Here is a 72,089-nt window from a genome sequence, read left to right on the forward strand (position 1 = left end):
CAAGGACCAAAAGCCCATGAAATAAGGTCAATAGAAGTCAAGGACCAAGTAAAGTATTCAGGAGATGGAAGTCAAACAAAGACGAAGGCATGAGCAGTTAACAACATGATCATGAGGCAAGCTACGTGAGCATCAAAACATGCATACTTCAACGCTAGAAAAACAGTTATGATTTGAATCAAAACTGATTCAAATCATTTCCCTCCAAAGATGCATGGAAGTTACGTATCATATTGGTGTATAAATACAAGTGACCGATGATAGGATCAAGCAAACAACAACAAACACAACACACACAACTTGCGACTTCTTTCTAGCGTAGCCTAGTCAACCCCCTTGTGGGGGTTATAGTTTAGTTCTTCGATCTAGAGCATGTACTAGTAACGAGTTTGTTCATCCCCAGTTTTAGCCGGAACTCATGAATGTAATCATTTTTTTTGTTTTCCTTTTAATTGCCCAACCTGGATTATCCTCATATGTGTTATAAAAGTTTATTTTAGAAATTTGTGATGTGAATGAGAATATTTGGCTTTAATTAACGGATTAATTATAACACGTCTTGTTCTATTTAATGTTTTTCGCTTGAATTTATTAGGCGTTGTAATTTAACCAATTAGATTACAACAAAGTACGTTAGCATCAAGGTTTTATCAAATTAAAACCAGTAAACCCCAGGGACTAAGACTCCTGTGGGGCTCAGTATCAAACTATTGGGTGTGCATTGACTTGTTTGCAACGCACTATTAGAATAATTGCTATTTGCTACGGTTAAAAAGTGGCATATTGCTGCGGTTTAGGGCGCGCAGCAATTAAGGGGGCATCAATAGGTATTAATTATATTGCTGCGGTTTCTAGGCCAAAACCGCAGCACTATACTGTATTTAATTTTAAAAAAATAGGCATATTGATGCAGTTTCTTAGAAAAATCGCAGCAATATGAACTACAACTCAAAAAAAAAATTTTTTTTACGATATTCAAGTACGAGAATAGAGTGCCAAAAATAACTAAAACACAAACAACCATAAATTTGCCTTCATCCCAAAAAAAAAAAAAAACTAACTACTCAACTCATTACACTCATATACTAAAGAATAACAAATCTGCCTAAAGAATTTATAACAAAATTTGAAGTACAGGATAAAAATCAAATCAAATCTGCCTAAAGAATAATAACCTAAAAAATTGAAAGATATACAGAAAAAATCAAAATGTTAATTTTTTTTTTTTTTTGGCAACAAGAACAAACAGTCACAGATTAACTACTAATCTTACCCTGCCTAGCAGCTATCGCTAACTTATGAGCTGGAAGAACTTCTATTCTACTTACTTTCCGAAATATACATTGGTCGAATTTCCTTTGCATAGCTCGGATATCATGGATTAGAGATGCGATTTCAAAATCTTGAGCTTGACTACCTATATATTGGATTAAGTTCGTGGAGTCCGAGAGAATCTGAATTTTCCGAAGTCCTTTCCTTAGAGCCTCACCAAGACCTTCGTATAGAGCGTACGCTTCCGCTTGGAGCGAAGACGAGGCTATAATCATTTTATTACCCTAAAAAACTGTCGATCCTTGCCACGACACGGACCATCCAATGCCTGCCCGGGGGTGACTTCCTTTCTTCATTTTCCACCCTCCATCTACAACCATGACGTACCAATCCAAGTGGCGAAAATCCACTGATTGAAGCAAAACTGCCGGGTTTCTCGTACAAGACTTGGATGAATCTGAGGCTGCTTCCCTCGTCTTTTTACCCTCCTCACATTCCTTAAGTAGACCTTCCTTTCTCCGAAGTATAAATGTTGGATCCTCGTGAAGATTTCTGAAAACTATGTTATTCTTGTGGATCCAAATAACCCAGAGGGTGGTTATAAACTCCTTGGCTCGTTCTGATTGAGTTCCATCTTCCTTCCAGAATAGCTTAAGGAAATTTTGGACCCAATCCCGCATAGGGATATTTCTGCTCGATGATGTGTTAATGCCCAAATAAGAGGACGACCACACCCTCGAAGAGATGGGGCAGTCCCTAAACAGGTGATTCTCATCTTCCTTATCTAACATGCACAAATAACAGTTCTCTTGAACAGGGATATTTCTTTTTAACAGATTGGAGTTCAGTGCAAGCGCTTTTTGAATAAGCCGCCAGACAAACAGTTTCCACTTGGGGATAATGTCCGAAGCCCAAAATTTACTCCAAAAGCCTCTGTTATTCTGAGTCAGATTCAATTCACCCCTTAGTCGCAGATAGAAGGCGTACACATCCTTGACCCTCAAGTATCCTACTTTTGATTCACTCCACACATACCTATCATTAAAGCTTTCCTTTGGGATATGGATGGAGAAAATTCGGAAAGAAGTAGCCGGATCAAAAACACTTCGAATGAGGGATGAATTCCAAGTTTGCTGTTGAGGGTTTATTAAATCATTGACTCTCCTTATCCCGAGAGCTTCCAAATTTATCCCCTGTTTGGGCTTAATCGGATCCTCTTTCACCCATTTATCCTCTAAGATGCTTGTGTCGGACCCATTTCCAATTTGCATTGTAAAGCCTTCTGAACAATCTTTAACCGATCTACAGAGACCTCGGAAACCCCAAGATACTCTGCCCAGCTTTGTCTTTCTTAAAACTGCATTCACCGGGGAAGCTTTATATTTTGCATAGTAAAACTGGGAAATCAACGAGTGACTTTCAGTGTGAATTCTGACAACCTGCTTTGTAAGGAGAGCTTTATTAAACATATGAAAATTTCTGATCCCTAACCCTCCTCCTCCTTTGGGCAGCTCAATGGAAGCCCTACTTTTCCAGAATATGGGCTTTGACATCCGGGATCCAGCCCATAAGAATCTTGCGAAAATCGAATTCAATTTTTCTATTGTAGTCTTCGGAATTAGGAAGACGCTGAGGATATTCAGGCTTAGCATAGAGAGGATACCATTAATAAGCAGGTTCCGACCTGCTATAGAGAGGGATAAATGGTGCCAGCTTGAGATCCGTTGCTCTACTTTCTCGACCAAAGGCAGGAATTGTCTCGAGTTTTTCCCGTTCACCTCAATGTTACATCCTAGGTATTTCCCGATCGTCTCCGCTGAAGGAGTACCTATTATCGATCTCATACGCTGATGGCTGTCACAATCTGTATTAGGGCTAAACATGATGAGGGATTTATGATAGTTAATGACCTCACCTGATAACCTGCTGAACTTGGCAAGGATATTCTTTACACCTTCGCACGCTTCCGGAGTCGCCTTAAAGAAAATCAATGAGTCATTTGCAAAGAAAAGATGAGACACAAGAGGCCCTGTTCTAGAAGGGCGGATCCCTTGAAAAATGTTATCACTCATCCCTTTAGTTAGAAGTCTAGAAAGAACATCCATAACCAGTATGAAGAGATATGAGGAAAGAGGATCTCCCTGTCTGACCACACGAGGGTTTGAATCTTCTTGATGGTTCTCCGTTTATGAGAAGTGAGAATGAGACGGTGGTGACGCATTGCATGATCCAGTGACGGCAAAGGGGAGGGATTCCCATATAGTCTAGCAGCCATGCCAAAAAATCCCAATCAACTTTATCGTAGGCTTTAAACATGTCAATCTTCAGAGCTGCAATTGATTGCCTCCCCTTAGACCGCTGTTTGGTACCATTAACTAGCTCATGGGCAATGAGGTAATTATCTGACATGAGTCGACCAGGTACAAACGCATTTTGAAAAGGGGAGACTGTGCTCTTCACAAATAGGTTTTAGCCTATTAGAGATGATTTTCGAGATGATCTTATATATCACATTACAAAGGCTAATTGGGCGATATTGTCCTTCTTCTTCAGGCCTATCTGTTTTGGGGATGAGACAAATATTAGTGAAATTCCGCTCCAGGAGAAGGAACCCTGTAGAGAAAAAATGGGAAACCGCCTTCCAGATATCTTCCCCCACTATACCCCAATACTTTTGGTAGAACACAGCAGGGATACCATCCGGACCAGGGGCTTTAAGGCTACCCATATCAAAAACCACCCCTTTGACTTCTTCAATCGTAACTGGTTTGACTAGATCAACCTGGTGATCTGCAGATATCCGAGGAATGAGGTCTTGAATTGTGGATAATTCTTCCCAAAAATCTTCATTGTGTCGTACTCCTTGATATATGCGAGTAAAATGGTCAGTTAGTTCCTGATGAATGTCATCCTTCTTTGAGATCCAGCTTCCCTCCGCTGTTTTAAGCATCAAAATTTCATTTCGACGTCTACGTCGCTTCGCTTTCCTATAGAACCACTTAGTGTTTGTATCCTCCCACGCTTTCCATTTGCTCTTTGCCCTCTGCTGCCAATATTTGAGCTGAATTTCCAAATTTTCTCTGCTCTTCCTAATACATTTACATCTTGTTCCCCGTCAGTGATATTAGGGAATTGAGATTGGGCTTCACCACATTTGTTCAGGCAATCTTCCCATGCAATATTATTTGAGGCCTTAAAATCCTTGCACCATTTGAATAAACGAAATCTTATTTGGCGACATTTTTGCGCAACTTTGAACATTGGTGATCCCTGAACTTGTTGTTGCCATTGACTAGCTATGATATTCGTAATCTCTTCAAACCCAAGACACCAGGCCTCCATTTTTATTGGTGATTTCCTTCTGTATGTTAATGGTGAAGTTAGCATGATGATAGGGCTATGACCAGAGACTAAGATAGGGAGATTTAACACTGTGGCTTCTGAATATTTATGCATCCAATTTTCAGTAGCATAAGCTCTATCCAACCTCTCATAAATCCTATCATTGCCCAACCTATTGTTGCACCAGGTGAATGATTGTCCCTGAAAGTTCAACTCTGATAGACCCATGTTGCTTCTTCATAAAGCAAAATCTTCTTTTCCTGGTATGTGATCGGACCCGCCCATTTTTTGATTTAGGAACTCTACCTGATTAAAATCTCCCATAACGAGGCTATCAAGGGTTTTGATGTAAGCATTGGGTTATTCTTTCCCAGACATCGTTCCTTGATTCTATATACGGCGATCCATACAGCAAAATAAGGTTCCATTTATATATAGCTTTATCAACTACATCGTTGATAATACAGGCAAAATGATTAGTGGAGCTGCTACTGACATCTACTTTTACATCATTACACCAAAATAAAGCCAGCCCACCTGCGTTATTTATGGGTTCAACGGTGGCTGCACTAGAGAAACCTAAATACATAGCTAACTGGTTAATAGATGATTCATTAGATTTGGTTTCTGACAGAAATAGGACTTGAGGTGAGAATTTGCGGACCATCCAGTGAAGGAAAGGAATCGTAGGGGATCGGAGTCCGCCGTCCTTAATCCCCTACAATCAAAATGTTAATTGTTGAAACGAAAAAAAGATGCTAACCTAAATTACTTAAAATTGCTGAAAAAAAAATAGATCTATAAAACATGAAAAAAACGAAAAAAACAAAAATTGCTGAAAATCGACAAATTCTAATGTTGCTTCGCCATGGTGAGGACGAAAGAGAGGGAGAAGATGGAGCGGTGCGAGTGGGATGATTTGGTTTCTTGTTGTGAATGGCCGACGTTGGTCGAAGATGGTGCGAACGGCCGACGACTCGTTGGTCGAAGATGGTGGCTGACTATTCGTTGACAGCCGATGACTATTCGTTGACAGTCGAAGATGGTGAGTGATTGGATAGAAATCTCGTGAAACAGTAAGAAAAAGAAGGAGAAAGAGTGAGAGAGAAGGAAATTGGTTTGTTTAAAGGTGAGGATGAGGGTGAAGGGTGAGCCGTGAGAGTGAGGTGAGCCATGAGAGTGACGGTGAGGAGTGAGAGAATGAAAGGAGGCGGGGTGAGGAGTGAGAGAATGAAAAAGGAGGCGGGGTGAGGAGTGAGAGAATGAAAGGAGGCGGGTGAAGATTGTGAGAATGAAAACCCTAACTCACGCGTTTTATACGTTTTTTTAAATATTTTTTAACAATATTGCTGCGGTTTTCCCAAAAATCGCAGCAATATATTAAAATATTATTTTTATAATATGATTTTAATATATTGCTGCGGTTGTTGACAAAAACCGCAGCAATATATGTTGGTCAAATAGTCAACTTTTTTTAAAAAAATTTCGTGGTGACACCATATTGCTGCAGTTTTAGGTTGAAACCGCAACAATATCTTTATTTTATATTTACTTTTTTCTTTTTACGTGATATATTGCTGCGTATGGGTAAAACCGCAGCAATACCACCGCAGCAAATAGCATTTATTCTACTAGTGACGTCAACAAACTGATTTGGCACCAACAATTTTTTTTTTGGAGTCAAAGCTAGAATCTCATTAATTTGTTGACAACAAAATTTTCATGATTATATGAGATCTTATTACCGTCACCATAGCATAAATCTGAAAAGTATCAATTTTTTTTTACAATATTTTACTTGTACATAATCAAATTCTATTACTTTAAAATATACTTCCTCCGTTTAGAAATAGTTGCACCGTTTCTACTTTTCACGCATGCCGATGCATGATTTCAACCATTAATATCTTTAATTATCAATAAGTAAAAATTATAAAAAGTTGATATTAAAAAAATTTACATCGAGACAAATCTAACAAGATCCCACATGACTATGTTTTTTCTAAAATATAAATCACCAAAGACAATATAAGTGTAAGATGTGAATAGTGCACAAAATAGAAATGGTGCAACTATTTCTAAACGGAGGAAGTATATTAGAGCAAAGAAAGCCTCTATATTGCTCCTAAGAACACCTACAAAGGCTACAAATCTGAAATTAGGTGTTCTCTGTCTATTATTAACACATTTAGGCTCCATTTTGTAGGGCGTAAAACGTTTTCCTGAAAAACTGTATTCCTCTATTTTCAGTTTTACATCGTTTGGTTGGCAAATGAGTGTAAAACCATTTTCCCCTAGAATAAAATTACTCTTCCAATGATGGAAAATCACTTTTCCTTCAAAATGAAGGGAAAACTGTCTTTCCTTATCTCTCTTGTGCATTGCTTTCACTACCTTCTTACTTTTGCTTCATTTCATCATTTTTCTTACATGGAACCAAACAATGAAAAACTAATTTTAAAATTTTGTTTTCCACTAAAATCATTTTACACTGAAAATGTTTTAAGCCCTACTAAACGGACCTATTAATTTTACTCATTTAATAAAATATGTAACAGATATGAAAAAAAATATGCTTACAAGTGCATAGTTCTACTACATGCTCTGGGGAGTAAGGAAGAACTTGCACAACCCATTTTATTATTTTAAGGATAGTCTATACTCACACTTCCACTTTTGGGCTTAACTTGCACAAGAAGGGGGATTTTCTTGGCGGGAAATGAGACATCCGTAGTTAGTAGTTATAGACTCAAATACTTTACACTTTCCTTTATAAATAGAAGTACAACAATTAAGTACTACATTACTTCTAAACTACACTTGAGCTCTCTGTGCAAATTCTGTTCCACCAACATATTTCTACGGTTTTTCTCTCTACGTCTAAACAATCAATTTCAATGGCTTCTTCTTCCACATCCGAACAAAAGAAGAAGATACGGCTAAAGAGCGCCGATAACGAATTATTTGACGTCGATGAAGATGCTGCTTTACAATCTGAAACAATCAAGAATTTGTTGCAAGAAATTTCTGGTGATCAGATAGTTCCTTTGCCAAATGTTACCTCAAAAATTCTGGCTAAAGTCATTGAGTACTGCTCCAACATGTGTGAATTGGACCAAATAATTTCAGTCAACAAACAGTGGGAGTCTTTTTTCAAGAACTGTGACCAGGATACTTTGTTTGATACTATTTTGGTGAGTAATTTCTATTTTGGTGACTTACTTGATGAATTGCTTAATTTTTGCCGATCTTGGTATACTTATGTTTACAGTTATGAATAAATTAGTGTTTTGGTTAATGGGATTCAGTATTTATCGAATAATTTCTAAATTAATATTTCTGTACTCTGTTTCTTGATTTTGTAAACTTAATTTTTTTTTTTTGTTTTGCGATTGTTTACTTTCATTTGTACTTTGGGTTTTTCTAGAATAGAATCAAGAATTCCTTAACAATCTGTCATATGTGTGGGCTCGAAGATTATTCTTAAAATTTTATGGTTTTGGTACTGATCATTGTTGTTAAAACTTCGCGGTTTTTGTTGTTTTGTTAGTACATTGGAGTTCTATGTTTTTTGCTGAAAATTTTGGGATTTTGTTACTGTCCATTTGATATTCAAGAACCGAAAGTTGATCTTGTAATTCAAGAGGTGTATGTGCGCGTGTGTTGAGAATTAGAGTTTGAAAATGATTATTTCTTGGGATTATTGGCTCATTAAAAATATCAACTATTAGCAAAAAATTTTATACTTGGAATTAGTATAATTCTGTGTTGATAGTTCATGTCTAAAACTCGTGTTTGGTCATGTTGTGTCTCAATATTGGTAAAACATGGGCTTATATTATAAATGTTAACAGCATTTGATTAATAATAATCTTGTATTCTCCAGGCTGCAAACTACCTCAGTATCAAGTCCTTGCTAGACTTAACCTGCAAATGTGTGGCAGACATGATGAAAGGAAAGACACCCGAAGAGATAAGAGAGAAATTCCACATTGTTAATGATCTTACACCTGAGGAAGAGGCAAAAATCAAGGCAGGGATATCATGGGCCTTTGAATAAGGAATTGAAGCAGGTTTCATGTAGTCGTCGAAAATGGGATAACTTTTTTGTAGGTCTGCGTAGATGTTAACAGAGTAGAGGTGTGAATTGGATGACGTTTTTGGTTCGACTGTGTAGTAGATGTTAACAAAGTAGAGGTTGGAATGTTCAATGTTGATGGGAAACACTAGCTAGTAAAATGTTAGTAGAAATTGAAGAGATGTTAAACAGTATGTGTTTTGTGCTAAAATTCCTGTTATGGTAGTATGTAAGTGATTCTCAATGCACCTGATAACATTGTAGATGATCTGTTTTAGTAAGTACTAAGTAGCTTTTAATCAAAAGTTTCTGTAATGACCCTTTTCCAGTTTGTAACTTGTGCGTTTTTTTATTGAGTACCAGCTTCTATGTTGCTCACGTGTATTATAGGAAGCTAGTGTAATTGACCCCAACTACTGACGTGTTGAGATCCTCTAGAGTGACATACTTAACCTAAAATCGGTCATGAATTTGTTATCTACATCCGATTCTAAGTTATGACACCTTCTAATGTATACCATTCTCAATCATTCCCTCATGAAGCAATCTAGGATATTCGGGGGGCCACCTACCATGCTCTTCCATACCCTAGTGAAGCAAGGGACATATGGGGTCTTAAATTTCTTACAGGCTTATTTTCAAAGATTATAATTTTCTTCCAAAGTTTATTTTTAGTCTCCAAATATAAGGTCAACACCGTTTCTCCAAAATCCAAACTTTTTCTCACTATGTTAATGTTAGCTTGAGATCTCAACAGTTTAAGGATATGCATGGATTGATGAAAGTTGAAGAAAAAATGTAGATGATCCTTAATTATGGGGGCGATTCTAGACAAGATACCGATGAATCATTAATGGACGGTGAACCATAACATCAAGGCCGTCTCATAAAAGTAGGGATCTTGTGCTAAGTTAAATTAGAAAGATTTTTTTTTTTTGGTGAATAGGAAGAGATGGAAGAGTAATTAATGGTTTTTTTTTTTTTTTTTGGGAGAATAGAGGAGAAGAAGAAAAACAGCAAATAGATATTAATCTCTTTAAATTTGCATCCAACATTACACTAGATAAAATTGAAAAGGAACAATTTGTAATTAGATTTAGTTTTTTCTTTTGCCTTCAGGAGGACAACTACTAGAATTGAGGGCCTTGTGTTTGTTGGGAAAGTAATCACAAACAACACCCAATGTGTAGTGAGAACAAATAAACAACTTTCCCACTTGTGTTGCAAAAATGGCAATCACAACCAATTTCAACCAAATGTAATACGAACAACAAGAAATAAAATATAAATAGCCCACAAACTATAATAATAAAGCACACAATGATTTACGTGGTAAAACCCCAACAAGGGAAACCTCCACGGGCATCGTAGAACGATACCAAACTCTTCCACTAATCAATAATAAATAAGTGGGTACACCAATGTCTTTCCTAGATAATACTAGAGGTGCTACAAACATCAAGAAACATTCTTGGAACAACTACATTCCATAAAACCACTCAAAAGAGGGAAAAGCAACAATTATGGAGAATTTAGGGCTGAGTACAAAATACCGACTTTGGGAGCACAAAACGACAATCCAAACGTTGGATATGTAGGTTGATATGCCAGGAACACTATGTCAAAATTTGGCGTCGATCGGACCACGTTTGACCCTCGATCCGAGTAAAAAACGAAGCAGCTCTCAAGGTAGAACACAGAGAAAATCGTTCATGCTTGTTCTGTTTTGTGTGTGTGTGTTTTCTGATCACACTCTTACCTTCTAGCAGCATCTATATTATGATACAAAGCCCTTCCAACTTTGTCATCATATGGGCTTGAGAATATATTAACCCCACATGGAACTAAACAAAATACTAAGCCCAAAATAACATTATTATTTATTATGAGCCTCTTCCTCCAAGTTGGAGGGATAACCCAACAAATCTCCCCCTCACTCCTACTTGGGGGGTTCGACCAAACCCACTTTCAACAAGCAAGCAACAAGTCTATCCTTGGGCAAGATCTTCGTCAACATATCTGAACCATTATCATGAGTGTGAATCTTAACAAGCTCAAATAACTTGTCTTCTATTGCTTCTCGAATCCAATGATATCTCCTTCGAATGTGTTTGGTTCGAGAATGATAGGCAGAATTCTTGGCAAGGTGGATGGCACTTTGACTATCATAATGGAGTAGGTATTTTCCTTGCTCCAAACCCAACTCCTCAAGAAAATCTCTCATCCAAATTAATTCCTTACCAGCTTCAACAGCTGCCATATACTCCGACTCAGTAGTCGATAAAGCAACACACTTTCGCAATTTTGATTGCCATGAGACTGCTCCTCCTGCAAATGTCATCAAGTAACCAGAAGTGGACTTGCTAGAATCAACATCACCTGACATATCAGCATCTGTGTAGCCATCTAACACAGGCTGTCCGGGACCAAAGGATAGACTCACTCTAGAAGTACCTCTGAAAAACCTGAGAATCCATTTCAGTGCTGCCCAATGCTCCTTTCCAGGATTAGACATGAACCTGCTAACTACCCCAACAGCATGAGCTATATCTGGCCTCGTACATACCATGGTATACATCAAACTACCCACAGCAGATGCATAAGGCACATTCTTCATTTTTTTCTATCACTATCACTTGCGGGACACTGACTCAAACTCAGTTTCATGTGACTTGCAAGTGAAGAGCTCACGGGCTTAGCCTTCTCCATGTGAAACTTTTGCAGCACCTTTTCAATGTATCTTTCCTGTGATAGCCATAGTTTCTTCTTTTTCCTATCACGGGAAATGTGCATACCCAAAATCTGCCTTGCATGACCAAGATCCTTCATTGCAAAAGTCTTACTCAAACTGGCTTTAAGACTAGCAATCTTGTTAGTATCACTACCACCAATCAACATATCATCAACATACAATAAGAGAATAAGAAAATCACCCTCGACAAAATTCTTTACAAACACACAATGATCAGCATGTGTTTTGTGGTAGCCATGGTCAATCATAAATGATTCAAACTTCTTGTACCATTGTCGAGGTGCTTGTTTCAAGCCATAGAAACTCTTCTTTAAGTGACACACAAGCTTCTCTTTTCCCTTGATCTCAAAGCCTTCTGGTTGTTCCATGTAAATTTCCTCCTCTAAATCACCATGGAGGAATGCAGTTTTCACATCAAGTTGTTCCACTTCTAAATCTAAGCTGGCAGCCAAACCAAGAACAACTCGGATTGAAGACATCTTTACAACTGGAGAGAATATCTCATCAAAATCAACCCCTTTTTTCTGTTCATAACCTTTCACAACTATTCTTGCCTTATATCGAGGCGATTTGCCATCTTCTCCAGTCTTCACCTTGTACACCCACTTGTTATTGAGTGCTTTCTTCCCATTAGGCAACTTTACAAGATCATAGGTATGGTTCTCATGTAATGACTTCATCTCTTCTTGCATGGCATTGTACCACTCCTTGGTATGTTCATATGACATTGCTTCATCAAAGCATTCAGGTTCTCCCCCATCAGACAATAAGACAAACTCATTTGATGAGTATCTTTGAGAAGGTTGTCTTTCCCTGGTGGATCTTCTTACTTCAGGTTGTGGTGGTGGCTCTACAACTTGTTGTTCATTTTCAGATTGCTCATCATCAGCATTGTCACCATCATCAACCATTTCTTCATCTTGCTGGACCTATCCCCCTTCAACTCTAGGAGGAACTTGTGGAAAAACAGGATCATGGTTGACTGTTTGAGAAGATGATTGTTTCTTTGACTTTTCACAATCTTCAATGGTCTGGTCTTCAAAGAAAACAACATCTCTACTCCTAATGACCTTCCTATCAACAGGATCCCATAACTTGTACCCAAAGTTATCTTCCGAGTACCCTAAGAAGATGCACTGCTTTGACTTCTTATCAAGCTTGGATCTTTCATCTCTAGGAATATGCACAAATGCTCGGCATCCAAAGACTCTCAAGTGTTTGTAGGAGACATCTTTCCCTGTCCATACTCTTTGAGGAACATCACCATCAAGAGGAACTGAAGGGGAAAGATTGATCAGATAAACGGATGTGATTAGTGCCTCTGCCCAGAAGGATTTTGGCAACTTTGCATGAGAGAGCATACATCTGATTCTTTCTTCAATTGTTCTATTCATTCTCTCTGCAACTCCATTCAACTAAGGTGTCTTTAGAACTGTTTTCTCAAGCTTGATACCTTCATTTTTGTAGTAGTTTTCAAATGGTCCTCTATACTCTCCACCATTATCATCAGATCTGACACATTTGAGTTTTCGGCCTATTTCTCTCTCAACTCTAGCCTGGAACTCCTTGAATGAAGAGAGAACTTGGTCTTTGCTTTTCAACACATAAATTCACACTTTCCGGGATTAATCATCAATAAAAGAAACAAAATATTGAGCACCACTATGGGATTTGACATCCATAGAACATACATCAGTGTGAACAAGATCAAGTGGATACTTTCTTCTACATGGAGGGCGTGTATGAAATGCAATTCTATGTTGCTTTCCAGCTAAACAATAAACACAAGATTTTGAAGACATACCTGAAACATCAGGGAGATACTGCTTCTTGACAAGCATTTTCATACCCTTGTCACTCATGTGACCAAGTCTTTGATGCCACAAGTCACATGAAGGAGAATCATCATCAACATTTATCTCACCTTTATAAGGTCTGGCATGCATCACATAAAGAGATCCCTGCTTCTTAGCTCGGGCCAATATTAAGTTACCTTTACAGAGCTTCCATTTTCCATCACTAAAGTGACTAGAGTAACCTTCATCATCGAGCAGACCAGTAGAGATCAAACTCAATCTGATGTCTGGTACATGTCTGACATCTCTCAAGATCATCTTGCAACCAGTAGAACTCTCTAGGCACACCATACCCATTCCAATAATCTGAGATAACCCATCATTTTCCATTCTTACACTACCAAAATCTCCACTAGTGTAGGATGAGAAGTACTCTCTGTGTGCAGTGAGATGATATGAAGCACCCGAATCAATCACCCAAGTGCAATCATCACAAGCAAGGTTTAAGTAACCTTGATCACCAATAAAAAGCAAATCATCACTGGTTGCTACAGCTGTGATGTTTTTCTCTTATGTTTGTTGCTCGGAGGATTCACCTTTTTCTTTTCTTTCCTTCGATCTATCACTTTTCATCTTTCTGCAAAATCTTTAAACATGACCCGGCTTGTTGCAATAGTGGCAAATGATCTTGCTTCTTGACTTGGATCTCCCCCTGGAATTGTCTCTGCTATGAGAAGTTCTACTTTTACTTCTTCCCCTGTTGGCATCTTGGGCTACATTAGCTTCATTCTGAGTTGAAAATCCCATCTCCTTTCTTCTAGTCTCTTCATTCAACAGACTAGATTTTACACTTTCTATAGTCAACTTGCCTTCAGGAGCAGAGGTACTAAGTGACACCACAAGGGTGTCCCAACTCTCTGGCAAAGAGCAAAGTAGTAACAAAGCCTGCAGCTCATCATCTAAAGACATTTTCATTGCAGACAATTGGTTGACCAAACCTTGAAAATCATTCAGATGCACTACTATGCTATCACCATCTTTGTACTCCAACTTCACCAATTTTCTCATCAATGACGCTTTACTTAAGGCATTCTTCCTTTCATACATAGCCTCAAGTTTCTTCCACAATTCATAAGCATTCGTGTCATTGGCAATATGCTGAAGTACACTCATGTCAACAAATTGTCTAATTGTGCCAACAGCTTTTCGATTCAAAATTTTCCATTCACTTTCAACAACCCAGTCGAAATATTTTTATTTAAGATTGGTTCATACAAATCCTTTACATAAAGGATATCTTCCATTTTAGTTTTCCACACGGAGTAATTACTAGAATTCAAATAAATCATCCCATGCACCAACTTTATCATCCATTTTTAACAACACACCAAATGCACAGAGATTAAACCTGGCTCTGATACCAAGATGTTGGGAAAGTAATCACAAACAACACCCAATGTGTAGTGAGAACAAATAAACAACTTTCCCACTTGTGTTGTAAAAATGGCAATCACAACCAATCTCAACCAAATGTAATATGAACAACAAGAAATAAAATATAAACAGCCCACAAACTATAATAATAAAGCACACAATGATTTACGTGGTAAAACCCCAACAAGGGAAACCTCCACGGGCACCGTAGAACGATACCAAACTCTTCCACTAATCAACAATAAATAAGTAGGTACACCAATATCTTCCCTAGACAATACTAGAGGTGCTACAAACATCAAGAAACATTCTTGGAATAACTAAATTCCATAAAACCACTCAAAAGAGGGAAAAACAACAATTATGGAGAATTTAGGGCTGAGTACAAAATACCGACTTTGGGAGAACAAAACGACAATCCAAACGTTGGATATGTAGGTTGATATGCCAGGAACACTGTGTCAAAATTTGGCGTCGATCGGACCACGTATGACCCTCGATCGGAGCCAAAAACGAAGCAGCTCTCAAGGTAGAAAACAGAGAAAATCGTTCCTGCTTGTTCTGTTTTGGGCGTGTGTGTTTTCTGATCACACTCTTACCTTCTAGCAGCATCTATATTATGATACAAAGCCCTTCCAACTTTGTCATCATATGGGTTTAAGAATATATTAACCCCACATGGAACTAAACATAATACTAAGCCCAAAATAACATTATTATTTATTATGGGCCTCTTCCTCCAAGTTGGAGGGATAACCCAACAGTGTAAAATATCCACCAACTACCATCATATCTATTTTTTGCTATAAGAATACCATTTGATAACCACCCAACAAGTGTTCAGATTTTTCTAGGATGGAGGGAGTATTAGATATATATTAATCATATATATGAAAAAAGTTTTTTTTTTTTTGAAGAAATAGTTTCTGATAAATATGAGTTAGTCAATTCTAAATTAGTTTTTATCCTATAACGTGCATATTTTACTAAATTTCTTATACATTAGGGGGCCCTTTTTTCATATATTGCCCCGGGCCTAATAATATGCAATAAAGGCACTGCTCACCTTACACATGATTTTAGCCGCCTTTGCAATACATACATCTCAAATGGAGATGAGTTTAGGACACCTTATACTGGGCTCAATCATTCCTTGATCCCCGTTGTTAAGAATGCTTAGAACTTTGGGGCTCTAATTAATTTGAGATTCATAGGCATCTTATCTATGAATATTATTATCCAATGCAAACTTTCAACTCTAGTCTTCAAAGATAAAAGGCAATCAACTTAATCGAACTGAAACTGTGAGATAAAATTAAATTGATGAGGAATTAAGTCTAAAAGAATAGGATCTAACTCCTTTTCCCCAAAACTCAAAATAATTTGGCAAGAACTATATTAGTTTTGAATCAATAGCTTGAAGATATGTAGGCCTCTTTACTTATAGAAATTAAATATCAAGCAAAGTGGATTAAGTAGAAGAAGTTGATGCTAGCTTTATAATGGTTTTGCAATATTGTATTTTAGTTTTTAGCAGACAGCAATTTTCCCTGTCCAACACAAAAAAATAATTACTATTATGTTAGTTTTGATCGCTCATTAGCTTGAGGATATGTATGTATCTTTATTTTCTAGAAATTGACATCAAGCAATATGATTTTTTGATGAAAGCAGATAAAGACTTGATCCCCAAATACATCCGAATTCAAAGTTCTATTTCCACGATTTGTGAACTTCAGGTGAACTAGAAGATGAATCCCGAATGGGGATGAGTATGGGAGGTTTGATTTTTTGGGATCCATAGGCATCTTATTTTCAAATATTACAATATATTGCAAAAACTATTTTATCGCCTTCATGGCCCGTTTTATAGCCATTAATAAATTACCGTAATGAGAATGAATTTTAATGAAATGTAATTTTACTAGGAAAGTCATAAGAGCAACCTTCCTTTGAAATAAGAACTACTTTAGCTTTGATTCCTCAATAGTTTGAGGTTAGATATGCCTCATAATTTACTTGAGTCCTAAACAAGCAATAACAACGTTTGATGAGAGGTGATGAAGTAGATAAATTAGTAGTTAAATTTATATAATTTTGAAAACATTGTATTTTCGTAAGAAGTATTAGTGTAATATTCTATATACACAAGATAGAAAGGAATTTTAATCATATTAGGTCTGTAATGTACCCTATATATATATATTAAAATACCAGGGTTAACCTAATCAGGTTAACACGATTATTCTCCACACTTGTACATGGTATCACAACCTAGGTCAAATTAAAATTTCTTTTTCCTTCCATGTTTCCTTCCTTTGGCCTGCCATCCTCCACCATGGACGCCACCCTTGCCGCCACGTCGTCTTCCGCTGTAGCCTCCTCCACGACTCAACAACCACGTGCGCCATTAGCTTCGGCCAGCGTGCTCTCCACGTCAGCAGCCACTAGTGGCTTCTCCAACCCCAAGCCTTCGGTGCCTGCCTCTTTCTTAACAGCCACCTCCACCACGCCGACGTTCAGCACACCTACGAGGGCCACTCCTCGATTTTTGCCTGGTTTCAACCGCCCGTCACTAGGGTGTTCATGGGTGGTTAACCATCCCAAAATAATATTTCGGTTCGGTAACCGGAAGTTTCGGTTCACTCTTTTTGCGAATTGTAACCGTAACCGTTTAGACCGGTTACCCCCTAATAAGCGGTTAACCGTTTTTTCGGTACAATTTTTTCGTTAACCATTAACCGTTATTTAAGTTATACTATTATGTTTTACTTAATGTACATATATATTTTCAATTTTTTTGTGCATATATTTAAATATTATATTCTCTAATATAAAATGTATTATACAGTGGATAATAAATCAATTGGAAAACATAACTAACACTAAGAATTCACTTCATTCCTAATTACAATGTTTATATTAGTACTAGAGTTTCCAAATAATTACATACTTCCTCTAGTTGTTGTAGCTTAGCAACAAATATTAGATTTAATGTAATTGTTTGAAAATGTTTCACAACAATTAAATAGAGAAAAAATATATTTCGGTATTTTGGTTAACTGTTCACTCAAAAATCATAATTGTACCGTGTAACCGCTAATTTATCGGTTCGGTAAACGTACCGTTTAAATTTTTTTTTTCGGTACGGTAACCACTAGACCGGTTTTTTGGTATTCCGGTACGGTATTTCGGTTTCGAATTTTTATGAACACCCACTACCCGGTGTTGCAGTTCAACAACCCGACTACGCCTACGGTGTCGAATTCCATATCGTCGCCGCCTTTTAGTCTTCCCCAGTTGCCTGCTCCTAATCTCACAAACTTGGTAATCGTAACTCTCTCCTCTCCTGAAGATTATCTTCTATGGAAAGCTCAAATTACTTGCCTACTTCTTTCGCATTAATTACTTGGCATTGTTGATGGTAGTGCTTCTATTCCTTCTAATATTGTGATTGACGAATTTAGTAATTCTGTTCCGAATGTGCATTGTTACCAGTTTGCTTCATTATCCGTTTCCCCTTAGTTTTGATGATTTGGGTCCTAAGCTTCTGCTTCATGAACAACGTCTTAAAAGCTCCAAGGATGGGTCTGATTCATCTTCTCATCATGCCTTGGTTGTTGTTCAGTCCTCTAGTTCTGGTTCTTCTTCTTCCAGTACGAATAATTCAGGTGGCACACATAAAGGGAAGAATAGCAAGAATAAAGGGGGTAATAATGATCGCAATAACAACAATCGGAGTACCGGTGGTATCAACAATTATCGTGGTTCTGGTAATAACAACAACAACAATGCTAATTGGGGACGTCAGAATGGTATGAGTAAATATTCTGACGTGTCATTTTTTGGTATGCCTTTCATTGGATCTGTTATTAATGGTTTGTCCTTAGCAGGGAATACTTCGCTAAGTGGCAATTTAAGCTCTACCCCTACTTTCGATACTCGTGGTCTTTGTTGGTTTTAAGGTCATCAAGCTGCTTATTGTCTTCAAAGATTCAATTCCAACTTTGTTCCTTCTTCCTTGGATAGTGTCACTCGAGCCTTAGTTGTACCATATGTTGGTGGTGAAGCAAATGACTCAGTTTGGTACACGGATCCGGGAGCTGCATCTCACATGACTTCTCAGGATGGTAAGCTTTCTGCTATTCTTCCCTACACTAGGTCAAAACTGTTGTAGTTGGAAATGATACCTCTCTCTCAATTAAAAGTGTTGGTAAATTGACATTAAAAACTTGAAGTCGTCCTCTCACTTTATCTTATGTTTGCCATGTCCTAATCTGAAACATAATGCATTAGCAGTTGATAAGTTGTGTCAAGAAAATAGTTGTGTTGTGTGTTTTGATAAAAATTTTAATTATGTTAAGGAGAAGACAACAGGTGAGGTTATGCTTCGGGGATCCAGTAAGCAAGGTGTTTATCCAATTCAATCCAACTTTGTCACCCACGAGTCCTCTGTTCCTACTTTGCTAGCTACTAAGGAATATGTCGTTGTCTGGTATGCTTGGCATGGTCATACTCATATATTGTTTTAGGATCTTTATGTTCAATTAAGTGTATCTCATATACTTTTAAGTTTCATGATGATTTTGTTGGGTGTAAGGTAGGAAAATTCATCGATTATGAACATGTTGAACATATTTCTCCATATCCATTATATAAAATTCATAGTGATATTTGGCAATCTCCTATTTTGTCGAATTATGTTATTTTTGTTGATGTATGATTTCTCGTGATATTCATGGATTTATCCTTTACGTCGCAAATCGGATGCTCACTCTTAATTCCTTGTTTTTCAAAAGATGGTGGAAAATTTATTCAATTGCAGAATTAAAATTTTCCAAAGTGATGGACGTTGGGAATTTGATACTTGCCCTCTTCTTCAACATTTTCGTGACAATGGTATTGCTTTTTAAAAGTCTTGAGAAATGTATTGTTGAACACCAACATCGTCATATTGTTGAAATAACTCATAATTTGCTTATTCACACTGATTTTTCTTGCTGAATTTTGGGTTGATACTTCGTACACTGTCGCTTATACCATCAACAAGTTTCCTAGCGGTTCTAGGGGGTGACTCTCCTTTTGAAAAACTTTTTCATCATCCGCCTTCCTATTCATTTTTGAAAACATTTGGTTGTGCGTGTTTTAGTTTGCTTCTGGATTCCAAAATCAACAAACTTCAACCTAAGTCAAAACAATGTGTTTTTATTGGATATGTTGTGGATTATAAAGGTTATCGTTGTCTAGATCCTCTTACCAACAAGGTTTATAAGTCGTCATGTTTTATTTCATGAACATAAATTCCCTTATCGCTCTCTTATTGGTTCCACCTCTTCTGTGCCTTACACATCTCCCTTGGTTTTGCTTGTTGATTGGACTCCCACCAACGTTTGTCATATGCCTCATGTGCCTTCTACTATGCGTATTGCCCCCTTATTAAGTCGTCTAGTTCTTCCTCCAAAGTTGTTGGGCATGCTCCCATTATGCCCCATTCCCCTCCCCTTGGCAATACAAAGGCGCCTACCATCCCGCTAAGCCAAAAAACCAATTCCCTTGGTTTTTCTGATAAGCTCACTGGGAATTCATCTCCCGCTACTTGGGCTGATTTGCCTCTTAATAAGGCCCCTGCTTGGCCCGCTGCTTCTCTAGCGGTCGCCGGATTGCATCCAACGTTCCTTGGGCCTACTACCACGCCCGCTGGCCCACCAGCGTCCCGTGGTCACTCCCACTCTCATGGGCCCGCTCACTCCAAATTCCCTACACTCATCTTCTTTTACTTCCACTCCTCCATCCTCTAGTGTTTTATCCTCTTCCCGTTCCCCAAATGTGCCCCTATCTTCCCAAGTGTCTTGTACTCCTTCGGTTGGCTTAAATCAACACCCTATGGTCACTCGGTTAAAAGATGGTGTTACAAAGCCTAAAAATTTAATGAATTTAAAAGTTGATGTCATTGAATTTGAACCCACTAATTTTAAGCAAGCTTCTAAAGACTCACGTTGACGCCAAGCTATGTTAGATGAATATTTGACTTTGATTAAAAATTATACATGTGAATTGGTACCTCGCAACTATGATAAGAATTTATTTTGTTGTAAGTGGGTTTATCGGATTAAATAAAATTATTCTGATGGGTCTGTGGAGAGATTCAAAGCTATACTTGTTGTTTTTGGAAATCACTAGCAGACAGGTTTTACTTAATTTGAAACCTTTAGTCCTGTTGTTGAGCCTACTACTATGCACTTAGTTCTTACTATTGTTGTCTCTCTTAAATGGTCCATTCGTCAATTAGATGTCAAAAATGCTTTTCTTCATGAAGAAGTTTATATGCGCCAACCACCAGGTTTTGTTCACAAATCTAAACCCACACATATTTGTCGTATGCGTAAGTCCATTTATAATTTGAAACAAGCTCCTCGAGCTTGGTTCTCTCGGTTCAACAACTTCTTACTTTCTATTGGTTTCAAGTGCAGCAGTTGTGACACTTTCATGTTCACTCTTAAATTTCGTGGTCATCTCATTATACTTCTTTTATATGTTGATGACATTGTCTTTACTGGTAGTAGTTCTGCTCTTATCCATAAATTTATCTGTTCTTTATTCTCAGTTATCTATGAAGGATTTAGGGGATCCTCATTATTTCTTAGGTGTTCAGGTTGTACGTACTGCATCTTGTTTATTTTTGTCTCAAAATAAGTATGTCTCTGATCTTCGCAAATTTCATCTCCATACTGTTAAACCAGTTCGCACACTTGTCGTTTCTCGAGTTACATAATTGTCTCTTCTTGATTGAGAAATTCTTGTTGATTCCATAAATTATCGTAGTATGGTTGGTGCTTTGCAATACTTAACTATGACTTGTCATGATATTGTTTATGTAGTTAATATGATGTCTCAGTTTACACTACAAAAAAAAGCTCATATAGCAACGGATTTTTGGCGACGGATATATATCCGTTTCTAATTTAGAGACGGAATACTGATAATCCGTCTCTAAATTTATTTAGAGACGGATTTTAAAAATCCGTCTCTAATTTAGAGACGGATTTTTAAATCCGTCTCTAACTTTAGGGACGGATTTTAAATATCCGTCCCTAAATTAGAGACGGATTTTTAAAATCCGTCTCTAAATAAATTTAGAGACGGATTATCAGTATTCCGTCTCTAAATTAGAAACGGATTTTAAAATCCGTCTCTAAATTAGAGACGGATTTCTAAAATTCGTCTCTAACTTAGAGACGGATTTCTAAAATCCGTCTCTAACTTAGAGACGGATTCTAAGAATCCGTCTCTAAATTTCATTATGAATATTTTATTGCGCTTCTTTAATTTAGGGACGGATTTTAAAAATCCGTCTCTAAGTTAGAGACGGATTTTACAAATCCGTCTCTAAATTAGGGACGGATTTTTAAAACCCGTCTCTAAATTTAGATAATTATTTTTATTGCACATCTTTAATTTAGGGACGGATTTTGAAAATCCGTCTCTACATTAGGGACGGATTTAAAATCCGTCTCTAAATTAGGGACGGATTTTTGAATCCGTCTCTAAATTAGGGACGGATTTTTGAATCCGTCTCTAAATTAGGGACGGATTGTTGAATCCGTCTCTAATATTTATTCGACATATTACCAATATTGCGTAGAGAAGTATACAAGTTGTATTTAGCGTAGTTGGTTGGAGCTTCTTCTCGTTTCTTTGAGGTCACAAGTTCGGTCCTACGAACAACGATTCTTGCGACTGTGCTTTCCCTTGTAGAGCTTAACCGGGTTTACTTAAGGGATATTCCAAAATGATAATGAGATCAACTTGAACTAGGTAGGGAATTAGGTGATTAAATATAATCATGATAACATTAGGAACTATCGTGTTATTAATTTCGTTTATATATTTTTCATCTTTTCAGCGAATTTAGAGACGGATTTCCAAAATCCGTCGCTAAACTTTAGAGACGGATTTTCAAAATCCGTCTCTAACTCGAATTAGCGACAAGGGTTTTAGAGAGGGACAATATCCGTCTCTAAATCCGTCTCTAAGCCCATATAGCGACGGATTTGACCTATTTAGGGACGGATTTTGTCCGTCTCTAAATGGACTTTTTTTTGTAGTGTTATGCATGCTCCCGTACTACTCATCTTCATGCGGTGATAAAGAATTTTCAGATATCTGCAGGGCACTTTGGAGTTTGGTCTTTTCTTACATAGCAGCAGTTCTCCCACTGTTGTTATTGCATACTCTGATGCCGATTCGGCGGGGTTGTCCAGATACTCATCGTTCAAGTACTTGTTATGCTGTTTTTCTTAGGAAGAATTTGATATACCGGCGCTCGAAAAATCAACCTACTGTTTCTAAATCCTACACTGAAGCTGAATATCGAGGAGTTGAGTACACTGCTGTTGAATCTATTTGGCTCCGGCAACTACTTGCTGATCTTGGTTCTTTCCTTCGACGACATGTGATCTTGTATTGTGATAATGTTTCTAAAACATATATTAATGTTGATTACCATTTTGTTCGTGAAATGGTTGCCAAAGAAGGTCTTCTGGTTCGTCATGTTTCTACTCAGTTGCAAGTTGTTGATATCTTTATTAAATGCCTATCTACTGATTTGCTTACTAAACATCGTTCTAATCTATCCGTTTGTTTCACCCATAAAGCTTGAGAGGGTGTATTTGTGTAATATTATATATACACAAGATAGAAAGAAATTCTAATCATATTAGGATTGTAATGTATGCTATGACCTATATATATTATAATGTCAGGGTTAACGTAATTAAAGTACCACAATTATTCTCCACACTTGTACAAGAAAAATTATATTAGCTTTTATTCGTAAATAGTTTGACGATATGCATGCATCTTTATTTTCTAGAAATTAAGACCAAGATATAACAGTGTTCGATGACTTTGGCTAATGTAGATGAAGATGATAGCTTAAGTTATAATGTTTTGTGAAATTTAAACTTTTGTCTTCAAAGATAAAAACAACCTTCTTCTCCCAAAATCCAAGATAATATTATTAGAAGAATTACGTGAGCTTTGATTCCTCAGTATTTTGAAGATACACATGCCCTTGATTTTCTAGAAATCAAGATCAAGCAATATGAGCTTTGATTAGAGTGGCTAAAGAAAATCCTTTGATACAGATGGATAGAACATCATATTCCCCAGTAGCTTGTTCACACAAGTGCTCTTCTTCCAGTCTTCTTGTTTTTCATAAACTGGAAATAACTCTCTTAAGTTTTTCATATAAGATTGATTATTATAGTAGCCCTTTGGGCAAAAGTGAGATGTTTGTAATGTATACTAAATTACTCAAACTCAAACTCCACTTTGGTTTTAACTTACTATATTAGAGTTACTAAGGGATTACAACAATTGGACTTCTCACTTTGTACTTCTTACTCTTCCATGTGATTGCCCCAAATAGATCCCTTTTAGCAGAAGAAGAGGAAGCCGAAAATGTGACCTGGTAATCCAACTTTTTTGTATCTACTGTAAACTTCAGTTCACTAGGACTTACAGTTACCTCAACTTCTGAAGGTTTATCTACAGTTACAGTATAGATTGTCTCTTCATCAGCATCAACATTAGTGACAGTCCTCTTCACGGTAATAGGAGCTGTCGTACCATTCATCGACACAGCTATAGATGGGTAGTTAATGTTCGATATCATGTTGGTGCTTGAATTACTCGGGCAAGAAAATCCACTCGGAATTTGAGCTGCAATGAGCTTAATGGTGGTGATATTGTATCCATAATAACACAAAAATTGCAGGTATTCTGATGGTTCGATGTCATAAACTAGTCCTGGTTGTAGTCCTCCTGTTGGACTCACCTCTCCTGCTCCAAAATCATATGGTGTGGCCACTTCTCCTTTTTGCGTGGTTATTGGCTCTTTCATATTGTTGTTTTGACTTGCTGCGTATGGCGTAACCAATTTAGTAAGTATATGTAAATACCATAACTGTTGAATCAGATTATCAGCCAGTTATTGGTTAAACAAAAAATAGTAAAAGTTTGAATTATGTACACACATATATATACAACCTTATAAAAGTTATAACTCATGTTCTCAATTTTACTCTTCAATTTCAGGTTACTGATATTATATTGGAGTAATACACTGCTTAAAAATTCATGATTTAAATCTTTTGCATTATATTGGAGTAATACACCACTTAAAGACCGTAGCAATAAGTATTTATTCTACTAGTGTTATGATCAACGTTTTTGCATTTTTTTTCGATCATATTAAAACTTTTGCATCATAGCATTAACAAAGAATTAAAAGGTTGATGTACTCCTAAAATAGATCACTGTCAAACTAATTCTCCAAGTTTACAAGTATTTAGCAATTAGAAGTTTCATATACTGAATACAAGACTATCAATGATATAGTCAAACTTCCAATTCCATATGTTTTTTTTTTTGCTATTTTGAGTGCTTACTATTGACGTTAGTGTGAGACTGACTCATCAAAGACTTGTTCTTGCAAAAACTATCGAACTATTTCATACTTTTAATTTCGCATACCAGTTGTCATTATAGCAGATCTTAAGGCAGCAGGACTCCAAGAAGGATTATGAGATTTAATGTTGGCAGCAATGCCTGCAACATGCGGGCAAGACATAGAGGTCCCAGAAAGCACGTTGAATTTAGGAGGTTCTCTTCCCTCAGGTGTGGTTTCTGCTGATGTATCATTAGCTAACCACGCTGCGATTATACTTACTCCTGGTGCTGAAATATCAGGCTGCAAAACTTTTTTCTTAGAACCTTTGTTAGGATGTTATTTCCAACACAAAAACAACGACATGGATCTTACCTTGAGAATGTTTTTCGTGCTTGTTGAGGGACCTCTTGCAGAGAAATAGGCAACTGTTGGTGCTGGCTGAAATTTTTGGATTGTTTTTGTAGCTAAGATTGTTGCAACCGAATTCCTTGGAAAACAAAATTTCATAAGGTCAGTATATAATATGAAAGAGAGAATAACAAAGATGTTCACTACTGTGTTATCTTACTCAGTTGCATTGATGTAATCAAGGATTTCTGTAGCATCTGTTGAGGTGATCACAGTCACTGGAAAGGTCCCCCAATTAGAGGCAACTAACCGCGTTGCATCATTGATAAATATCATTCCTAATCCACCACGGCTCTTAACTCCCATCTGCTTCGCTCTCATACTAAAACCACCTTCTTTATGTTGGCAAAGGACTAATTTTCCTTTGATTTTATCTGCATCAATTGAATCTGGGTAGCAGTTCCTGACAAATATCAAATTGGTTAACACTGAAGTGATGAATCACAACAACAAAAAATTAAAACTGATGTACAATTGAAGATGTTCACCTTGCATCCTCTTCACTTGCAGACTTACTCTTGGCAGCACCACCAGAAACTAGTGGATATTTTGGGGAGTTATCAAGATCTGAGAAGTTTATGGATTCACCCTGAAATTTAAAATAAGAGAGAAAGTTGTATAATTCTCTTGATATAATTTGATACAATCATACTCCTGGTCTCATGTCACACCGTCTCGCAAGAATATGTACATAAACTTGTTGGTTCGAAAAAATTGTATAATAGAACAGGTTCATTTTATGGACTGTAGGAAAGAGTGGAAGAGCATCATATTTGCATGATTTTTCAGTCACTAAAACAAAGTTTATATATATTTGTTACCTTAATCACTTTATTGTTGCCTAAGATAATATCAGATTGGAGATCGCGATCAATGGTACTAGCAGCAACAGTTAAGATCCAGGGAGCCACATTAACTACAGTTTGAGGAGAAGGTCCATCATTCCCTGCAGAGCAAACCACAGTGATTCCCTTCTCTACTGCATGGAAAGAGCCAATAGCTATAGGATCAGTGGCAAAATCAGGTGCAAAGACAGCAGAAGAACCGAGCGATAAGGACAACAGATCAACGCCATCTGCTATAGCATCATCAAATGCAGCCAAGATAGCAGATCCAGGGCATCCGTCATCATAGCACACGCGATACATAGCTATGCGTGATGAAGGTGATCCACCCCTTGCTTCCCCTCTAGCTAACCCGTAGTATGATGCGTTTGCAACTGGAACACCTGCCGCTGTTGATGCTACATGTGTGCCGTGGCCTAAGGTATCTCTAGCCGAGTGAGTTACAGCACTAATGTCATCATCCTTGTAGTATCTTGCTCCTATCAATTTTCTACATGAACGGAAGATGTTTTGATTACTTTAAGATTAAAGAGAAAGATAAGGGAAGGGTCACTTGAAAAAAATTGAACAATCTGGTATTACTTAGACCGTGTTCACTTCAACTGATTTTAACTAAACTAATATTAGTTCTATTGATAAAATATTACTTGTTGTAATTGTTAAAAGAAGGTACATATGATGTTTACTGATCAAAACTAACTTTTGAGGATTTGTTTTGTTGAATTGTACTGGAATTTGGTGATTGAAACTTATTTTTGCTTAAAATATTCTTTTAGAAGAAAAAATGAAGTGAGCAGGACATTGTATAGTGCCAAACATACTTGCTACAATTTGAAGAACTGAAGTCGGATCCCTCCATACATTTCCCTTTCCATCTTGATGGAATTGGGCCCATGTCTTTGTCAATAAAGCTCTCAGATTCTGGCCAGATACCTATAAATATTGCACATAATTTGGATCATAAACTATATATGATGTATAGTTTCACAACTTTAGCTTAATTCCTAATTTATAATTGGAAAAATATATTGTTTTTAATAAGTCAACCTTTGGTTGATCTTCTCAAAATAAATCATTCTTTTGATTATCTCAAGATAAGTTAATCTTGTATCTAGTTTTGCTGTAAACTAGTTAATGACGTTGAAATTATGATACATGCCACATTTTAATAGGATGACATTGTGATTAACTTATTTGCTAGTAGATACAAGGTTAACTTATTCATAGTTAATTGAAGTTGTGAAACGAGTGACTTGCGATCAGCGCGAGTGGTGCGCCCGCACCAAGTAAAGGTGCGCCCGCACCAGGTCAGGTGCGCCCGCACCAGGGAGGGGTGCGCCCGCACACTCGTCACGACGGATTTTCAGTTGAAGAGGCAGAAGGTTTGGTGCTCCCGCACTTTGGAGGTGCGCCCGCACCAGAGTTGGTGCGCCCGCACCAAAATGTGGTGCGCCCGCACCTATCGGGAATTCGGCTTTTTCCCGGTTTTCTGTTTCTCGTTTAATGAAGGGTATTAAATAGTGCCCTAATTGTACGCTTAGTGAACAACCACAAATTAGAGAGAGAGATTAGAGAGAAACACAATAGAGGAGATTAGAGAGAGTCTTTGAGATTCAATATCATTGAATCTTGCCTATTGTACTTGTAATCATCTCGTTCATAGTGAAACAATCTTTTCCCCTGCCTTGAGGACGTAGCTATCAAATTGATAGTGAACCTCGTTAAATCTTGTGTGTTCTTTATTCGCTTTCTTGAGTTTATTGCTTTGTTAAATCGCTTCCGTTGCAACAAACTTGGTATCTAGAGCTTGAGATTAAAATCAGCGTTAGGGTTTTGGGAAGATGAATACGATGAACTCAAAGATTGATAAGTTTACGGGGAGGAACAGTTTTGGGCTATGGCAGATAAAGATGCGCGCTTTGTTGAAGCAACAAGGCATCTGGAAACCTCTTGTCAAGAGTGACAAGAGTGGAGCGGCTGGAGGCCCTAGCGAGGCCGAATTAGAGGCGATGGAGGAGAAGGCTCACTCCACGATTTTGCTGTGCTTGGCAGACGATGTGATCACAGAAGTTGCAGATGAGATCACTGCGGCAGGTCTGTGGGCGAAGTTGGAGAGTCTCTACATGACGAAGTCACTCACCAACAAGTTGCTTTTGAAGCAACGGCTGTTTGCCTTGCGTATGCAAGGAGGTACGTCTCTAAGAGATCATTTAGATCAACTTAATACTATTTTACTTGATTTGCGTAATATAGATGTTAAGATTGAGGATGAAGATGCTGCTTTGATTTTGCTTGTTTCACTTCCACATTCATATGAGAACTTTGTTGAGTCATTTGTTGTTGGGAGAGAGACTGTGACCCTAGAGGAGGTGAAGTCAGCACTTTTTACTAGGGAGTTGCGCCAGAAGGCGGCAACGACTGAGAGTGGTGGAGATTCAGGGGCTGGGTTGGTGGTGAACTCGGCTAAGGGGAAGGGTCCTAAGAAGAAGAAAAATTCTAAGGGTAAAGAGACCAATCCTAGGAATGTCTGTCACTATTGAAAGAACCTGGCCATTGGAAGAATAAATGTCCCAAGAATCCTAAAGCTTCCAATGCTAACATTGCACAACAGGATACGAAATATGACTCCGAAGAGGACCTAGCATTAGCTGCTGTTGATATGCCTAGTCCGTCTGATCGTTGGATTTTAGATTCGGGGTGTTCTTACCATATGTGTCCAAATCGTGATTGGTTTACTTCTTATGAGTCTTGTGATGGTGGTAATGTTACTATGGGTAATGATGCTGCTTGTAAGGTTGTAGGAAGGGGTTCCATCAAGATAAAGACTTTGGGGGTGAGATTCGTACTTGATGAATGTTAGACATGTTCCACAGTTAAAGAAAAATCTGATTTCTCTGGGTGTCTTAGATGAAGGAGGGTTTACTTTTTCTGGCTCGGATGGGGAACTATGTGTGTGGAAAGGTTCGAAGGTGGTGCTTAAGAGCACTAAGTTGGGTACTCTGTATGTGTTACAAGGTACTACTCTGACTGGTTCTGCTAATGTTGCATCTACAAGTTCTGAGGAGATGACTAAGTTGTGGCATAGACGACTTGGGCATATGGGTGAGCGAGGGATGCAGATATTATCCAAGATGAACCTTCTTTGTGGCCACAAGGTGAAGAACCTTGAGTTTTGTGAGCACTGTGTGTTGGGTAAGCAACACAGGACTAAGTTTGGGAAGGGGCTGCACATAACTAAGGCGACGCTGGATTATATTCACTCAGATTGCTGGGGGCCTGCTCGGGTAGAAGGTATAGGAGGATTCAGTTATTTTGTGACTTTTATTGATGATTTCTCCAGGTACTGTTGGCTTTATTGTTTAAAGCATAAGGGAGAGGCTTTTAAGACTTTTGTGCAATGGAAAGTCTTAGTGGAAAATCAGACAGGAAAGAAGGTTAAGAGGCTACGTACGGATAATGGTTTAGAATTTGTTAATGATGAGTTCAATGAGCTTTGCAGGGACACAGGGATAGTGAGACATCGCACTGTCAGGAAAACACCACAGCAGAATGGTGTTGCAGAGCGCATGAACCAGACTTTGCTAGAGAGAGTTCGATGCATGCTTTCTAATGCAGGGTTGACTAGGAAGTACTGGAGTGAAGCCGTGAAAACGGCATGTTATCTGATAAACCGTGGTCCTCATACAGGTATTGACTGCAAGGTACCTTATGAGGTATGGTCTGGGAGAAGTGCTGAGTATTCTGGTTTGCGTGTTTTTGGTTGTATGGTCTATTATCATGTGAATGAGGGTAAACTTGAACCAAGGGCTAAGAAGGGTTGTTTTTTGGGTATGGAGATGGTGTGAAGGGTTACAGGATTTGGTCCCCATCAGAAGGGCGTGTTATACTTAGTAGAGATGTTACTTTTGATGAAAACACTATGTTTGTATCTGCTAACAAACCTGCAGGTGATACTGATGAGAGCACAGATGAAGGATCTGAGCAAGTAGTTGCTCCAGATCCTACTCCACAGGTTCGAACTCAGGGGAAGGATAATGAGGCTCCAGTGAGTTCTCCCATTGTGGAGACTAGTCAGAGGGATGTAGCTGTTGTTGATGAAACAGCTGATGTTGAGTCTGATCATGAGGAAACTGTTGTTGAAGGTCAGAAACGACCTAGGAAGAAGCGCAGAGACTGATTGAACAGATAGAGGGCAGGAATGTTCCTGGCCGAAACTGCTGTGTAGAGGAGATGATTGGTTATGCATTACATGTAGCTGAAGATATTGAGTCACCTGAGCCAATGTCCTACAAGGAAGCAGTTTCTAGTAACGAATCAGCTAAGTGGTTAGTTGCTATGAGTGAGGAGATGGAGTCTCTTCACAAGAACCAGACATGGGAACTAGTGAGGATACCACAGGGTCGTAAGGTGGTTGGTTGCAAGTGGGTTTTCAAGAGGAAAGAGGGAACTTCAGAGGGTGAAAGTGTCAGATAAAAAGCCAGGCTAGTTGCAAAAGGGTTCAGTCAGAGGGAAGGGGTCGACTACAATGAGATTTTCTCGCCAGTGGTTCGTCATACTTCTATTAGAGTGTTATTAGCAATGGTAGCACATTTTGATCTGGAACTTGAGCAGTTAGATGTGAAAACAGCTTTCCTACATGGGGAGTTGGAGGAGGATATTCTGATGAGTCAACCAGAGGGGTTCGTTGTTCCAGGAAAAGAGAAGTTTGCTTGCAGTCTGAAGAAGTCCTTGTATGGACTTAAGCAGTCACCTAGACAGTGGTACAAGAGGTTTGACAGCTTCATGGTTGAGCATGGTTTTACAGGAGTCCATATGATTGCTGTGTTTATCATAGCAAGGTGGAGGACGGTTCATATATTTACTTATTGTTATATGTTGATGACATGCTTATTGCAGCAAAGAAGAAGTCAGACGTGTGAAGTTGAAGAAGCTTCTGAGTTCCGAGTTTGACATGAAAGATTTGGGAGCAGCAAAGAAGATTCTTGGCATGGAGATCTATAGGGATCATGGACGGAAGAAACTTTTCCTTTCTCAGAAAAGTTATATCTTGAAGGTACTTGACAGGTTTGGTATGAGTACTGCGAAATCTATTGATACTCCTGCTGCTGCAAATGCTCGTCTTTCTGTTGTGCTTTCTCCTCAATCTGATGAGGAAAAAGAGTATATGTCTAAGGTTCCGTATGCTAGTGCTGTTGGTAGTCTGATGTATGCTATGGTTTGCACTAGGCCAGACTTAGCACATGCTGTTAGTGTTGTGAGCAGGTTTATGACTCAACCAGGGAAGGAACACTGGCAGGCAGTGAAGCGGATTTTCCGCTACTTGAGAGGAACGGCAGATGTGGGTCTCATTTATGGGAATGATACTGAGTGTTTGGTGACCGGATATTCTGATTCGGACTATGCAGGTGATATAGACACTAGAAGATCGATGACTGGGTATGTATACACTCTAGGAGGTTCTGTGGTTAGTTGGAAGGCTACTTTGCAGTCTTCAGTGACTTTGTCTACTACGGAGGCTGAGTACATGGCTTTGACTGCTGCAGCAAAGGAGGGTATATGGTTACGTGGTTTGGTTAGTGATCTGGGTCTTCACCATGATCGTGCTATTGTGTATTGTGATAGCTTGAGTGCTATTTGTCTTGCTAAGGATCAGGTGCACCATGATAGGACTAAACACATTGATGTAAGGTACCATTTTCTGAGGAGTGAGAAGAGGATAGTGGTGAAGAAAGTTGGGACTGCAGACAACCAGCTGATATGTTCACCAAGCCAGTTCCAGTTCGCAAGTTCAAACATTGCTTGGACTTGTTGAACGTTGATAGTCACATTTGATCTTGTGAGAGGTTGTGCCTCAAGGTGGAGGCAATCCCGGCCCCGGGATAAAGTGGCAAGCCCGGCATCGGGTTAAAGATGCAACTGCAGAGGGGAAAGTGTATCTCGAGTACTGTTGAAGAGATACATGTTTGGTTGATTGTTTTGAGGTGGAGTTGTGTGGTAGATGCAAGTCAAGGTGGAGATTTGTGAAACGAGTGACTTGCGATCAGCGCGAGTGGTGCGCCCGCACCAAGTAAAGGTGCGCCCGCACCAGGTCAGGTGCGCCCGCACCAGGTCAGGTGCGCCCGCACACTCGTCACGACGGATTTCAGTTGAGAGGCAGAAGTTGGTGCCCCGCACTTTGCGGTGCGCCCGCACCAGAGTGGTGCGCCCGCACCAAAAGTGGTGCGCCCGCACCTATCGGGAATTCGGCTTTTCCCGGTTTTCTGTTTCTCGTTTAATGAAGGGTATAAATAGTGCCCTAATTGTACGCTTGTTTCACCACAAATTAGAGAGAGAGATTAGAGAGAAACACAATAGAGGAGATTAGAGAGAGTCTTTGAGATTCAATATCATTGAATCTTGCCTATTGTACTTGTAATCATCTCGTTCATAGTGAAACAATCTTTTCCCCTGCCTTGAGGACGTAGCTATCAAATTGATAGTGAACCTCGTTAAATCTTGTGTGTTCTTTATTCGCTTTCTTGAGTTTATTGCTTTGTTAAATCGCTTCCGTTGCAACAGAAGTTAATTGAAAGGTGAACTTATTTTAAGAAGAACGCGCAAAGGTTAACTTATCAAAAATAGTTTTTCCTTTATAATTTTACCTGTATCTAAGATTCCAATAATAGTATCTGATCCTTGAGAGGATAACACAGGAGCATTAGAGCGTGGTTGAGAGTCAGTTAGTAAGGAAATTTCGCGTTGCAAAAAATCCCATGAACGCGTTGTGTGGAGTTGATACACGGGGTCTGGAAACACGGACACAACCCCAGGTTCATTAGTCAGTTGATGTGCCTCTGAGTCTGATAAATGTGCAGCAAATCCAGATAATCCATGCTTGTAGCTGTGTACTAATGCATTCTTGTTCCTACCACAATTAATTCATACTATTAAAATTCTATTACTTCGCGCTCAAAATAATTTCATGAACTATTAGAAAAACGATATATATATATATACTCACCTTCGTAACAACGAGCTAAGAATCACATCGTAGCTATTTTTGTTAGATCCCATGTATATGATGTAAATGTCACCATTATCTGGTGATGCGGTAGATTCATTGATATGGTAGTGTAAGAGCACAAAGTAGGAAAACAGGTAGAAAAGAGAGATTTTCATGGTGATGTTTGTTAGTAAATAATGATATATGCACTCCTTTCAAGCAGGTAAATGCAGCACATATATAGTGTTGAATGGCAGTGAAGGGATTAGGGATGCATGCATCATACCATATATATAAATAGTGCGCATGCGTGAACACCACCAATACAAGCTGACCCTTAATATTCATCTTAAGTGCGCCATTATACTTATTTTCATGCTATATATACATGGTGGTGGAAATTCTTGAAGGTGGTGGCCTGGCAATGAGATAACTCTTGAAGAAATAAACTTACTCTTATTGTATAATTGATGCTATAGTTTATACAAACGGATAACTTACAACTTACAAGGAGAGATACTATTTATGATTTGAAGGGCCTACAGGCGTGTATATGATACTTCATCCGTTTAGAAATAGTTGCATCATTTGCATAGTGTTTACTATTCATATGTTACACTTTGATTATCTTTGGTGATTTATATTTTAGGAAAACATAGTCATACCGGATCTTGTTAGATTCGTCTCACTATTTTCTTTTTGATATTAACTATTCATAATTTTTACTCATTGATAATTGAAGATATTAACGTTTGAAACCATGTATCGGCAAGCGTGAAAACATGAAACGGTGCAACTATTTCTAAACAGATGAAGTATATGTGAATTCCATCACGATAAAACCATAAAGAGATAGGAAATATTTTTATTTTTTTTTGAAAGAAAAATTTCATTAATTGAAGGTCAAACGGCATCTACAATAGATATTAAGAGTTAGGAAAGATTCATTATAGGCAAAGCCGGCTAATGACAAGTGCACCAGGGCCCCCAATAAAATGTGGCCTCAAGCCTCAAGTTAATATATAGGATTTTTTTGCAACATGTATTAAGAAGGGTGGTTGCTTGTAGTATAGTGGTTTTGTAGATTGATGGTCTTCTTCAAATTACACGAAGGTAGGTGTTCGAATCCTTATAATGATTTAATTTCCAAATTATTTTTTTTCTCTTCCTAACAAGTCAAATGCTTTGTATTTATGTCATTTATGTTTTACACATTTGTCTTAGTAAATGCAATTGAACTATATAGTCAATCTATAAAAGGCTAGATGTTTTTAATTTGTTTTAACTTTTATGCCAATAAATCACCAACACTACTTAGCAAATAGCAATTACCCTCAATAATTTTTCTTGAGAACCCTAATCCCTTGCAACCACTAACTATACTTTAATGTGGATATCATCTAATTTGAGGATACAACTTAGTTAATCCAGTGAGCAGTTACCCGATACTAATATAATTTAACTAGTTTAATTAAAGTCCCGGATTATTCCTCGGGTGATTATAATTTTCATTTGTTAATTCTTTTACTTTAGAATAATAACATTAAACATTACTTGATTTAATTGTTAAGTTTGAATTCATGGATCAAATCTATAGCACGGCTCTTAGTCGATCTCTAATACCAAAAAAACTAATAATACTTCAATAGTAATACTAATACGAGGGTAGACTAATTTCATAAATAAGACAAATTTAGAAGAAATAAGTTCGCCAAGTTTTGATTCCATGATGAAATAATGTGTTAAGCTTAGTAAAATGTTCATAAAAATTTAATAAATGATTAATTATCGTCAATGACAAAGACAACCATCAACTTAAAACGAAAATTGAACGAAAATGGAATTACTAATTAAGGGCCCGTTTTCTATTAGTTGCACAGGGCCTCTATAATAATTGGGACGGCCCTGATTATAGGGGTATGTGGATTAGTACGATAAACTTACTCCCTTTAAAAATTACAACACTTTTTTTTTAAACTTTGATAATTGCTATCTTCTCAATTTATTATTCGTTAAATGTGGAAGTATTTTACATCCTTACAAAATAAACCTTTTGTTTGTATATAACACTAAAAATATGCATGTTAAATGGAGTATGTGAATAGTACAAAAGTCATAATATTGCAACTTTCCGATTCTTAAAGTGCAATGGAAGTATAAGAACCAAGAGGATACTGATGAGGAACCAACCAAGCTAAGACACAACCTGCAATAACTCGGCTACCATAGTTCATAGTCCATATAAACTCAAAGTACTGGAGCACGAGCCAATGTTGAGATTGTCAAGCTAGAGAATGTTAGGCTAGTCTTGCCTGAAAACCTAACTAGATCTCAACCCTTAATTTCGAGCTCCAACAGCAATTAATATCTTAAACTATGATTACTATGTTTCTAACTTTTCCTATTCTTTAGAGATATTTTTTTTTTTTTGATAATTTGGTTTGTTCTCATTAATTAATAAAGGGGGTGTCGGGCTTATAAAGAAGCCCTTTACATATGATAGGCCCTATTACAGATTTTATCAAACCAAACTTATGAAAAAAGGGGTCCCTGATTGAAGAGGCAGTTTAGCACCAAGCCAGAAATTCGTCAAGCCTGTTTAGTCCTTGTTTTGCCAATGTATCTGCTACCATGTTTGATTCTCTCCCTTTGTGTATGATTGAGATATTTAACCACGATTGCTGCGCATTTCTGATGAAGTTTAAGGGGAACCCAAGATTCCAAGGCCCACCAGATTCTTTCGAGCACCATTGGACCGCGTTTTTTGAGTCGGATTCAATGATAATCATTCGGTTTTTGAGACGTTCACAGGACATGGATATTTTGATGGATCTCAAGATTGCGAAGACTTCTGCCGAATTTATTTCCATACAAGGGATTGGGCTAGAGAATAGGCATATAAACTGCCCGGAGTCATCCCTGAGAACTCCCCCTACAGCAGCTCGGCCAAGAGAGGGGTCGAAGGAAGCGTCCACGTTCCACTTTAAGTGGTTGCAAGGCGGGGGGATCCATGCTATAAGGGCAGGACTTCCGGCTTTTGATTTTTTCTGAAGGTTAAGAAAGTTTCGGAGGCAATGGGGGTTTCTAGCAATTTCATCAGATGAGTAGGGAAAAGGTTCCCCCCAACCCTTAATCCACCATCCCAGCCTTAAAAGAATCATCTCACATGTTTTCTCAATTGAGCAGACCACTTGTTGGAAAATTCTTGCATTTCTTTCTTTCCATATTGACCAAATGATGATGAAGAAAACTGCCCACCAGACCTTCTTAAAAAAAGGATCTCTTCCATGAATTGACCATATTTGTAGATGGGCCTTGAGGGAGGGTGGGGAGGCCCACGTGACGTCCCATAGTTTCATCCACCAACACCACACTCTCCACGCATAATTACAATGGAGCAGAAGATGATTGACACTTTCAGATTTTTCGTTACAAAGGGGACAAAGGTCATGAGATGGGGGGATTATGTGGAGCTTCGCTAATTTTGATCTCGTATTGAGTTTGCCATGGCAAGCTAACCATGCAAAGAATTCAATCCGTGGAGGGACTAATCCTTTCCATACTTTCCCAATTAGAGGATCATGTGGAGTTGATTGATCCATTTTTGCTAGCTCCTCGGCAAACGATTTGACCGAGAACGAACCTGTTTTGGACGGTGCCCATATAACTTCATCAGCGCTTTCAAGAGAGATACAGACCTTGTTGAGGAGAGATTCAAGTTGGACTTTTTCGGCAGTATCACGAACTCTCAGTTCACGGGTCCAAGAGAAATTCCATAGCCATGAATGGCCGTCCCAAAGGCCCATTGCATTTACCGAAGCTCTTTGATGGCTAGAGATTGAGAAAAGTCTCGGGAATTTTTCCTTTAAAGGGGAGTCCGTTATCCATGTTTCGAGCCAGAATAGTGTGTTGAGCCCATTGCCGACCCTTTTCCTTGGCCCTTTCAGTGTCAGATTCTTCGCGTGAGGATTGTTAAGAAGTGAGCCACAAATTTTTTTCCATGGGCCTCCATGAGATGGCACTTCCAGGTCCGAGGGTGACAGATACCAAGAGTATTTATATTTACACCTGATTACTCGACACCATAGGGAGTCAGGTTCCGCAAAAAGCCTCCAAGCCCACTTGAATAATAAAGCTAGGTTTCTGTGAAGGAGATTGCCTGTAGAGAGACCGCCCAAAGATCTGGGTAATTGCACTGTATTCCAGTTGATCGGGGCCATTGTTTTAACTTCCGAGCTTTTGCACCAAAGAAACTGTCGTTGAATTCGGATGATCCGCAATATGATGCTTTGTGGAATTGGGAACAAAGACATGAAGTAAAGTGGCAGATTGGAGAGTGACGATTTTATGAGAGTGAGTCGGCCTCCGATTGACATGAGCTTGCCACGCCATACTGACAGTTTATTTTCCATTCGCTCAATGATAGGATCCCAAAAAGATAGGCGCGAAGAGTTCCCGCCAATTGGCAAGCCAAGATAATTGAAGGGGATCGAGCCCTTCTTACAATATAAATTTTTTGCTGCACAATCAATCCAAACATCAGTAACATTTAAACCCATTAATGAACTTTTGTGGAAATTAACTTTCAAACCGGATGCAAGGTGGAAAAGAATTAAAGCTTTTTTGATATTTTGTAAGAAAGCCATTTTTGGGGGGCAGAAAAGTAGAATATCATCAGCATATTGGAGATGTGAAATTCTAGGGCCCCCCGGACAAGCTTCGATTCCTTCCCACAATTGCATCGAAGTGGATTTTTCAATGATTAGGTGGAGAACTTCAACTATGATGTTGAAAAGGAAGGGAGATAGGGGATCGCCTTGACGAAGCCCCTTTTGGAGTTTAATGGGTGATGATGGTGAACCGTTTATCAAGATATTAATAAGCATTTTCCTGATTCTAGCTTATTTGTCCTAGTAAATTAGTAAGTGAATCACTTTAATAAGTTTACATATTTGGACGTGCTCTTTTCTACTTGATTTGCTGAGTTAATCAAATCTCAAGTTAAGCAAACTCTCTGTCAAAATTTAACCAACCTGAGCTTAAAAAGCTCAGAAGCAGGCAGGTTCATCATCACCTATATTAATCAGAGCATGATATGTGTAGGCCGTTACAAGTTGTGAACATAAAAACCTACGAGACATAGGGGAAGTCATCGATCAAAATTGTAGTTGAGAAATTATATTGGTCCACACAAACAAATATGTAAAAGGAGTATTAATCAGCTTATATTGGAACATTTTGTAATACCTGTTGGAGTTTATAGTGTTTTTGCTTCAAAAGAAGTAAAGAGTCAATGTGAGTCTCTTGAAGTCCCTTGTCCCCACATTGGAAATATAATAGGGAGAGGAAAGATTTATAACCTTTGCACTTCCACTACTCTTTGAGTTGAGTAGTAATGCGGTTTTTAGTGGGCTTGTGGTGATGTGTGGTTACCAAACGCGGTCCTGCCCGGACCGGGCCAGGGCCATCGGCCTTAACTAAAGTTTTGGGTCAAAATTCTGTTAGTTTTATGACCATTTTAAGCTTGCGTTTTTTCTTCCCTCTAAAGTGACCGTTGGTACCCACGTTTTTGTCTTTTAGCTCTTGGCCTTTAGCTTTTGGCTTCTGCTTTTTGGCTTTTAGCTTTTGGCTTCTAGCTTTTGGATTTTGCCTTTGGCCTGTTAAATCTTCTATAAATACCGAGGTTTCTGTTTTGACTAAGGGGACAGGAAATCAAAAATACTCTCTTCTTCTCTATTTTCTTTCTCTTCCAAAATTCTGGGCAATATTCAAGATCGTTCTCAATTTGTTTTTCCATCAACACTGGAAACGCAGAAACCGTGTATCTCTGGAGGTTGATTGCCGTGAGTCCGTGTGTTGTTGCGGGGGAAATTCAACTTTAGGGCAGTGATTTCTTCACGCCACGGTTATCAGATAAGTATAATTCTTGTGTGTAGCAGTTATTTGTTCCTACAATACCAATTTAATAATTTCTCGTACCAATCATGTACTATAAGTATGACTCAAAAAAAAATTGGTGCTACAAAATCTTCAGATATACCACTTTTCTTTCCTTTCTAATAGTTACACTTGCACTTTTGACACTATTCACAAATTTTCGTTTGACTATCATTTGTGATTGATGGTTACGAGAAAATATAGTCATGTGCGGTCATGTTTGCTTCCTCTAGATATGTAGTACTTCTAGAACATCATTTTTTTTTTAATTTTTTACAATTACAAAATTAGTGATATAATGGCTCAAAGTAGTGCATCAACATGCGTAAAAAGTGTAACTGTAACTATTAAAAAGGAACGAAGGTAGTATTGCAAAATTTTTATTGATATTGCAGTGTCTTTTACTAGTATCATAGTACTCGATTAGCTAATTTGATACATCAATAACTTTTTTCTAAAAAAAAGGAAAGGGGATTTCCCTTGGCAGAAGGAGGAGTAATTGGCTGGCGATTTTTATTGCAAAGAGTGAAAATCAAACTCTTATCCCAACATTAAATGGAGAACTTGAAAACCACTCGACGAACCTTAATTTTCATTTTTATTAAGTGTTAGCGTCAAAACACAACCTTTTTACAACTGAGAATACATGCTATATACTCTCTTTGTTTCTTTTTAGTCTATACACTTTCTTTTTTGGTTCGTTTCTTTTTAATCTACATACTGTTGTATTTTCTAATTTTGATAACATTTCACATTTACTTTCTCCTCTTTTTCTACCCATATCATCCACATTTTTTAATATTGTAATTCACTTTTTTGTTTTTCTCTCTCACTTTTCAGTTTTTCTATCCACCTTTTAAGTTTCTCTATCCACCTTTTAAGTTTTTCTTTCATACTTTTGTAGTTTCTCTTTCATTCTCTTCCAAAATAAAGTGAGTAAACTAAAAAGAAACGGAAAGAGTATATGTTGAACCTTTAGAATGATGCTTTGTACGCAGAGATCAACCTTCCAGATTTGATGCGCCAATCTATGTAATTATATAAGCTTGTAAGACCTTTCATAGGAACTTTTTTTTAATTTGGGAAGGACAAATGAATACATTTTATCCAGTGTGATTTTAGTAAGGTGGTTTTTCCCCAACTTTTTTAGTTGGTATAACTTTAAATTCATGCATTTCTTACACCTTAATAGAGGGAGAGAGAGGGGAAAGTGGAGTATGACAATAAGACATTAGTAGATCATGTCACTTAGACGAAGCCCATTATCTCTCTAACTCTCTTCATCTACTGCTGATGTGAAAAACTGTCCATCAAATGAGCCGAAATTTCATCATCATTTATAAATTGCTTGTACAAACAACGCTTACATGAAAGGAATTGCACTAGACTCTAAGTCAGCCAATAAACACCTTTCTAAACACCGTAGTTAGAGCTCCACTAATATTAGTATGTTAGTGAGTAGTGACCACAACTTTGTGAGAGAGTGGGACCACGATAAATGGTTAATGGAATTGCATAACAAATGTTTGTTAGAGGATATCATGGTCAGATACAAGTCCAATTATATTTATAGACTTCATACTCAATTAACTAAAGACCATTTGAAAAAAAAAAATTTAGTTGATTGATTAAGCGATTAATCTTGAGCACTATTCGAGAAAGGACTTGAGTAATTTATAAGAGAGCTAAACCTTACATAATTATACACTAACATCTTTCAAAACCCCAAAGATCCTTTAACTCGACGATTTCAGCTTGTTTAGACTTCAATTAATTTCAATTTCCATGTGTACCGACCCTTTCCTTGTCTTTACTACATTCTTAGTTTTTTTCTTGTTAGGAGTTACAAATATATTATGAAAAGTGATTTTTGGCACCTTAATGATACACTAAATATATTTTTATCAAAATGACACCGTTACATAGTTCAAAGAAAATTAAACAAATCCACTCACAAAGACCACTTCCCTCTCCCTTTCATTGATCAAATATTGGAAAAACTTGCTCATTATTCACACTTTTGTTTTCTTCATGGTTACTCTGGATTGTTTCAAATCCCTATCTATCCGAATGACAAAGAGAAAAACACTTTTACTTGACACATTTGCATACGAAAGGATACTCTTTGGTTTGTATAATGCCCCCATCTACTTTTCAAAGGTCCATGCTAAAAGATTCGATTGAGTTATTCATGATTTTAATGTGTGCGTGGTTCGTCTTCTGACACATGTCTTGTTAATCTTGAGAGCTTGTTGAAAAGATGTCAAAAAATGTACATGGCCTTAAACTAGGAGAAGTGTCACTTATGGTTGAGGATAGAATTGTCCTCGGAGATAAGGTGATGAATAAGGGCAATGAAATGGATACGACAAGTGTTTTGGTTGTTGAAAAACTTCCCTCTTTGAACTCAGTTATGGGAAAGTGTGCATTCCTTGGACATGATGGGTTTCATCGGAGCTTTATCAAGGACTTTTCTTAAATATGTAAACCATTGACGATCTACTTCAAAAAGATGTTGATTTTGAGTTTGATAAGTCTTGCATGACAACTTTTCAGACTTTGAAAATGACCCTTACTTTCATGCAAGCTCTGGATCGGAGATTACCTTTTGCACTAACGAGCAATGTTAGTGACTTTGCAATGGGTGATGTTCATGGACTGCAAGGAAGAAAGACTACATGTGAGCCTCTGCTAGTAGGACTTTGGATTGTGATCAACAAAATTATGCAACCGCAGATAAGGAGATGAACCCGTGTCTTTGCTTTGACAAAATTCGGTCTTACTTGACTTGCAACAAGGCTATAGGGTACACGGATCATATGGTGGCCTATTATTTGATGAAAAAGAGTGATGCAAAGCCTAAACTCATTAGGTGAATGTTACTTATTCGAGAGTTTGATTTTGAGATGAAAGAGAATAAGGGGACGAAAAACTTGGTAGCAGAATATCTTTCTGGTCTCCCTCTTGAGGATAATGTCTATGATCATGATGAGACCCCTACCAAAGAAGATTTGACGGAGGAAGTTGTATTTTCCATCATAAACAATGAGATTCCATGGTTTGTGGATTTCGCCAGCTACTTAGCTTGTGGAATCAAAATGTGTCGATGGTGTGTTTAGGAGGTGTGTTCCTAGTCATGAGATGTAATCCCCCGTAAATTTATGGATTATATATATATATATATATATATATATATATATATATAGGATTTTTTAACTGGAATAATACAAACTTTGGGCCGTTTTCTCGCAATAATACAAATTATTGATTATTTTTTAATAATACAAACTTTAGGCCAAAATTCCTCCAGTAGGTTAATACCAGTTGGTAACTTGTTGTAGGAGGTAACCAAGCTGACATGGCACCTCTAGGACACGTGTCTTTATTTGATTGGCTGATTTCTTAAATTTAGGAAAAAAAAACCAAAATTTTTCTTTTTTTTCTTTCTTCTACTGCTCCCCCCTTCATTCTCTTTCTCACTACCCCACCCCACCCCCACCCCACCCCACCACACCCACCACCACCCACCGACGACCACCCCTGACCCTGACCCTCCCCCACCCTCCCCCACCCCTAAACCACACCGCACCTCTTCGACAACCAACTCCCATTTTTGGCCCTTCCCCCACCCCGAAACCACACCGCACCCCTCCGACGACCATCAGCTTGATCATATCTTCAACATCTCCAGTCAACTCCGACGCCATTCTCGATCGCTCAAACTCATATCCTCTCCCGCACAACAAGTCGAATCGTCGCAAACGCAAATCGAAGCGGAAGGAATCAAACCCTAACTCACCATCACCGCGCGAAATCAGTACGATCTTCGAAATTGGCGGTCATTTTGATATTATCGGCAAATTGGAGGAGGAGGAGACGTCATTGTTGTCGACGATTTCGCACAGTTACGCGAGGACGTTCGCGGTTTGTGAGTTGAGAGAAGAGAGTTTGAGGGTGGTGGTGGTGAGTTTGAGGAGGTGGTAGTGAAGAATCGGTTCATGTGGCGGAGAAACCCTAAACCGTAGGGGTGGGTCTGTGGAAGTGGTTTCGTGGTGGTGAGTTTGAGGCAGTTTCGTGGTGGGGGAGTTTGAGGTGGTTTCGTGGGTGGTGAGTTTGAGGCAGTTTCGTGGGTGGTGAGTTTGAGGCGGTTTTATGGTGGGGGAGGGGATGGTGATGGTGGACCTCATCTCTGGGGGTGGGAGTGGGGGTGGAGCTGTGGGAGGGGGGTGGAGCTGTGGAGGTGAGGGTGGGGGAGGGGTGAGGTTGGAGCCGTGGAGGTGGGGGGAGGGGGTGGGTTTCACATTTTCAATTGGTTGGCTAGGGGAAGGAGGAAGAGATTTTGGAGTTAAAAAAAAAAAATCTACCTGTTTTACAGGTTAACGGTCAACTTGACCTACTAAAGGAATTTTGGCCTAAAGTTTGTATTATTAAAAAATAATCAAAAGTTTGTATTATTGCTAGAGAACGGCCCAAAGTTTGTATTATTCGAGTTAAAAAATCCTATATATATATATATATATATATATTTAAATACAATTTAGTTTAAAATAATTCATTTATTTAAAGAAGGTTGACTAATTTGAAAGTCAAAAGAATTATTCTAAGGATTTAAGGAAGTTAAAATATTTTTTTTAAGGCATGCTTTGAAAAATATTTGAAATACTAATTGGATTTGGATACGAATTTAAATGGGCTTGAAGAACTCAAATACTAATTATTGGACTATGAAAATGACTTGAAGTTATGATAGGAGTTTTAAATCATCAATTCTATTCATCATTCAGTCCTACTTACAATTCAATTGTTTTTCCTAAGCCCAAAAGCAAGGAAAACATACATATAAATACCTTGAATCCAAATATTTTACACCACAAAAACTTTCTCTCTCGTCACACTCACTCAAAACCGGTGGCCTAGTCTCTCTCCTCTTCCATGTGATCTCTTTCTTCTTCTTCTTCTTCTTCTTCTTCTTCTTCTTCTTCTTCTTCTTCTTCTTCTTCTTCTTCTTCTTCTTCTTCTTCTTCTTTCTTTCTTTCTTCTCCTTCAAGAAACACTTTCTTCTTCGCCAAGAAACTTCCACCACCATCACCACTACCACCGATCAATCTGCGACTGCTGCTGCCTACCCACGGCCTGCGCCTCTCCTCCTTTGTTCTCTTTGTTGTATTGGTTTAATTCTTTTCTTCCTCCTCAAGTTTTGATTAAAGATTATGTTTTTATGTTTTGTTTTAGAATTATTTATGATTAGAAGCTTTAATTTTATTGTTTTAATGATGAATCTATGAGTATATAAATTATGTATTGAATGAATAAAATTCAAATTTGATTATTATATTTAGATTGGGTTTATAATTATCAACGCATGAATTTTTAGAGTGTTAAAGATTAGAAAATCATAGCAGTTCATGTTATAAATTATGAAATTTATTTAACTTATGAATTTAAGCATGTTTAAGTATATTTAAAGGAAGTTTTAATAATTTATAAGTTGCTGAAATTTAGAAAAATTGTTATTAATGGAGTTTTATGGATTTTAATTACTAGTATAGTAATACTATGCTAGGTAATACAAGTAATTGAGATTTTAATGATAAATTTTTTAAAAAATATTTTTAAAGGAGATTTAAAGTATTTTAAAGTTGCTGGAATTTATTTGGAGTATTGATTTTAGATTTTATTGGTTGTTTTAGGCGAAAATTACTCTATAGGCGATTTTTAAGGTGTTAAGGTGGCCTACCAATTTGTTTACACAAGGTACATACATACCCATGTGTTGTGTGATGTAGTATCATGGTAGGAAGGAAAATTTATAGTATCATGTATAGGAACTTTGTAAGTTCATATATGATTTCTATTATGAATGGATTTTACATGTTTTATGCATGTGTGCGAACATGTTAGGTATGAGATTTAATTATGAGTTGAATATCATGTTTGTATGAAATATTGATGCAAGCATGTTGGTTGGAACTTTATTTATTAATTCACATGGGGGAATTAATATATTTATTGAGTGGATCATGATTGAAACATGCATGTGTTCCTTTATATTATAACTAGTATTCGTTCTTTGCATGCGATGTGTGCTTCAATTTTCTTTGGTGAATTTCCAGGTGAGGTGGTGATTGTGTGGTGGATCTGGTGGTGATTGTGGTGGTGGCTGATGAAGTCAATTGCGGTGGTGGTTGGCGGTGAATGGGTGATTGTGGTAGTTGATGTTAAATTAGGGTATAAATTATTAACTTTAATGAATGTTCTAATTAGATTGTTAAGTAATTAAGTAATGGCATATTTGTAATTTTGGCATATAAAATTTACCTAATATGGAAAGTTTTTCAATTGTTACAATTATTTTGTTACGGCCTAAGGGCTTGTTCTCCCCACCTTATTTTCAGTTCAATTCAGTTCAACTTAGTTCAGTTCAGTTCAATTCAGTTCTGCTCTGGACAATACTTTTACTCTCACATATCACTATTCATTTCAGTTCAATTCAATTCAATTCAATTCAATTCAATTCAATTAATTTAATTCAGTTCAATTCAATTCAATTCAGTTCAATTCAGTTCAGTTCAATTCAATTCAGTTCAGTTCAGTTCAGCTGTTTTATGTCGAAGAGAACATACCCTAAATATAAATTGTTACCCTTTTTTGTCACGGAGGAAGTATAATTAAATGACTTGAATAATAAAACCTAACATTTTGTTGTTTTTAGCAATACACTTGGAGTTGAAACTATGTGAAAGATCATTGATGCATGTTCTACCAAATAAAAAGTATTATATCTTTAGGAATATAGTTAGTTTTTAAATATATTATAAATCAATATTTTCACCATACAATGTTACCCATTAATAATATTATCGCTATTAATCACTATTTAAAAGAGTTAAATACACTAATCAAGAAAGTTGAGATGCTCAACGACTTTTGAGTTCGTTTATGAGTTGGATATAACTTCGATCGTAATTTTAACACTTTGTAATTGAATATGGATCATCGATAATATAATTTTCAATGCATCATTCATGGAAATTTCCTTTTTTATTCTACATCTACTATTCAAATGTGAAATATTATTTGCATTAATTGGACAATAACTTTGATTTGGAAAGTTATTTATATATGTTTATTTAGTTATTGTGTAATATTTTTTTATTTGAGGGTAAGGATGTAATTCAATAGGAGGACATCATAGCTCCCCCTTCACTTATATGATAAATATTTTCACTACTCTATGAGGAATGTGGGCCTTCTTTGGTAAGTTGATAACTTTGAAAGGTAAGTTGGTTGTTGGCTAGGTTCAAAAAATAAGAAGGAATAAATCTTTTGTTGTAAGTTGCATGATCACTTATTTAATCCTAAGATAAAAAGGAATTAAGTTGTGAATGTTTGATTATATGTGTTTGTATTGCTTGTATGTCATACAAGTAATAATTGGTAAATCATGTAAAGTGAAACTTTGATAGTAATAAATTTTAGACTGGTGCACATCTGAAATTTGACAATCAGTAGTTGGGGTACATGATGAGTGTGCTATGACTTTTTTTGGGAATTGGATTGATCACCGTTCCTATTTTTATTCAAAGCAAGGTTCCTCGATATCGCAGGTCATCATTATGGAATACGGAATCGCGCCCGTATTTCATCTTCGTAGGTGAAAGCTGGTTCTTAGTTAGAACTCGGCCCAATAACTATTCCATCAAAGTAATAAAAAGATGGTTAAAGTTTAGTTCAGTGAAAGTTATCTGCAGATTGCTGGATCATTTCGTTGTTATTTATCCTTGCTTATTATTTATTAATATCATGTTAGGAATGTTTATTTATTCCGATGTAATACTTAGCTTTGCTGATTACGTGCTTTGATCATGTGTGTTGATCAAGGCTTTGCCTTATTGATCCTGTGATGACCCATTTTGATGAGTAGATTCTTTAGTGCATTGACATCTACAGGTGTGCAGATGTTGCATCATGGGGATTTGGAAATGGAGAGGTTGTGTAGCAGATTGATTTAATTATTACTTTCGTAGAAACACTATATTTCAGTTGGTTTGAAGTTAACATTAACAGTGTTGTTTGGTTTTAAAGTTACTTTGATTATTTATTATATTTTAATTCTATAGTTTTGTTATGTGTTTTCTGCTGAAAGATTCTGAATAAGCTGATACGTTATCATACGAGCGATAATGCTTTGATGATTTTCTAAGTTTTATATTAACAAGGTATTTTCAAAAAGAGAGAATTATCGGGGTGTTACAAAGTGGTATCAAAGCTTTACGTTATTTTCAAAAAATTTAGGCGCCTAACTTGCTAGTTATTTAAATAAACTTCTTAGAATTGAGTTCCTACTTATTCGTTTTGAAATACGTTATTATTTTAAATTAACAATAGGAATATATTATTTGGGAAATTTAATTAGAGGCTCGAAATATTTAGTTGTTCTAAATTTCCTTTTTTTTTTTTTTTTGAGGTTCGAACTTTTCTTTATTTTGTAAAAATTTTCTTTATGTTCGAAATTTTCTTTTTCTGGAATTAAATTCCGAATTTTTTTTTTTTGGTTCGAAATTTTTTTTAGTGTCTAGAATTTTTTTTTCTTCTTCAATATTGTCCAAGTAGAAATTTTCAGTTTGAAACTTTTGTTATTTTTATTTTATTCGGAAATTATAATTCATATATTCATTATTTTATTACCTTTTAGTTTTTACAGGTATTGTGAGAATGGGTACTCTAGGATAGAAATATTACATGCCTATATTAAATAGTTAGTTCAGCATGTTTATATTTTTCTACCCTGATAACTGTTTATATTTTATTTCTTGCTAACTTTTATATTCTTGTGCCAAAATTGTTGGTGATAACTCTTTATTGTTTATTGTTGGGAATTGCGTCCAGGGAGAGTACTAAATATGTCTATTAAATATGTTTATTTGTTGTAGATCCCTAACCATTTCTTCCAGGCAAGGTAATAGAGCCGGAAGTTACCAAAATTATATTGTAATAAGAGATGATGAAGGTGATGCATGGTATTAATGTTCTTGTCAATAATAACTATAGCAAACAAGATTGGGATATGCGTTCTGTATTAAGATCAGGTGTGGCTAGCGATGATGAGCTCATTGTGGAGTTCGACTGTGCTAGAGGTCAGACTAGGTTAGATATTTACCGTGTTGTCTTCAAGTATGAAACTGATTCAGAGTCAGAGGATGATGAGCCTCAACCTACAAGGAGATCTAAGAGACCAAAGAAATATGTTGACTATTAAACTGAGGACAAGAATGATAATGGTGCACCTTAGACCACTATTTATGTATTTATAGTGAGTAATAATAATATAATTGTAATAGCCTAACTTATTAAGCTAAGATTAGAATCAATAATCCACAATCAATTAAGCTAATGACGATTTATTTAAATTGTGATCGTTACGCTCCGAAATCTAAAAGTGTAAATGAATGTTATGTGAAATTTGTTGCTAACGTGGATATTATGTGTTATTTGCTAACTAATAACATGAGCTATGTGATAATTGAGTAATTCATCAATTATGTTAAGAACGTTGAGTATCGTCTCAGAGTTATCAGATTTGTATTAGTATTTGATATCGATTTGTTATTCGAGGAAGTGAGATTTAAGGATTGATTAGGTTAAGATACCTTCATTGAGGTATATGGTATACTTTGGAGATATTTAGTTAAGAATAATTAAGGATTAGGAAGAAATTGAGAAGAGAATCCAAGTTGAAGTCTTGGAAAATTCTGGTTAACACATAAGCATGGGAAAGGATGATTCTACCCCTAATACTAAACCGAAAATTATGATTTTGTCCTTACCCATCCTCCATATATGTGATAGGAAGGTCCTCATTCAATTTCATTAGAATCATTTCAAAAAAAAAAACACAAGAAATACACATCTCTCCTCTTCTCCTTTCTCACGCTAATTCTGGCGAGTTGCAGGCTGGTTTTCGGCAGCTTGCTTCTCTTTGCTCCTTGCTCTGATTCTTGCATGCAAACACTTTTCTAAGAAAAACCAAGGAAGGTGAGTTGTGGCTGAATTTCAGCATGCATGAGGTATATTAGTTTTAAACTTGATTTCTTTGGGTTAATTACTAACTTTAAGGTGATGAATGTTTCTCCTAAGGTCCTAGGAGGTTGCTGGAGAAGTGGTAAAAATTACTAAGTAAGATTTGATTTCCTAGACACCAAGTTAAGGTACACAAGAACCACCTTTTGAAGCTTTACTTTCTTAGTTTTATCATAACACTTGTTTATGGAATTTATGAAAGCTACGAATATGTTTTGTGTGGAGAAACTTATTGTTTTGTTAATAAGTTATAAGTATATGATTTCAACGTGTTAATTATGATTCGTGGTTAATGATTTTCGAATTAAAAATCGTTGTATGTCAAGTTCCTCTAAAATCGATCAAACCATGCTTCTACTTCGATTGTGCTTTGGTTTGAATGCCTTAATTGTTGCTTCTTTTTATGATAAACTACTGTAAAGTAATTATATTGTTGTTGATCAACCTTGTATCACATCTTCCTCTTGGATTAAATACAACCTCTATTGAGAAGTAAACAACACCTAAAAACTCGACTTTTCACTTACTCACTCCTGAACTTGTAAACCTTTGTGCCTTTGATCCTTTCAATGTTTTTCTCTTGATAAATACCTAATGTATTATATATATATATATTATATATATATAATATATATATATATATATAATATATATATATATATATATATGAAGTTTGAAACCTAAACTTTGGCTAAACCCAAGAAGTATCATTGCATAAAACCATTGTCATTAACACCAAAACGAGAACCATCTAAATTAACCTATGCTCTCTTTGTGTGAAGTAATCTTTTATATATTAAGTCCACTCTATGAACCCTTTACCCACTGCCATATCTTGTTAAACCAGCCTTTAATCACCTTTATTAATCATCGCACTCTTTCGAAACATGATTGTTAAGTCACCTTTCCAAATATAGTGGAACTTGACATAGCAAGTGTGTTTTTCGAAACTTGTTTTGATAAGTTAAGTTGATTATTAAGTTGGTTTATCAAGTATTGGAAAATAAAGTTTTTGATCTATTTGAGTATAAGTTAAAGACTATTTTTAGAAGGGAAGTAGCTGCATTAGCAATGATGAACAACATTTGTAGAGCGGGTTTGCTCTTTGAGTCATTAGAGCGGGTATTGCTCTGTTAATAGGGTCATGACCTAGGAAGTGCAAGCAAAAGTTAAGAAAGGTAGGGAGACGTGCCTCAAAAAAAGTTGGGAGATTTGGGCTTTCCCACCATTCGTGTTCCTTCCCAAAGTAAAAATATTTTGAGTTTTGTACTAATGTATTTAAGTGAGTATTGGAAAAAGTATAAGTGTTGTTCATGAAAAGTTATTTGTTATGTTGTGTGGATGCTATTATACTACTTTATTTATAAAGGAGGAGTATTATGATATTTAAGCAAATAGAAATATTTGAGATTCATTGATTATGATACTACTTCAAAATGAAAATCTATTTGCCGCCACCTTAACATTTGTGAACTGGTGGGACTTGTCTACCAGCGTAAGCTGACTGTTTTGTTCTTTTGAACCTGTCCTGGTGGGGGCATATTCAACTGTTTTGCAGGATTTAACTGAAGGTCAAAGATTAGCTTAGTCTGGAATGTTCGTGATATATGTTCTGCTGCTGCGTTATGTTTATTGTATAAATCAACTATGTGATGTAACTTATATTTTTAAACTCGAACATTTAAATACTTAGACTATGATGTAATAATTAAGTATCTTAAGCTGATTTCATAAACCAAGCTCAAATATATACAGATTTCTTAACCTCCAAAGGGCAGGGTGGTTTAGGAATTTGTATTAACAGCATCTCTAATTAGTAGCTTAACCCTTTAATTAATTATAGTTAGTCTTAAATAAGTTGCTAACTAGAGAGGGCTGTTACAATAATAATGTTGGATAGTTGGTCAATAGTGATTAGATTTGTTTTATAGTACTTTTGTTTCAGGAAAATATAATGTTATAAATTTGGAGGAATAAAAGTTAAATATTTATTTATTCGAGTGAGCAAGAATTTATTCCGGGCACATGTTGGGAATCTTTTTATTTTTTAAAATTTTATTAAATGATTAAATTCTTGTTTGTTTCCACGTGTGTATTTTGATGTGAATATTTTCTCATGGATGATTATGTGGTTCCTAAAAAATATTTTATGTTGCACTTGGAACTGTTTGAAATTTTTCGTTGATGCGATCTTGTTTGATCGAATCAATTGTTGTCTGCTTAGATTGACATATAAGTTATATTAAAATAGAGTTACAATAATTTCAGGTCACGCAGTAGGATGGCTAACAACAATGACCTAACTGCTACTATTCGCCTCTTGGCGGAAAAATTGACTCAAGAAAGAGCTGAGCGTCTTGATACTACTGGGGACATGTTTGAGAGGTTATCCAAGGTTAAACCACCATACTTTAAGGGGTAAGATGACCTTACCTTCTTAGAGAATTGGATTTGGGAATTTGAAAAGATTTTCAGGGTTGTGAACTGTCCTGAGGGTATAAAAGTAGGTCAAGTTGTATTGTATTCGAAAGATGAGGCTGGCTTATGAAGGAAAAAAAATTGAAAATAGACCTAGTGTTTTGGAGGAGTTTAATTGGGAATCCTTTATTGCTGCTTTAAGAGAAAATTTTTACCCTGGATTTATGAGAAATAAAAAATCTCAGGAGTTCATAAACCTTAGGATGAGGAGTATGATTATCTCTGAGTATTATAGCAAGTTCATATCATTGTCTAGGTTTGCACCTAAAGCGGTAGCCATCGAGGAGTTAAAGGCTCGGATATTTGAGCAAGGTTTGATTGAGGAAATTCAAATTCGGGAGACCTAGATGTTATTCTTGGGATGAATTGGTTAAGTTTCTACAAGGCCAAGATAGAATGTGAAGTTCAAAAAGTAGTTTGAGAAACCCTTTGGGGAAAATTGACCTCATATAGACGATTTGGGAAGTTTAAGAACTTTGGGGTTATTTCTACGACGCAAGTGAGGAAGTTGATGAAAAAAAGGTGTGAATTATTTTGTTGTAGTATGCAGGATGTGAGTAAAGAAGTTGTAGTGAAAAATGAGGATGTTCCAATTATAAATGATTTTATGGATGTATTTCTGAGCGAGATTTCAGGTATGCCACCTGCGAGAGCTGTTGAGTTCACCATAGACTTTGTTCCTGGAACTGCACCTATATCTAAGGCATCCTATAAAAAGGGCAGCACCTGAGATTAGTGAACTTAAAATGCAATTGCAAGAATTACTAGATAAGGGTTATACTAGGCCTAGTGCAACACCTTGGGGAGCTCTTGTGTTGTTTGTGAAGAAAAAGGATGAAAGTATGAGGTTGTGTATTGACTATAGGGAACTGAATAATGTAACCATCAAGAACAAGTATCCTTTGCCTAGAATAGATGACCTATTCGACCAGTTAAATGGACTGAGTGTTCTCCAAGATTAATTTGCATTCAGGGTATCACCAGTTGAGGGTAGCTGATAAGGATGAACCTAAGACCGCCTTTAGGACGCATTATGGTCACTATGAGTTCACTGTAATGCCATTTTGGGTTAACCAATGCTCTTGCCATATTTATGGACTTAATGAATAGGATTTTCCATAAGTTTCTAAATAAGTTTGTGGTGATTTTCATTGATGATATATTGATATATTCGAGGAACGAAGTAGAGCATGATGAGCACTTGAGAATTATTTTGGAGACGCTTAGGAAGAATCAATTATATGCCAAGTTCTCTAAGTGTGAGTTCCGTTCGGAGAAAGTAGCGTTTTTAGATCACTATGTGTCTAAGGAAGGAGTCTCTGTAGTGTGTTTTGATGTGAAGATTTGACGGAGGAAGTTGTATTTGCCATCAAAAACAATGAGATTCCATAATTTATGGATTTCGCCAGCTACTTAGCTTGTGGAATCGAAATGTGTCGATGGTATGTTTAGGAGGTGTGTTCCTAGTCATGAAATGTAATCCCCTGTATATTTATGGATATATAAATATATTTTAATATATATTTATATTTATATTTAAATATAATTTTATTTAAAATAATTCATTTATTTAAAGAAGGTTGACTATTTTGAAAGTAAAAAGAATTATTTTAAGGAATAAGGAAGTTAAAATATTTTTTTAAGGCATGCTTTGAAAAATATTTGAAATACTAATTGAATTTGGAAAAGAATTTAAATGGGCTTGAGGAACCCAAATACTAAGTGGACTAGAAAAGGATTTTTAGTGATGATAGGAGTTCTAAATCATCAATCCTATTCATCATTCAATCCTACTTAAAATCCAATTGCCATTTCCTAAGCCCAAAAGAAAAACATACATATAAATACCTTGAACCCAAATATTTTACCCACACAAAAAACTTTCTCTCTCCTCACACACACTCAAAATTGGCAGCCTAGTCTCTCTCCTCTTCCACGTGATTTCTTTCTTATTGCTCTTTCTTTCTTCTCCTTCAAGAAAAACTTTCTACTTCGCCAAGAAACTTCACAGCACCACCACCACCGCCACTACCGCCGATTAACCTCCGGTTGCTGCTACCTTCCCACGGCGGCGCCTCTCCTCTTTTGTTCTCTTTGTTGTGTTGGTTTAATTCTTTTCTTCCTCCTCAAGTTCTGATTAAAGAGTATGTTTTTATGTTTTGTTTTAGTACTAATTATGATTATAAGCTTCTATTTACTGTTTTAATGATGAATCTATGAGTATATAAATTATGTATTGAAAGAATAAAAATTGTGATTTGATTATTATATTTAGACTGGGTTTTTAATTATCAAAGCATGAATTTTTAGCGTGTTAAAGATTGGAAAATCCTGGTAGCATGTTATAAACTATAAAATTGATTTATCTTATGAATTAAAGCATGTTTAAGAATGTTTAAAGGAAGTTTTGATAATTTGTAAGTTGCCAAAATTTTAGAAAGCTTGTTATTAATGGAGTTATATGGATTTTAATGATTAGTATAGTAGTACTATACTAGGTAATACAAGTAATTGAGGTTTTAATGATAAGAACAACTTTTAAATATTTTTAAAGGAGATTTAAAGTGTTTTAAAGTTGCTGGAATTTATTTGTAGTATTGATTTCAAATTCTATTGGTTGCTTTAGGTGGAGATTACTCTGTAGGCGATTTTTAAGGTGTTAAAGGTAGCCTACCAATTCATCTACACAAGGTACGTACATAAGTATATGTTGTGTGATGTAGTATCATGATTTTAGGAAGGAAAAGTTGCAGTATCATATATAGGAACTTTGTCAGTTCATATATGATTTATATTATGAATGGATTTTACATGTTTTATGCCTGTGTGCGAATATATTAAGTATGAGATTTAATTATGATTTGAATATCATGTTTGTATGGAATATTAATGCAAGCATGTTGGTAGGGAACTTTATTTATTAATTCACATGGGGGAATTAAAATATTTATTAAGTTGGATCATGATTGAATCATGTGTTCCCTTATATTATTATTTTCACTACTCTATGAGGACTGTGGGCCTTATTTGGTAAGTTGATAATTTATGCCTTTGAAAGATAAGTTGGTTGTTGGCTAGGTTCAACAAATAAGAAGGAATAAATCTCGGATTGTAAGTTGTATGATCACTTATTTAATCCTAAGATAAAAAGGAATTAATTTGTGAATGTTTGATTATATGTGTTTGTATTGCTTATATGTCGTAACAAGTAATAATTGGTAAATCATGTAAAGTGAAACTTGGATAGTAATAAACTTTAGATTACTGCACATCTGAAGTTCGACAATCAAGAGTTCGGGTACATGATGAGCGTGTCATGGCTTTTCCTGGGAAGTGGATTGATCACCGTTCCTATTTTTATTCAAAGATTCCTCTATATCACCGGTCATTATGGAATACGGAGTCGCGCCCATATTTCATCTTGGTAGGTGAAGGCTGGTTTTTAGTTAGAAAACTCGGTCAAATTAACTATTCTATTAAAGTAATAAAAATATGGTTAAAGTTTAGTTCAGTGAAAGTTATTTGCAGATTGTTAGATTATTATATTGTTATTTATGCCTGCTTATTTTTTATGAGTATCATGTTAGGAATGTTTATTTATTACTATGTAGTACTCGGCTTTGCTGATTACACGCTTTGTTTGTGTGTGTTGATCATGACTTTGCCTTATTGATCCTGTGATGACCCATTTTGGTGGACAAATTCTTTAGTGCATTGATATTTACAGGTGTGCAGATGTTGCATCATGGGGATTTGAGAATGGAGAGCTTGTGTAGCAGATTAATTTAATTATTACTTTCGTAGAAACATTATATTTCAATTGGTTTGAAGTTAACATTAATAGTGCTGTTTGGTTTTAAAGTTACTTTGATTATTTATTATATTTTCACCAGGTACCCCTGTGGTTTTTAAAAATTCATGGGGTACCCTAATTTTTTTTAATGCACCAGTTACCCTTATTATTTAAGTAAAATGCACGAAATGCCCTTAATGACTAACGGTGTCAAGTTTTCGTTAGTCATTAGGGTTAATTAACCCCTCTAATCCTAATTAAACCTAATTAAACCCTAATTAGCTAACTAAACCCTAACCTAACCCCATAACTAGAAATCCTAACCCCACAACCACCACCCAACTCACCCCCACCCCCACCCCACCCCTACCCCCACTCCCGACAACATTCCCCCTCCCCTAGCAGCAACCACCACCACCTCCCTGCACTGTAGACCGAACTACCACCACATCCCTGCGTTATAGACCGAACCACCAGCACCTCCCCTCTAAAACTGATTTCGAAAATCAATTTCGAAATTCATTTTCAAAATCATTTTCAAAAATCATTTTCGAAAAGATTTTCGAAATCATTTTCGAAAAGGATTTTTGAAAACATTTTCGAAAAGGATTTTCGAAAACCATTTTCGAAAAACTTTTGCGAAAACCATTTTCGAAAACCAATTTTGAAATCATTTTCGAAAACCATTTTCGAAACCATTTTCGAAATCAGTTTTTGAAAAAAAAAATCAGTGAAGAAGAAGGAGAGAGAAAAAGAAATGAAGAAGAAGGAGGATTTCGAACTCATGGGTCGACTATTTTCAGAAATTCTGGAGAAATCAAGAAATGGCATGAATTTTGTAGCCCAGTTCGATGGGGGTGGGGGGGATTTGACGGGGGTGGGGGAGCTACGGGAAAGGGGAGTTGCGGCTACTGGGGTGGTGGGAGGGTGGGGTGAGGGCAGGGCGGTTGGGGAGGACAGGGCGGCTGCGGGGGTGGAGGAAGCTAGGGTAGAGGGGGTTGTGGTGGTAGGGTTTAGGATGGGGGTGAGGTGTTAGATTAGGGGTTAGGGTTAGGGTTAGGTTTAGAGGGTTTAATTTGGGTTAGAGGGGTTAGAAGGGTTAATAAACCTTAATCACTAATGAAAACTTGACGCCGTTAGTCATTAAGGGCATTTGGTGCATTTTATTTAAATAGTAAGGGCGCCTGGTGCGTTTTTTAAAATTAGCGGTACCCCATGAATTTTGAAAAACCACAAGTGTACCAGGTGAAAAATTTGTATATATTTTCCGCTGCAAAATTCTGAATAAGCCGATACGTTATCACACGGGCGATAATGCTTTGATGGTTATAAGTTTTATATTGAAAAGGTATTTTGGAAAAGAGAGAATTATCGGGGTGTTACATGAGATTGCCTCGATTTTTTAGACGTAAAGTTGGGATTCCTTATCATTACTAAACTCAATGTCAAGTTGAGGTTTCTAACTGTGTGGTGAAGAATTTCTTTAACGGGTGGTCATTAAGACAAGAAAGGATTGGTCGTTGAAGCTTGATATATGATGATCTTTTGGCATTTCACACAACATTGAAGACAACTATATGTACCACTGATCCTTATCATCTTGTGTATGGAAAAGCTTGTCATTTGTCCATCGAGCTTGAACATAAAGCATGGTGGGCAATTGAAGAGTTGAACATGGATCACAAATTGGCGGGGGAAGCTAGGAAATCGAAGTTGAATGGGCTTGAGGAGATCTACTTTGATGCTTATGAGAGTTTAAGGGTGTACAAGGAGCAAAGAAATAAATGGCACGATCACTGGATTGAAAAAAGAGAATTTCATGTTGGAGACAAGGTCTTGTTGTGAGACTCAAGACTAAATCTTTTTCCCGAGAAGATAAAATGTAAGTCATGGGGACCATTCCAAGTAGTGAAGACTACACCCAATGGAGCATATAAGTTTTTGAGAGTCGCATTTTGGGTGAACGGTCAAAGGTTGAAGATTTAACACGAAAACTAGTAATAGGGTTTTTCGCATCGTTAAACTCTAATCAGACTATCTAACCACTAACCTAAGTATAATGGCAAGCAAGGGTCATTTTTCCACAAGAACTAGCTAGGGATGATCACCGAAAAATAATGTTAATTATAATAAGCTAGGATGAAGATATTGTTATATAAGATTTGTCAATTAGAAACTAAAAACAATAAAATAAAAGGGACTAGGGTAGGGGAATTCACCAATTATTTCAATCACGAAACCAATTAAGCAAATAAGGGGGTAGTCTAAAGAGAATGAATTAAAGGGTTCATCTAACAAATTCTTAATTACTCTTTCAAGCTAAAGAAGGTTACTTAAAATGGAGATTATGTCGTATTTTCATGCAACAAATTCCAACTGAAGAACATGAATAACAAGATGACTAATTAAACCCCTTAGGTAAAACCCTATTCTCATGTAAGTTTAGCTCAGTGAACATACATGGAATCAACTCTTCAATTTCATATTTCAATCCTTCATTGAAGTGACTAATAATTAAGTTTCATTGAAGCCAATCAAAGAAACCAACAATAAAGCTCCTATTGTTCATCTGATTTCATTTTTCAAAATACCCCCAAATATGACCCGATGGCTCATGATATCATTAATGGCTTCATCCCCTCTGAAGCAAAATAACTACTCATAAATCATTATAAATTATTAAATAAAATAAAGGAATAATTGTGAATAATAACTTAATATTTGTCCCGTCTGCTAAAATAAGTTATCTTTTGATTATTTTCTGAATAGGTCTACCTTTAGCACTTGTCATTTTTAAACAAGTTAACTTACAAATAATTTAACTTTTTATTTCTTTTTTGTAATTTTTAATTTCTTTTTGTTTTCTCTCTCATTCCTTTGAAGAGTTACACATATCATATAAAGTGGTTAAATAAGTAATAACAGACAACGACTTGTTATAAACAAATTGGTTTTAAAGGTTGACTTATTAAAGGATAATCAAAAGGTTGACTTGTTTTTTAGCGAATGGGTTAAAGGTTGACTTATTTTTAACAATTTTTCCTAAAATAAACGACAACAGCTAAAACATGAAATCAAACACTAATCTAGGACGAACAAGTAAATAGAGTGAAATTTACATGAAAATAAGTTAATGAAATAACAAATATGAGAAATAGTAGGAAATTCTTATAAAAGTTGCAATGAGCCTCTAAATCTTCAAGTTTCCTTCTTAGATTCTTCAAATTCCAAGTTTTTCAAAAAGTTTCTCTCATTTCTCTCTCTAGAAGATGAGAGTTTCTCTCTCTGAAAACCCTAAGTAAAACCTCTAATTAAGCTTATGGAGGCTAGCCCTCCTTCCTCCCCTTTCAAAAGTTAGAGTCCTTGGTGATAGTTTGGAGCAGGTCAAAAAACAAGGATTTTCGCAGAGGGAAAGCGGAGCGGGAACTCCATATAGTTTGGAGCGGGCTCTCCATACAATTTCACGCAGGCATAAGGTTTCTTGGTGGTAGGCTCTCCTAACTAACCTCCTTACTATGTAGTAGGGCAAGTTAAGGTCGAATTCCCAAAGACAAATGACATCAAACACTAGAAATCTTGAATCAAATTAACTAAACAAGTGACAAATTAGACAACGGTGAAAGAGAACGGTGAAAGAGATGTTGAACTAATAATAACGCTAAATTGCGACAACATGTAATTACACACGAGGTAAAAACAATCAATAAAAGTACCTAGAATTTAGTATCCTCACTAGCATGAATAATACATGAATAATTTCCATCCCAATAAACATAAAATAATGACTCGAAAGGAGTAATGCACACTAAAAATACTAAAGATCTCTCCCGAGTACGTCCGGCTACTCTAAATAAGTGATAATACCTATTGTCATGGAATCATGCAAGAAAGAGACATTAATCTTAGCATCACAACAAATTCCTAGTAATCTTGTTTACTTATTCCCATAGAGATATTCATACTCTAGATTGAATTAAAAAATCCATCTAGATTCAATTTCCATTGAAAACAAGACATAAGGAATCAATTCAAAATCACCTATCCCTAGTATGATAATGAAAATAAGCATAATTCAATCAAGTAAGGACAATTAATCACATTAAATTGAGGTTATGGGGGAAATTCATGCATTAGTTATTGCTAGGGTTCAACTTAATCCTAGATTACGAAACTACTCACTTATAATTGAAATAACAAAGCCATTGAGAAATAGATTAAAGACATAAGACTATTTAGCCTTCTTGAAACAAAAGTAAAATCACATAACATGGGTGATTTATACTTGTCTTTATGTCCTAGGTGGTGTTTTTCAAGTAATACTGTCTAGCATAAGAATGGTTGACGAGTGTTAGCATGGCACCCTTCTACATTTCATGTTAACATATTATATTATTCTGATCAACTTATGCACATTGTGGTAGAGGTTGTTAAGGGGGGGGGGGGGCGAAAGTTCTCTCGTTCCTTTGTGTATGGCCATCATGACAGAACAAATGGGAAGGAGTTATGGCGCAAATTGATTGAGATTTCTGCAAACATTTTAGGTGCATGGGTAATTTTAGGAGATTTCAATGCAATTTAGGTATGGAGGAAAGAATTGGCCAACCAGTGAGGCAGAGGGAGCTTGTTGACTTGAATAATTGTATGAATACTTGCAAGCTGGTGGATGTAAAGGCAACAGGGCAATTTCATACTTGGAGTAATAAGCAAGATGGAGATAGAAGGGTGTATTGTAAACTTGATGGAGTAATGGGAAATGAAGCATACATCGCTAGAAGATTTTTGGAATGACAAAGGTGAGTTACATGCCAGAGGGTGATTATAACAACTATCTTGTTTTGTTATAGTCCTACTCCATTGAGGAAAAAAGAAAACCCTTTAGATATTTTAACATGTGGAGTCAATCTCATAAGTTTTTGGAAGTGATAAGAAGAGGGTGGGATCAGGAGTTAAGGGGAACAAAGATGTTTAGGGTGGTTAGAAGACTCAAGATGTTAAAGCAATAGCTTAAAATTTTAAATCTTACGGAATATGATGATGTGTCAGTTTAAAATACTAGAAGATATCATGAATTAGTAGAAGTTCAACAGAGTCTTCAACTTGATCCCACAAATGTTGCACTTATTGAAAAAGAAATGCTTTGCAGGAAGAGTTATCTGTTGGCTCTGAAAAATTTCTTATCTTACTTGGATCAAAAGACTAAGGTGAGATGGATTGAAGAAGGGGATGAGACCACAAGACTTTTTCACTAGAGTATTAGAACGAGAAGGATCCAAAATAGAATAAACACAATTCAAAATGAGAGAGGGGAGTGGGTTTCAGAGCCTGATGAAGTGAGTTGTGCTTTTCTTCAGTTTTATAAGACTTTGTTGCAAAGTAGTGGAGTTACCAGGCCTCTTGAACAGGTAATAATTAATAAAGGGAAGGTAGTTTCATAGGAGCCGAAGATGATGGTTAATCTACAGTTTAGTGTTGATGAGATCAAACAAGCTTTGTTCTCAATTCCCGATGAGAAATCCCCTATTCATGGCTACACTAGTCATTTTTTTGAGAAGACACGGGGAATTGTGGGTCATGATATTTTTGAGGCTATTCACGACATCTTCTTACATGGTAAACTTCTGTCGGAAGTGAATGTTACAACCATTACTTTAGTTCCTCAAGTAGAATGTCCTGCAACAGTAAGTGATTATATGCCTATTGTGTGATGCTCCATAATCTACAAGACTATAACAAAGCCGATGTGTACAAGACTCAAAACTATGCTTCCCTATTTGATCTCTTCCAACCAAGTTGCATTCATAACAGGAAGGAATATTATAAGTAATATTCTTCTCTGTAAAAAATTTAGTGAAAAGGTTCAACAATAAGAGTAAGAATGCTGGTGTGTTAATGAAAATAGACCTCCGGAAAGCTTTTGATTCAATTCAGTAGACTTTTATGGAAGATCTTTTGAAGCTCCTTTAATTTCCTTCCCATTTCATTAAGTGTGCAATGGAGTGTGTTAAAACTCCTAGATTTACATTGATGATCAATGGTGATACAGAGGGGTTTTTCCCTGCAAAGAGAGGCTTAAGACTGGGGGATCCAATGTCTTCCCTGCTCTTTGCCCTAAGTATGGACTATCTTTTAAGAATCATGGCTTATTTTAGTGAGATGGAGGTGTTCAAGCATTTTATTGGCTGCAAGACAATGAAATTAAATCATCTGCGCTTTGCAGATGATTTAATGCTTTTCTGCGAAGGTGATCCCAGTTCTGCCTACTTATTGCTACAGGTGTGATGCTTTTTTCTGAGTCCTCTAGACTTCAAGCTAACAATTCAAAATCATCCTTGTATTGTACTAGAATGAAAGAGGAAGTCTCAAACATAATAGCACATTTCTCATGATTTAATTTGTAAAGGATTCATTCCCCTTCAAATACCTGGGTGTTTCTATTTCTGCATGGAAGATAAATGTTGCAGACTGTGAAGTATTAATGGATAAGAAGACTGTAATAATCAAGACATAGAGCACAAGAAATCTTTCCTTTACTCAAAAAGCCCAACTAGTAAATGCAGTGTTAATGAGCATTAGCAGTTATTGGGCTCAAATTTTTATCTTACCTACTGCTGTTATAAACAAAATTAATAGCATCTATAGAGGTTATTTATGGAGCTGTAAGGCTAATGACATTAAGGGGGTTATGTCAAGTGGAGTCAAGCTTGTTGCTCGAAGAATCAAGGTGGTTTGTGTTTCAAAAACATTCAAACCTGGAACAAAGTAGCAGTGGGGAAGCTTGTTTGGCATATAGGAATCAAGAAGGATGATTTGCGGGTAAAATGGGTTCACAACATCTACATAAAGCAGCAAAATTGGTGGGACTTCCAGGCTCCCTTTAGTGCCAGTTGGATCATCAAATATCTGTGTAAGGTAAAAGAAGAGTTAAAAAAGTTGCAAATTCAGACCCGGGATACTTCCTGCAAATACGAGATACAGAAAGTGTACAACATGTTGTTAACAAAGATTCCTAAAGTGAACTAGGCGCATGGTGTGTGGAATAGGATGACCCTGCCAAAACACAGTTTCATTCTATGGCTTAGTGTGCAAAACAGGTTCAAGACTAAACAAAAGTTAAAACTTTATGGCAACGGTTTTGATGATAAGTGTTATATCTGTGATCAGGTAACAAATAGTCATTCCCATCTTTTCTTTGATTATGACTCCAGCTAGCAGGTTCTCTGCAAAACTCTGGAATGGGTGGATATTCATTATATAAGGAGGTATTTCCATCAGTGGATTCTATGGTCCCATAGATCCTATAAAGGAAATAAAACGAGAAAGCAAGTTATATACACAGTGATTACTGCTATCACTGTCCAGATTTGGAGGGTTAGGAAAGAAGCTTATTGGAATTTACAAGTATATAATGTAGATAAAAGTGTAGAGGATGTCAACTACATTGTTAGACATAGAATCAAATATTGTATACCAAAGAATTGTAGCATTATAGATAGAGTTTGGTTAAGCCATTTGTAATGGTTGTTTGGTTTTTAACCTTTTATGATCTTGCTGCTCCTTTGTGGCCTTAGTTTGCTAAGGTTAGGGGCTTTTGGTTGTAAATTGGTGTTTTGGTGATGAATATAACTTAGGGCCTGTTCTCTTCGTCATAAAACAGCTGAACTGAACTGAACTGAACTGAACTTATCAAAGCTGAACTGAACTGAACTTATCAGAGCTGAACTGAACTGAACTGAACTTATCAGAGCTGAACTGAACTGAACTGAACTGAACTGAACTGAACTGAACTGAACTGAACTGAACTGAACTGAACTGAACTGAATTGAATTAAATTGAATTGAATTTATTACATTGAAATAAATTGAATGTAATAAATATATAAATAATATTTTAAACAATAATAATATGAATATTAAATAATAATTATAATGATAAGTAATAATAATGAATAATAATAATAGTAGTATTTTGAATATCTTTAAATGATAGTTATAAATAAATAATATTAATAATCATAAATTAATAATAATAATAATTAATGATAGTAATGATAATTAATAATAATTATTTTATATTATTTGTATTAATATATTAATACTTGACGATGATATATAATACAATAATATCTAAGAAGTAAATTAATATTACTATTTTAATAATTAGATTTAATAATTTAAAAATTTAGTAATAAAAATAATGATTGGGTTGGACGCGAAAATTACACATAAACCGTCTTGACGCGATTTGATTGGTTTATGGGCTAAAAAAAGTGGGTTTATTTGTGCTTTGACCTAAACCATGTTCCTCCTAATAATAATAGTAATAATAATTAGTAAAGCTATAATAAAAAATATATAGAAACACAACAACAACAACATAATAATAATAATATAATAATAATAATAATAATAATAACTATAGTTAGATATATTTAATAATAATAATATAATAATAATTAGTAATTAGTAAAATAAATTATACCAACATAATAATAATATTTAACAAAATGGTTATAAAAGAATAGAGCTGAACTGAACTGACTGAACTGAATGAACTGAACTGAATACTGAACTGAATGAACTTATTGGAGCTGAACTGAACTGAACTGAACTTATTGGAGCTGAACTGAACTGAACTGAACTTATTAGAACTGAACTGAACTGAACTGAACTGAAAATAAGCTGGGGAGAACAGACCCTTACTTGTAAAAAAAAGACTAAAAGAAATAACAATAAAGGAAGAGAGGAAATTAGAAAAACTTAGTCTGTACATCAATGAATCAATCCAAAGTAGCCAATTTGTAGAAATCAAAGTTCAATGATGGAGTTTACTCTCGAAAATCTCTCTAAAAAGTAATACTCTATTCTCTAATAATGAAAAACTACCCAAAAATATCTTTTAATAAACCTAATATTGCTTACAAAAACTAGAAAAAGAAATAATTAAAGTAGCGGAAAATAGGCGAATAGCAGCTTGCACGGGCAAGCCGAAAACCGCAAAGGTTGCGCCACGGTGCACGGGCAAGCGATATCCTTGGGCATGCACATGAGACAGAAGGTTTTGTTGTTTTTGCTCACATATTTGCACAGGCAAGCGGTCATCCGCTTGGACATACGCCTTGCTGCATGGGCAAGCAAAATCTTGCTTGGGACGCGAGACATAGTGTTTTCTCCTTTAATTTCCTTCACAGAATTGCTCGGACAAGAGGCTATACGCTTGGGCGCGCCTCTTGGCTCGGTCAACCAAAAATATGCGTTGTCCCTCAAAGAAAATATTCTTCAATATCATCAGTCCTTCAAACCCAAAGTACTTAAACTCATCTTCTCGCATCCGGGAACCGCCAACTAGGCCATCTACAAACCATCTTAACTTGTTTTAGTCACAACCGAGCACAAAAACCTGAAAATCACAAAGAAGAGCTAAAAGTATCTCGAAATAACAGTTGGGTTCAAAAGAATTCTCAACTTATGCAATTAGACCTAAGATGCACTAAAAACTACATGAAAATGAGACTTAATACCTACCTATATTCAACTAAAAACCGACTTATCAAACTTCCTCAAGCTAAACTATTGCTTGTCCTCAAGCAATCCAAACTAAAAACCAAGGGAGGAGTTAAATAGCCTCCTCAAGCAAAGTATGCATGCCAATTTCCAAAACCAATTCAAACACAATTTCAAACTTATCACATGGTAGAAAAAAAATAAACCTCACAATATAACACAAGTAAAAGCAACTATCTTACCACAAGTTCTCCCCTAAGTTTGACTCAATCATGAATATAGTAGCTCTCACCTTAGTCGTGCACAATATCTCCCATGTATATAAAAAGGGTAAAATGATCGCTCAAGGCTCCATTCTAATGACTATATCCTACCATAAGCTTGCACATCTTCTCACTCTCCACCGCTACGGGACTATGTTACATGTAAAGAATAATGAGGACTTCATATGAGTTGTAATGAAGGCTTAAGGTATGGGTATGGAAAGTTTTGGGAAAGTGGTGCTCTAAGGAGAAAGTAAAACTTTTCAAACACCTTTGACAACAATTATAAAGCTCCAAACACAAGCATTTCAACTGCACTTCATTTTTTTCATTAACCGAACCATAACTCCTCAAAGAAAAACTCCAATTTCGTTTTATTGAATACTAAAAACATAAATCATAATCTTTTTTTTATCTTTTATCTTTTCATTTTGTTTTTTTTTTTTTCGACAAAGGATTTAATAAATCATCTATAGAGAAAATTAGGAGTATCAATAATAACTACAAGGAGATGAACTCAACACAGATCATGAGTTTCGACTAATCCTCATATCACATGAAACACCACAATAAATCTCCAATTATGTCATAACTTAACTATCATCAACATAGCATCACAATCCCCCAGGTAGGATAAGGTAAAGGGTTAGAGATGTAGTTAACAAAAGAAACAGGCTCGGCTCACAAGGGTGACAAAAAGGAGTAATCAATGTAGGTGGCATTTGGCTATGTAGCACAGAAGAACAACAATTGCCTCAATGATATTCAATACATAAACAAGTCAATGGGGTCTTAAGGACTATAAATGCAAGTTCTAGAGAATAGTCGCCATGTAAGAGCATCACACACAAAAGAAAGAAGACTGAAAAATGTCAGTCTATAAGGTATAACAATATCCTCACTAGGTTGTAGCTACCAACGCTGATCTAATCGCACATAGGAGAGACCAATCTTATCACAAACCAATTGATTCCTTGTTAACTATGAGATTGTCAAAAACAATTGTTTCTATGTTCATAAGCACATGCATAGATCTTTGCTATCATCGGAGGACTACTCCTAAATGAAACCAAAATGCAAATTATATTATGGAGATGATATGCAAGATCCATCCTAGTAATGAAATTATATGCAAGAACGAGAAATAAAGAATGTATAAATGATGAATAATATGTACACATGGTGTAATGTATCCCTCCCCCAAGCTAAATGGCGCAATGTCGTCAACATGCAAGAAAAAGTATGCAAAGAGAATGAATAAAGGAAACTCAGGGATCAGGAGGAGCATCATGCATGGGATGATCGTTGGAGCTGCCCGACGTCCATCCTTGTGAGATATGCCATGCGCGAAGATCGCGTAGCAACTGGGGAACATCACCAAAGGTGGACAAAAAAGCCTGGTACTAAGCGGTCATCACATCTACAAAACGTTGCATAGTGGCAACATAATGGGTTTGAGACTGATGGAACAGTTGAACCTCCGTTCGAAGACTCCCAATATCTCCTCTGAGTGCATCAAGCTGGTTAGCATAAGGGGGTACATGAGGCTCGTCAGCCTTAGTAGACGAACTTGGAGCATGGCTTGGCTCACCGCTTTATTCCTCAACAAAAATCAAAGGGAAATCATGAGCAAAGAGCCAGTTCCACGGGTTATATATGATGGTGCACTCTGGGTTTGGAAGGTAAGCATAAGGATGTTTCCCAACCTTCCAAACATACCCATCTACAGTAACTTCATTGCCTATCCAACCCATGGTCTGGAAAGCCTTCCGATCAAGTCTCGTGCTACCCGATATGACCTCTTGACTTGTCATATCAACACCAAAAGAAAGAGCAATCACATAAATCATGCCACCGATAGCAATTTCACCACAAGACGTGGTAACCTCTTCAAAATGATCGATGAGCCAAATCGTGAGGTTCAAGAAACTGGCTCCATCCACTATAAAAAAAACTACATATAGAGGCAATCTAAAATTGCATCTAAATATATATTTGTAGCCTCTAATGGTGATTAGAAGCAATTTTCTCGCTACCTCTAATTAGTCCGTCGCTAATTATAGGTTGCCCCTAATGCCACCTTTTAGAGGTAGACAAGTTATGTTGCCGCTAAAGACACTTCTGTTTAGAGGCAACCATATGTCTGTCGCCAATTGTTGGTTGCCCCTAATGCCACCTTTTTTAGGCACAAAACTTATAGTGCTGCTAAAGTCACTTACATTTAGAGGCGACCATAAGCCAGTCGGTAATTATAGGTTGTCCCTAATGCCACCTTTTTGGGGCACACATGTTACATTGGTGATAAGGCCATTTATATTTAGAGGCAACAATAAGTTCGTCTCTAATTTTAAGTTGCATCTAATGCAACCATAAGTCTATCGCTAAAGGATGTTTTTAGATGCAACAACTAGAATTTCCACATTTTTGACAATTTTTTTGGGATTTTTTGACGTTTATAAGCATCGAAATAAAAAATTATCAACTCCCTAAAGGAGCAGCGAACATTTAGCCCCTGATTTAACGACACTCATAGGCTTCGAAAATGTTGAGGCTTTTTAGCATCATTGCAATTGAAGATGTCGCAATTTGAAGCTACTATATAGACACTTGTAAGCGTCAACATTGTGTTATTAGTACATCAACAATTACAAGCACATTCGTTAACATCAAGAGTACAACTAATGATCACTAATGATGTAGCATTTGAGGGGGGTAATGATAGCAGAATGGTCTTTCTTACATCCTGCATAGTAAGAGTTAATAAGCAAGCAAGGAGAGGCAAAGAAAGCCCGGAAAAATCTAAAAAAGCTCTTACAAAATTGAAATAGACTGGGTTACCAAAGTAAATCACTAGTATTTTAAACTTCAGGAACTACATAATAAGTAATCCCCTAAGCATACTACTGCAAAAAAGCATATATATATACAACATTTTGCTCTGAATCTAGTGTTTGAACGAATAAATCAAGAATGTCACTGTTCTCAGAATCATTCACAAAACGTGAAAGAGCTCTAATTGAAAAGCCTAGGGGAAGGAAGTTCATTAACATGATGCGGACGAGGGTAGGCTTGGCCATAAATTTAGCTCTCTAAACGATACACAAGTTCGCGTGGGTGATTTTTAAGCAAAGGACTTTCATGTTTTGGATAGTTGTTACGATTGACAATCGCAAAGACTAAGGCTTTAAACCAATTGGTTTCGGTTTTCCGATGGCCAGCGATGATGAGATTGGAATCTCGAGCACAAAAGTTTAAAGTATGATACGCAGGATGTTACCCCAAAATTAACCCTTAAATTCAGATTGAAACAACAACCCCAAAATTGAAACCAAGATTTTCAACTTATTAAGCAAAAATCCCAATTCAATTGAAAAAAAGGAAAACAGAAAAAATACCTGTGCAGATGAGAAAAAGAGTGAAGGACCGTCGGTGAGTGAGTAGAGGAGGCGGTAGTCGCGGTGGTAAAAAGCGGCAGCAGCAGCAACGGTTCTTCAGAGATAGATAGTGAAGAAGAAATGAGAAGGAAATGAGGGGGAGAGGGATGAAGAAATGAGGGTTAAATGAAAATTAGAATGATATGAGGGCGGGGCTTTAAACTTTTGACGAAAATTTTTAAAATATTGAAGGGCGGGGGCTTTAAACATTTTTTATGAAAATTTATAACTTAAAAAAATCAAATCAGATCTCATTAAATCCTTTAAAAATAATAAGTTTTAAAAATTATTATACTTTGACCACAGAAGTCAACTTAAATATGTAATAGGGTACAAAGGAAGTACTATTATAATTTTGTTTGACTCAAAAATTATTTTAATTTAATTTTTAGCTTTGATGTCTTTGTTTTCCTTGTTGATAGTACAAGAGTTTCCAATGAACTAGGGGCTGGACGACCACATTTAGCTCGATTAGCGGTATGCGTATCGACAATCATGGTGGGAATTAGAGCTATAATTAATTATTCTATTCAAAACTCAAATTATCTATATTTTTATTATGAAATTAATCGATAATTTAGATGTTATTAGATTATGGGAAAAAAACAACACAAATTTATCTTTTTTTTTAACACCCAACAATACAACTATCATCAGGGAGTCATGGGCAAGAGATTCTGCCAAAATATATAATTCTTCTGTATCTAAATCACTACAACATATATAATTAGGTAATTTGTAAAAGTTATACAAAATTGATATTATGAATATATTTATTAAAACAAATGGAGCAACTTTATATCATATTCTTATTTTTATATATTAAGAAAAAAAATATAGTCAAAGTATATATGTGAATAGTAGCTAGAAAAATCAAAGTATTACACTTAAAAATAAATAAATGTGGTAGTTATCACTTGCAGAAATGGTAGTTATCATTGTTGGTGTAGAAAAGGATAGTATTTTTATTCCTAGCTAGTAAACATGCACACCCTCGTATATAAGAGCCTAAGAGGAAATGCAATAGCCAACAAGTACTTGCTTTAATGGTTGAAAAGGCATATCTATCTCTGTACCAAGTACTCCGTTGATCAACCTGTAACGTAAAGATCTCTTTTATATTGATGTAGATATGGCCATATGGGTACAAGTCTAACTCTAAAAAGAAAAAGAAAAATTGAAAGAGGAAAACAATTGTTGCATTGCTTAAGCTTTTTTTAATCATCGACCACCTTTAAATTAAATCTAAGTTGAGGTCATTAAGCTTTATGCATTTGAAAACTGAAAATATATAATCGACGGAAAATAAGTTAATAGTGGATTGGTTCAAGGTATATATCTATGTGAATCGATAAGTTAAATCAAGACAACAATACTCCATTTAAGTTAATCGTTAACAAGTTATATTCAATTTGAAACTCATGTATCTTAGTCAAATTGAAAGAAATTGATGTTACATTAAATGTATCAACATGTAAGGCGATAAACTATTTCAAGATAATAACAGCAGTTTTCTACTTAAGTTAATCATCTTTAAGTTGCATTCATTTCGGAACGAAAGCATCCAAATTCAATTGCAACAAGGAACAATGTAACTTAGCAGATCGGTTCAATATAACAATACTCTGTTTAAGTTAGTCGTCTCTAAGTTGAATTTATATTGAAACTCAAAACAACTACTTTGACAGTACCCTAATTTTAATTCAAGATAATAACAATACCATACTTAAGTTAATCACTTTAAGTTAAATGCATCATGGAACCAAAAACATCTAATTCAGTTGCAACAAATATAGAACATTGTAACTCAATAAATTAGTTCAACATAACAATGCTCCATTTAAGTTATTCATAACATATAAGGAGGTTTGTTGAAATCCTGTATCATTTTGCACATTAACAATATCTTAATTGATTAAATCTTATTGCTTATTAACAAGATCTTGATATGAAGCCTATAAGTATTGATCAAGAAAACCTATGGCTTAAACCTCATTGATACAATAATACATCCATATAAGTATACTGTTATACTATATTTCACGTAAATGACTCGATTATTTGCTATATAAGTAAATCTCACTACTACAAAAAAGGCCAAGGAGACCATTTATAGGAGACCTGTGAAGGTTACCAACACATTTCTTAAACATAGCAAACCATTTATTATCCAAAATCAGTCTCGTATGTTTTACTATTTGAGTTATTGTGAAAGCTTTTGTGAGATAGGAGACTGCTTCTCAGTAAAACCGATTTCCTTGACATATTTCGGTTTTTTTTTTTTTTTTTGTTACAATTTCTTTAACATAATACTAGTGTACATGCTATACACTCTACTTATTGTGAGATAAGAGACTATTTCTAACTAAAACTGATTTCCTTGGAATAATTTAATTCAATTTTTTTTAACAAAATACTATATACTATATCTATACGTGCTATTCTTTTTTTTTTATTTCCCTCCTTGCAGCAACAAATAAGGAGCATCCCTTTTAAAAAAAAACAATACCAGTTGTTTTCCGTCTCTTTAACTTCATTCTCGCTGTCTCTCTCTCTCTCTCTTGTTTTTGCCAAATTCTAGGGTTTTGCTGAGCTTCCAAGATTCTCTCATGGCAATAAGTGGCGGAACTATGTAGGGTCACAGTTGGTCATGTGACCAACTATTAATTTGGGAAAAAAATTTAAAACTCTCTCTCTCCCCTTTTTGACTGACCAAAAAAACTGAAACACCGTCCCTTTCTCTATTACGTCGCTTCCTCTTCCTCTCTCCTTCAACCTGAAGTCATTACCTAAAATTCTTGAATTTTGTTTATATTAATATCCTTTTTATTTCAAATCTTCAACTAAAATTATCATCTCGCCTTGATCTTCCGATTGATACCCGTTTTACATTTTTCAGAGATAAAAAATTATCATTCAAAACCCTAGAATTTGGGGAAAAACTCGTGTGTTGCCAGTGTTTGTGATAAGTTTGATTGATTTTGAGTAAATTTCTAAAAATTTGCCGTGAAGCAGCAAAAAATTTCTGAAAATTTACCGTGAAAATTTACCGTGAAAATTTCTGAAAATTCGTTCGAGTTCGTTGAAGCAGCAAAAAACGAGAATTCAATTCTGTTATATCGTTGTATTTTCTCCGATCATTTGACTCCGGTGCTTGCTTATCGTTGTTTAGTTAAGGAAGATGATAGAGAAGCTCTTTAGTTTTTTGTTTGAGGTTGTTGAGCCAGGGCTTAAGAACTCTC

At 36.2% G+C, this 72,089-nt stretch overlaps 3 protein-coding genes across 3 annotated transcripts; 1 reads left to right on the forward strand and 2 right to left on the reverse strand.

Moving 5' to 3' along the window:
• Window positions 1–4,221: 4,221 nt before the first annotated feature.
• Window positions 4,222–4,842, reverse strand: LOC130589610 (uncharacterized). Its single transcript, XM_057390972.1, has one exon. It carries the CDS (start codon window positions 4,840–4,842, stop codon window positions 4,222–4,224), a length of 621 nt encoding a protein of 206 aa, XP_057246955.1.
• A 2,611-nt stretch (window positions 4,843–7,453) lies between these two features.
• On the forward strand, window positions 7,454–8,914 carry LOC104905620 (SKP1-like protein 1B). Its single transcript, XM_010694210.3, has 2 exons — window positions 7,454–7,808; window positions 8,501–8,914. Exons 1-2 carry the CDS (start codon window positions 7,512–7,514, stop codon window positions 8,672–8,674), a joined length of 471 nt encoding a protein of 156 aa, XP_010692512.2. The 5' UTR covers window positions 7,454–7,511; the 3' UTR covers window positions 8,675–8,914.
• Window positions 8,915–23,727: 14,813 nt separating this feature from the next.
• On the reverse strand, window positions 23,728–33,586 carry LOC104905621 (CO(2)-response secreted protease). The gene is made up of 9 exons (XM_010694211.4): window positions 33,381–33,586; window positions 33,022–33,284; window positions 27,202–27,313; window positions 26,357–26,870; window positions 26,024–26,124; window positions 25,696–25,938; window positions 25,500–25,614; window positions 25,211–25,427; window positions 23,728–24,595 (listed from the first exon to the last, which is right to left on the reverse strand). Exons 1-9 carry the CDS (start codon window positions 33,536–33,538, stop codon window positions 24,036–24,038), a joined length of 2,283 nt encoding a protein of 760 aa, XP_010692513.2. The 5' UTR covers window positions 33,539–33,586; the 3' UTR covers window positions 23,728–24,035.
• Between the last annotated feature and the right edge of the window lie 38,503 nt (window positions 33,587–72,089).

This window comes from Beta vulgaris, chromosome 1 (assembly GCF_026745355.1).
Source record: "Beta vulgaris subsp. vulgaris cultivar EL10 chromosome 1, EL10.2, whole genome shotgun sequence".
In the NCBI taxonomy this organism is placed as follows: domain Eukaryota; kingdom Viridiplantae; phylum Streptophyta; class Magnoliopsida; order Caryophyllales; family Amaranthaceae; genus Beta; species Beta vulgaris.

What these genes read in the sequence shown, in the direction of transcription:
- LOC130589610 (XM_057390972.1), bottom strand. Translation starts at nt 4,842, where the DNA reads ATGGGTCTATCAGAGTTGAACTTTCAGGGACAATCATTCACCTGGTGC.
- LOC104905620 (XM_010694210.3), top strand. Translation starts at nt 7,512, where the DNA reads ATGGCTTCTTCTTCCACATCCGAACAAAAGAAGAAGATACGGCTAAAG. An exon ending in CTTTGTTTGATACTATTTTG is followed by an intron (nt 7,809 to 8,500) that starts GTGAGTAATTTC and finishes TGTATTCTCCAG; the next exon opens with GCTGCAAACTACCTCAGTAT.
- LOC104905621 (XM_010694211.4), bottom strand. Translation starts at nt 33,538, where the DNA reads ATGAAAATCTCTCTTTTCTACCTGTTTTCCTACTTTGTGCTCTTACAC. An exon ending in AGTTCTTCAAATTGTAGCAA is followed by an intron (nt 26,871 to 27,201) that starts GTATGTTTGGCA and finishes CCGTTCATGTAG; the next exon opens with AAAATTGATAGGAGCAAGAT. An exon ending in ATCTGCTATAATGACAACTG is followed by an intron (nt 24,596 to 25,210) that starts GTATGCGAAATT and finishes CGCCATACGCAG; the next exon opens with CAAGTCAAAACAACAATATG.